Source organism: Eleginops maclovinus, chromosome 11, assembly GCF_036324505.1.
Source record: "Eleginops maclovinus isolate JMC-PN-2008 ecotype Puerto Natales chromosome 11, JC_Emac_rtc_rv5, whole genome shotgun sequence".
In the NCBI taxonomy this organism is placed as follows: domain Eukaryota; kingdom Metazoa; phylum Chordata; class Actinopteri; order Perciformes; family Eleginopidae; genus Eleginops; species Eleginops maclovinus.
Genome location: NC_086359.1, coordinates 9,448,441 through 9,509,388, shown reverse-complemented (window position 1 = coordinate 9,509,388; position 60,948 = coordinate 9,448,441). Strand labels below are relative to the sequence as shown.

The 60,948-nt window shown below is 42.5% G+C and overlaps 5 protein-coding genes and 1 long non-coding RNA gene across 6 annotated transcripts in view; 3 read left to right on the top strand and 3 right to left on the bottom strand.

Moving 5' to 3' along the window:
- Positions 1-1,757: 1,757 nt before the first annotated feature.
- Positions 1,758-15,401, bottom strand: nat8l (N-acetyltransferase 8-like). The gene is made up of 3 exons (XM_063896028.1): positions 14,970-15,401; positions 13,700-13,864; positions 1,758-3,185 (listed from the first exon to the last, which is right to left on the bottom strand). Exons 1-3 carry the CDS (start codon positions 15,271-15,273, stop codon positions 2,818-2,820), a joined length of 837 nt encoding a protein of 278 aa, XP_063752098.1. The 5' UTR covers positions 15,274-15,401; the 3' UTR covers positions 1,758-2,817.
- Positions 15,402-23,024: 7,623 nt separating this feature from the next.
- nicol1 (NELL2 interacting cell ontogeny regulator 1) lies at positions 23,025-25,782 on the bottom strand. The gene is made up of 4 exons (XM_063895018.1): positions 25,439-25,782; positions 25,096-25,228; positions 24,403-24,491; positions 23,025-24,072 (listed from the first exon to the last, which is right to left on the bottom strand). The coding sequence occupies exons 2-4, from the start codon at positions 25,205-25,207 to the stop codon at positions 24,001-24,003; spliced, it is 273 nt and encodes a 90-aa protein (XP_063751088.1). The 5' UTR covers positions 25,208-25,228; positions 25,439-25,782; the 3' UTR covers positions 23,025-24,000.
- Positions 25,783-26,341: 559 nt separating this feature from the next.
- Positions 26,342-32,054, top strand: nelfa (negative elongation factor complex member A). Its single transcript, XM_063895016.1, has 11 exons — positions 26,342-26,586; positions 28,274-28,445; positions 28,880-29,041; positions 29,233-29,322; positions 29,432-29,559; positions 29,680-29,749; positions 29,839-29,939; positions 30,055-30,163; positions 30,321-30,649; positions 30,736-30,835; positions 31,269-32,054. Exons 1-11 carry the CDS (start codon positions 26,377-26,379, stop codon positions 31,451-31,453), a joined length of 1,656 nt encoding a protein of 551 aa, XP_063751086.1. The 5' UTR covers positions 26,342-26,376; the 3' UTR covers positions 31,454-32,054.
- Positions 32,055-32,799: 745 nt separating this feature from the next.
- faah2b (fatty acid amide hydrolase 2b) lies at positions 32,800-39,285 on the bottom strand. Its single transcript, XM_063895017.1, has 11 exons — positions 39,000-39,285; positions 38,160-38,242; positions 37,876-38,012; positions 37,524-37,733; positions 36,797-36,916; positions 36,573-36,708; positions 35,893-36,010; positions 35,682-35,801; positions 34,665-34,776; positions 34,400-34,585; positions 32,800-33,740 (listed from the first exon to the last, which is right to left on the bottom strand). Exons 1-11 carry the CDS (start codon positions 39,189-39,191, stop codon positions 33,565-33,567), a joined length of 1,590 nt encoding a protein of 529 aa, XP_063751087.1. The 5' UTR covers positions 39,192-39,285; the 3' UTR covers positions 32,800-33,564.
- On the top strand, positions 37,508-40,167 carry LOC134871973 (uncharacterized). The gene is made up of 3 exons (XR_010166763.1): positions 37,508-38,394; positions 38,964-39,292; positions 39,889-40,167. It is a non-coding gene; the product is annotated as an uncharacterized LOC134871973 (long non-coding RNA).
- Positions 40,168-46,733: 6,566 nt separating this feature from the next.
- The window catches only part of tesk1b (testis associated actin remodelling kinase 1b), a 19,531-nt gene continuing 5,316 nt past the window's right edge, over positions 46,734-60,948 (top strand). Inside the window, exons 1-6 of the mRNA XM_063896055.1 lie at positions 46,734-46,961; positions 47,666-48,345; positions 57,377-57,498; positions 57,627-57,675; positions 58,467-58,613; positions 59,493-59,575. Coding sequence (XP_063752125.1) covers positions 48,151-48,345; positions 57,377-57,498; positions 57,627-57,675; positions 58,467-58,613; positions 59,493-59,575 — 596 coding nt within the window. The 5' untranslated portion in view covers positions 46,734-46,961; positions 47,666-48,150. The remainder of the gene's footprint in view (positions 46,962-47,665; positions 48,346-57,376; positions 57,499-57,626; positions 57,676-58,466; positions 58,614-59,492; positions 59,576-60,948) is intronic.

The window sequence follows — 60,948 nt, the reverse complement described above, 5'->3', positions numbered from 1 at the left end:
GACAGTCCTGACGGTATCCTGCTGCCCATTTCCTTTATCTGCATATGATAAACTTGGCAAAGGACTTAGCGGATGAAAGAACTTTGCACTATATACTGCATGGAAACGCACTTCTTTCATCAAGTTTAATGCCCATTGACGACCCTTACTACACGCTGGTTTAATAGAAGAAGAGCGTTGATGCTCCCCAGTCTTATGCCCCTCATTCCCACTGTGATAAAGAAAGGAAACTCACTTCTTTGTCCTGCAGCCAGTGACGATTAAATCTGAATTTCCAAGTTTTCAAGACGTTACGCTCCTATAGATCTATGTGCACTGGCTTGTGGCTCGTATTCATTTCCCTCCCATGAAATAAAATACTCTAAAACCAAACAAAAATGACAAGTCTACGGTTCCACTGTATGCCATGTGCTAGGAGTTTCTCCCCTAAAAGTTATTTTTGCATTCAAAGACACATTTCATGCAATTGTTCTTTTTTTTCAAACAGACAAAGAAACACACATTTCTTTATATGTTCATTTAAAAAAAAGAAGCTTATTTTCTTTTTATATATATATATATTTATATTTATATATCGTTAATAAATTTTTCTCTACACTTTGCCAGGGCAGGCACCGTACACACACTGGGTACAGAGGCATGCCACACTTGCATTGCTTTTGCATTCTACAGTTGGTTGGCTGGCAGGCATGATGTCATCCAGACAGTGCTGCAGTCGGTGAGTGTATCTGAACACACACACACACACACACACACACTTATTTTATCTCCTGCATCACACCCATACAACCATTGCAACCTGGCACCAGCCTGAGCGTCACACTTCCTGGATGACATCAGAGTAAGGGGGCGGGGTCTAAGGTTTTGTCCAACAAGCTTCAAATGGAGTAATAAAAGCAGTGCAGCAAGGCTCTGTGGCGCATGCAGTGATGGGCGGGAGATGGGCGTGGCCTGGGGAAAGGAAGGGTCAAAGGTCAGGGGAGGGTTCAGATGGAAGGTTTAGGGTCTAGCCCAGGGTTGCAGACAGATCCATGTATGGGAGGTCGGGGGGGTTTAGGGGGGAGGGGTGGCAAGGCGAGGAGGGATTCATGACGATTACATTTGTATTCAATTTTTTTCTTTCTTTTTTTCATCTTATGTGATTTTTTTATTTTATTTTGCTTTAAGTTTTACTTTTTACAAATGGTATGAAGGCGTAACTTAGGCTCAGAGTCATGGATGACTGAATCTACTGCTGGTTGTTATGCTCAGGGGATGGAGATGGAGAGAGGTGTTATGGGGGACGTTTTGTTCGCTACATGACTCTCCACACTATAAATACATGAGGAAGTGGGGATGCCAATACATCGGATAGATAATTATTTGCTGTTTGTGCTCAGTTACAGGTTTGCAAGTATTGCTAGTAGTCATGTCTTACCCAAGTTGTTCCCTAAAAACCTGGATTAGTCTGTGGAGCGTAGTGCGCGGCTACTTGGTAATTGTCGTAGTTTTGACGGTAAAATTTGCATATTACAATGTGGTAATATGTGTTAGAAAATTACTAATTATTAGTCAAATACTAAACATATTCAAAATGTTAGAATGTATCCTCTATGAGTAAACGGTTTATAAATACACATAGAAAGTAGTTACTTTGATAATACTTGACTCATAGCAAGAAATAAAAATAGGTAAATTCATCATATGCTGTTTAGGAATGTCTGACCATAGCCTCCTCAAACACACACACTCACACTACACACACACACACACACACACACACACACACACACACACACACACACACACACACACACACAAGCTCTGACATGCAGCTATATTGTATCATGGGATCTGTTCCACACCTCCTGTCCCCTCGACCAATCAGAGAGCCTCTCCACAGCTCCAGTGATTAATAAAACAATAGAAGGGAGGGATCTGATTAAATCAGTGAGGAGAAGGGAGAGGAGGAGTGTGTGGGGAAGATGCACTGCGTTGGGTGCATATTCCGGTAACCATCCTGCCATCCTTCTCTCTCACTGTGGGGGTCAGTAACACACTCGCTGTGCTTCAATATGGCGTCTTGAGCGGCTGGCTGAGAGCCAAATGACTCGCTTTATATCCACAGAGCACACACAGAAATGTAACATTGAAGAGCTTTTGGAAAGAGTGTGTTCCACAAGCTCCCCAAACACTATTCTGTGTGTTTGTTTTGCTCTCGAGGAAGCCATATCTGCCCCTCCCAACCAAATCCACTGCTTTGTCCACCCCCAATGAGACAAATGTCTCACTGCACCTTCCTGCGCCTCACCCATCTGTTGGATTTTGCTGTAGGGAGAGTGTGGGAGGGGAGCGGAGGCTCGAGGTAATAAGGGAGGGGGTAAAGAGGACATTGTGGAGTAGTGATGAAGGGGAGCATTGATCAGAGTCACATCATCAGGGGAGGGTGTTGAGATGCCTTCAATAAAAAGCCTTTGTTTTTCTCCCACAGTGAAAAGGGGTGGGGTAAAGGTACAAAAAAATATCTTAATAAAATAGAGGAAAAGAAACAAACTCTTATTTAAAAATGTAAAAGTATAATACAAAAACAACAGCAAAAAAAAGAAGCATAATAGTAATGAAAACGTTAGTGACTTTAAGATGAAATAGTGTTAAGTAGTACTCGGAGTTATCTCTAATGACACAAAATAAATAAAAGCTGTCAGAGGAAAGGATGCTGTCTGGGCTCTCGGGTGGAGGAGGGTCGCCGCTCTCTCTCTCTCTCTCTCTCTCTCTCTCTCTGTCCCTCTCTTCTCCATCTCCCCCTCTCCATCTCTCCCTCCCTCTCTCTGTCACCTCTCACTCCTCACGGAGCTGCAGGCGGTAGCGGCTGTGGCGGATCTGGAAGAAGAGCCTCTCCAGCGGAGTGCGGCTCATCCCGGGCAGCCGGTAGTCCTCGCTCTGGCCCGTTCGGCGGAAGCCCAGCGACTCGTACAGCTTGTGGGCGGCCAACTTAACAGCCGTCGTGCCGAGGACCACGGCGGCGTAGTTGTTGCGGACGGCGAACTCCAGGACGCGACGACCCAGTGCCTTTGCGATGCCTTTGCCGCGGTAACGAGAGTCCACCGACATGCGCCGCAGCTCCACCGAGTTGTCGTCCTCGCGGCCTTGCGCTGCCACGATCCCCACCACGCGTCCGTCGAGCATCGCCACCCAAAAACAGGAACCTGACAGAAACAAGACACCAAACGTTTGGTTAAATTAGGTCAACACACACTTTAAGGCATTATTCAACGTTTTGGGAAATATTGCAGAGTAATGTTGCATTTCCACTGCATCGTTCACCTCTAGTCAATTAGCACGGATGATTCCAATTTTGGTTTTCCATTAGCAATAGATGTGTATACCTGGAAATTGATCTGTTTTTTTGGTACGATCATGGTTCCAAGTTAGCTCAGCCATTAGAAGAAGGTTAGCTATAGGGAGAATCGTCATTAGCGCAACAGCCCCATTTTATCAGCTATTTCACCACCATTGTTGTATTGACTCGACCCAAATGACAATAAGTGGCAGCCTGGAAAACTATGATATACACTTGACATTCATCTATTTGGTTGAAGATAATATCTCAGTAGTTTCACACAGGCAATCTGTTCAGAATCTGGTCTACTCCGAAGAGGAACTATCTGTGGAAAACAAAACAACCTAGCACTAAAGTGAGTAGCCGAACCGTGCAGTGGAAAAACCCAAATGTATCCAAATATCAAACTACTCCCTTAAGATTAATCGTTGAAGAACAGGACCTAAAGTAGTTAGTATAGTTAAGTAAGTATTTTCAATCCCTGACAATAAACTTCTACTTATTGGAGACAATTCACAGCCTTACATAATGGATATTACACACAAAACATGCTTCATGATGGATTGAGGAAAGGAATAAAGGAAGGAAAAAGTATTTGAATGAAAGTTTGGAGAACTCAAAGTCAACGTCCTCCTGTGTGTGCATTAGCAGCATGTTGCATCATGTCCTAATGGCTTTAATGCTCTGAGAGGAGGGAGAATAGAAGAAGGGAGGAGAATATGAGTGAGGAGGGCAGGGACACGGAGCCTGACCGGAGCTAAATGGCATTAGCCACTCGGTGAGATGCTGCTGATTAAAATGCGAGACAGAGCGGTCACTTAGGACTCTCAGACATGTGTTTGGGAGGGAAAACATTGGTATTTTTACAGAAGCTCATAGTGTGTGGGGACTAGCTGTAAAGCAAGACACTTAAACACACAAAAAAATAAAAAGACTAACACACATGTTGACAGACAAAGTTACAACAACACATAAAAAATGTCAGCAGACAATGCTCCTCCACCAGAGTACCTCTTAGTGCTTGCATATCCACCCTTTTTAATATCGATTTACATTCGTTCTGCATGTATAAGCTGTTCTCTTTGACACAGTGATTACGATAGTGAATTATTTTTGGGTGTACATGGAATTATCAGTGACAATAGTTTAGGTTTGTTGGACAAAGTAAGCTACAGAGCTTTTTTTGTACTATAACTTATAGAAAGTGACTCTTTAAACCTCCTTTTTATTATGTCAGCAGTATATACGGCATGTGTTGGCATTGGTTTTGTTTTAAGATACCATCTGTTTGTAATAGTTAAGGTAGCTGGCTTCAGTTGACCTTCCGAAAGTAAAAACCTGCGTCCTAATTCTCTCGCTCTGTCCTTCATTCCTCGCCTTTACTCATAATTTCCTCTTCTTTTATTCTGCTGAATCTCCCTCTCACGCACACTGGAAAGAACACACACACACACAAACAGGCGGTGACATTAACTTCATGCTCTGCTGCTTGAGTCCATGTGTGCGAGGAGGGGTTTGATGCCCCTGCAGGCCTCTGTTACTGAATCAAACAACTGTCATATGTTGGTTGCTGCGTTAACAGGAAAACCCGAGTACTCCCCACCGTGAAAGCTAGACAGGGGCATAACATCAATGAGAGAGTCTGGCCGGGTTTCACTAAGCTCCCAGGGGAGTTGGGATTTTGAATTACATGTGGGAAGATTCAGAGCTCAACAAATTACTAAAACATCCTGAATAACTAAGAACAAACACACCTGAAAGCCTACTGTTTCATCCCCCTGTCACTGACACTTATGATAACATATTAGGGCCACTGTAGGTGTTTAATATTCCCACAAAAATGAGAAAAAACATGACTATTCTCTGGGATTAAGTGGTTATTTAAGGGGGAAAAAACGTGAGCAGGTTACACTTTGCTACTTAATAAAAAACTTACATTACATCACGCTTTAATCTCTGAAAATATCCATGTTTCTTTCTTGTAAAAGTAGAACTTCATCTCCGAAAATTGGATCAATCAATCACACCTGTCTTGTTGCCCTTTGAGGGCCGACAAATTGTTGGTTTGTAGTTAAAAATGTGGCGCTTTGATGGACGACTTTTTAGGAGAATGCCTGAACGACTCAGATTTACAAAGTTGTCAGTGGTTCAGTGTCCTGCGGCGTTCACTAACTCTATGGAATGATGTTTCATCATTGCCAGTTACTAATGCTGCAGTGTCAACTCCTGTGGCACTTTCCCGGTACCATTACCACCGTGTGTGTGTGTGTTGGTGTAGACGGGGGGGCTTGCATAAAGCCCTCCTGACCATCTGTCTGACCTGAGCCTGTGCCAGGAATCAGGGAAGGACAGGACAGCATGCTAACCACATCTCTGTTTATCAGACCAAGTATTAACACCGTGTCTCAAAAACACTCAGAGCACACGGGACAATAAACTACACTGAAGAAAATAATAATCACATCTCCCTTTGCCTCTTCCTCCCCTCCGACTCTGCTTTTTCTTGTGAAATCTGAGCAGGGAGTTTTGACCTCTGACTTCACCGCTCAAGGAGCATCACATCTGCTGAATCTGACACTGATATTAAACTGCATGGGTTCAGCACCTTTCTGCACTTCCTGGAAATAGGAAGATCGAGACTGGGAGAAATGTAAAGAGCAAGTTAGAGGAAGCAAACTGTTGCCCATGAGGCTCCCCATTTGGAATCCCAAGACTGACTTTTTCCTACAACCATTGTAAAGCCCCTCTGGAGCAAGGCCTCAAGGAAGCTGTGAGTGAGTATGCCTCATGTTATTGGCACAGCTCTGGTTATGGCAATATCAGACGGCAAAGACTGAAATATCACAACAATTATAGGATGGATTGCATTCACGGTCCCATTATGACTTTGCTGATCCCTTGACATTTCCTCTAGCCATACCAGTATGTTGTCATTTTAGACTCGATTTTTCGTCCAGCTTTGATCTTAGTATTCTCTTCAATGTCTAACTACTTGGCGACTCTCCAATTTTCCCCAAAAGAAACAGACACAATAATGTCTCCATTCACCATTAACCTTTGATGAAAACCTGCCAAACTCTCCTCAAAAGCCCCCAAGATCCAGGACAGAGGACCAGTCATGCTAACCCTGTCGTCTAAAGTCTAACGTCCCCATACTACAAATTATGTAAGCATACATTGGTTTTTGATGTATCACAATTACATTTCTAATCGACTTTCATGTCCCTTATGCAACGAAAAAAAAGTTTAACTGAGTAACTTAAGTAACAACATAACCACTAGTTAGAAATGAAAGAGACTATTGAGATATAAAACCAAACGCTCCGTCCTCACCAAGAGTTGCAAATGTACTGTAAAGTTTTGGAATAGTTCATATATTTGGCCAATCTCTCTTAAATATCTCTCTTCCTACTCCCATCTACCTCCATTTGTTCTAGTACTCCACCTACAAGTCATAAGGGCGAAGCTTCTTGGTCCTCCATGCCACCACAACATTGATTGGAGACACAGAGTGAATAAGACACAAAATAAAACCCCCTGTTGCTCCACTCGGCAGCTTGTTGCTAAGGACAGAGCTTAATATAGTAATATCATGTTAAGACCAATTGTGAGGCTAAAAAGTTGCATGAATGAGCTTTCTCACTCAGAAAAAAAGGAGATAGTATACGAGAGGAAAGGGGGAGAATGAAGAAGAAGAAGTCATTCATGTGTCGCTCTGAAAGTAGAAGTGAGAGCAACGCAGGAGGAGGAGGGAGGCGAGGCATCTGTGTTAACAGTAATAGCAATGAAAGGATCCATTATTGCTGCTACGGCATACAAACATGACGGGGGAGGGAGGAAATCTACCATTCTTACAAAGGGGGAGGGGACCTGAAGAATACAGATGATCTCAAGACAAGAAATAAATCAAGGCAAGAAACAGAGGAAGAGCTTCAGCAGAAACTGTATTCCTAATCTCATTTCTTTAACCACCTCGCTTCATTAATAAGCCTCCCTGCGTGTGTGTGTGTGTGTGGGAGTGTTAAACACAGGCTGATGATTAGATATGAACCCTGCATAAAAAGGAAAGAAACATGGCGCTCTCGCAGGGATGGTTTTTAGGGTGCCTAACAGGATTATTCTTTTCCTTCCCAAGAAACCTTGACGGATAATTCATCCGATAAGCATTCAGTCTAGACGGCTCCTCACTGTGCCTCGTTCACTCCTCTGCCCTCAGCTCTCTGGGTGTAGGCCCAGTCAGACGCTTATACATCGCTTTATGATTTTATAATAAAGCACATTTAAGGGTTATTTTTAAGTGTTATTTCGTAGGTCTCCTAAGCATGTGCGCGTCATTGTTGCAGGGCACATTGAGTAATGCCTCTGAGTCTGAACTGTTGCATCACTGCATGATTAATCTGACCCGGCCTGGCGTTAATTGTCGAGAAGCCTTTGCTTCTAGTGTTCAAATTTCAACCTAGTGAACATTAGGTGTTTAGGGTGTGTTTTTCTATCCTATCAATACATTTTAAACACATTTCTTGCGCCTAGCTTTGCCGAAAAGACCCATATCTTGTCAAACCATGCAATATATCAACCACAATAGTCGTGGTCTTGATGTTGATATAATTTGTCTTTGTATTCTAATAGTATTAGTCAAACGGAGTAAAATTAGTACTAGTAACTGTTTAACGAGTTATCCCTTTAAAGGAGAAACGCTTTAAATGCTGCTTCATTGTCCTGTAAAACAGACGCACCCTTCTCCTCAGGTCAGAGTGCATGCTGGGAGTATGGATTAGCCTGTCATGTCTAACCCACCCGTCAGCAGTTCCTCACTTCGTCACGGACAAATGAGGGTGGAGGAAGGTGACCCTCAGACGCAGGACTAGCTTTTTTAGATGTGTACACTAATACACAACACAAAATAATGAATAATTAATGAGTATCAGAGCCCAGATTTGCAGTCTTCAGCAAGATCTTGGCCTTTAGGCTAAATCCAATGTGCAAAGGAGAGTGATGCATTGAACTGTGCTGTCACACTCAACTCACTCCACGTGCACCCTTCCTGCTGCACATCCATTAGCTCAGAGGAAGTCATTATCGGCCTTTGCTCTGGGTTTTACTGCCCATTTACGCGCCTAAGCACGTTGCTTGTTTGTATGCAAGCTTGCAGGTAGATGCTCACATTTTACGCACATGCTACACTTAACTGTGTGCATGCCATCGTTCACATGGCTGCTGCTACAGCCTGAGCCCCTTCTATTGCTCTTAAGGCCAAGCTTCACACAGGCATGCAAAATGCGACTCTATTACATCCCAATCTATACTTTTCCTGTGTAAATCAACCAATTCGGTACGGCTTAAACACGATAAGTCACTTTAAATATATAGTACAATCACACACTTAATCGATAACAGGCTTTAAAATTGCTTATCTGGCGCGATCAGGTTATGGGATTGGTCACCAGAGACTCAAGGCAGTGAGAAAACGCCGTGATAAATGAAGCGGCACGTCATCTACTCCTTCCAATGAGTGTCTTTGTTCGCTATTGATTCAAGCAGAATGTGAAACAAAGGCCGAGGGTAGTGAGGCTGCGATGCATAATTAATGATCGACTCCGCTTCCCCCCCAAAACGCTGAATAGAGGAGAGATACACGTGTTCATGTATTTGCAGAGTACAGCTGAAGTAATGGACTGGTGAGGTCTCCAGTTTCTGAGTACAGCTGAGTCAGCCTCTGACGTAAAGGAAGACTAGTAAGACGTAAGACTAGTATCAATCTGTGTAAATCAGGGACTAAATGAATCAGCCGACATCGATTGTCACGTTATTGCTTCAATGGTTAAAGAAGAAACCCTTAATCGTCCCACAGAGGGGACATTTTTCATTCTGTATTGGACCCATCCTAGTGTTAGGAGCTGTGGGCTGCCATATGTACGGCGCCCGGGGAGCAGTGTAGGGAACGGCCTTGCTCAGGGACACCATGGTAGCACTATGTCTTTCGGGGACTTGAACTGGTGACCTTCCAGTTCCCAAGGCCAAGCCCCTATGGAATTCGCCACCACCGCCCATAAATAAAGCATTGCTATTTTGAAATAGTTGCTAATTTGCTTTTTTGGCGGAGTTACAGAGAGCAAGGCTAGCTTTTCCCGCCTGTTCTAGACTTTATGCTAAGCTACACTAACCGGCCGGAGGCTGTAGCTTCATATGTAGTGTACAGACATGAAAAGGACAAGCATATGTTTGGAAACATGTTGATCCATTCCTCTTATATTGTCTTTATAGTTATTCCAAACTTAAAGGATTGGGAATTGCTGTTTTTTCAAACCAGCAGTACACCAATTTATTTCAATTTACAGGTATAAAAAGCATGAAAGAAGAAGTAAATCCTCATAGTTTAACATCTGGACACGAGTCGTATTTAGCTTTTCTCAATAATTAAGTTGATGAGTCTATTTGGCTTATTGTCTCAGCACTTTATTCTATTTTTTGGGGGACTGTTATTGTACCTATGGCTTAAAGCTAACAGCATAGTGCAGTAACTGTCTGCTGCCTGCCTGCCACTGATAAGTGAACGAACAATAAATCATATTTCTTTGAAAGAGAGTGAAGGCTGTGTCCTTGGCCGAGAGGAAACTTCCCTTCCTCTTTGGCAAGATGATTGATTACCCAGTCGGCCACTGCAGCGCCTCCTCTGCACCTTCAGTGTGGATGAGAAATAGATAGAGGAAGAGGAGGAGCGGTACAGGTGGGAGAGAGAAAGAAAGCTCGGTGAGAGGAGGGAGGGATAGAAAGAAGGATGCCTTATTAATCTGAGGTGCTGAGGAATATACCCAGGAGAGCCTTTTGTTTGTGTGCTCACAGTTTATTTATCTTTGTTTCCCACACAAACACTAAATACATCATAGAGTTGAGGAGCGCACCCCTCCCCCGGATGCCCCCGTTTTCTATCCCTGTCTGTCTTTCATAGCTAAAATAAGGCCAGCAGGTACCAGTGGAGGAGCACTGGTTTCATAACGCGTTGATGAGACGCTGCAGTGGCCATGACTCGTCATTAAACAGGCAGCGTTTCTGACTGGGTATCACTTTCAGCCAGAGAGGATTTGGCTCAGTGTCTCGTGTCGCCCTCATTATATTACACTCACTTTTTTGGAGGCACTAAGCCGCTCCAGAGTGGCCTGCAGTGATTGAGCGGGTAAAAAAGTTCAGAGGGAGGGAGGTATAATGTCCGCCTACTGCTCAACATGTGGGGAAAACGGAGATTAGGTAATGGAGAGTCGTAGTAATTGTAGCTTTTACTTCCATATTCATTTCCTGTGAGGGGTGCGGACGACCGGGCGAACTCTGTTTGACGAGATAGCCGCTGACATGAAGCGGGCCCTCGCTACAATGAGAAACACTGGTGCAAATGAACACAGCGGTGAAGGTGCCATAAGCAATCACTCACAAGGATGTTGCTAGAAAGTGTCCTTAGAGGTAGACTTCAATATTTAAGCAGCTTTCTAAAGCTACTCCGGGTTTAAAGAGAAAGCTTGTTAGCTCTGGGAAAGCTACCGTGCTAATCTACCCTAGCTTGTTCATTGTTTTACACAAAACCGCATTTCCCAGATTACATTTTCCAGAAATATGCTCATACATGGGAATTAAATGTTGAGTTAAAATATATAAAATTGGTTTCTATGCTCACATAGAGTACACAATGGAAACAAACCCCAAAAAACCTGACTATTGACTCTTATTTGTCTTATTGTCTTATTTGGTGTTGTGCGCCTGAAATCCATCCAAATGATAGGATTTATTTTACACACCCAAACACCGGCAATTAAAATGCAAACTGTGGTTCTTCCAAATAGTTTTACTAGTTTCTGTATAACTCAGTAGTTTAAGGGAGCCCACGCTCAACATGGATTAACAGTGCAGAAAATGGTAGCTAAAAAGGCTTAAAGATAAATAATCTCAATGGCGTTTCACTATAGTTTGTTGTGAGAAAAATGATTTCAGTTGATTGAAGTATTTCGTCTTCGTTAACAGTTTCTAAAAGTCATTTCACTGTTGTTATTAACACATCAGTGGTGGACATGTTGACGGCCAGATTGAGCCATCATTGCGTCCAAGGAGGGACAGAGAAAGAGGAGTCGGAAAGAGGTTTCCTCCAGCTGATATTTTTTTAATAGCATCAGTTTTAACTTGTCAATCGCTTATTGGAACTGTTGAATTTAAATAGACTTTTTGAGATTTTTTACAACGGGGTTCTTTCAATTTTTCTTTGAAGCCTCTCTCCTACACACACTTTATTATGTGGCAAATGAAAGAGGTGACAGCTGGCCTTAAGTGGCAGCACAGTGATTGATCACAACACACGCACACACATACACACACACACACACACACACACACACACGCACACACACACACACACGCACACACACACAGGAGATAAGAGCATTGATTAGTGTGTCATTGTAGTGATGTGTTCAGGGATACGTGGCTCCCGTCGGCTCAGCCAATCTTCTCTTGTCTCCTTACTGGAGTTCAATCAAGTCGCAATTTGCCTAAATGTCAAAGAAAGTAACTGAGGAGTAGCCCTTTTTCTTCCCTGTCTTTAATCTCTCTTCCTCTCTGCATTTAAACTACCGCTTCTCCTTTAATTTGATTAATTGCTCGGTTGCAGTCATATTCTGTAATGCTACGATTCATCAAACACTACATCAAAACATCTCAGTAAATACTGATTAAAATCATGTTTTAAGATGTGGATACACACACACACACACACACACACACACACACACACACACACACACACACACAAACCTCAATTATACATTTACTCGTTACTGTAGCTGCTTCTGTCCTCAATACTTTGAAAGATTATTCCTTTCACTTTGAATGAATTACATGTTTGTTCCTACAGCTGGTGTTTATTGTGGACGCACTTCTGAGGCCTGACAAATAACACACATCCCAACATAAACTGTGCAGTTCAGGTCCACCTGGCTCTGCTGGAAAGCTAAGTGATCTACCTTGTGTAGTAACAGCTAGTTAGAGAGTAAGAGTCAAATCACACAGTTACTGGTTTTTGGCTATTCCTATGCTCTGCTGCAAGACATTTTTCTGTGAATCCATCTCTTTCCAGATGACAGAAGGATTTCCCCGTTGGTTTTGGAGACCCCTTGTTTCTCCAACAGATTACTGGCTTAAAGGCCATAGTAATGGGGTTAGTTTTTCTCTCTTCATTAAATAATCATTCCAAACTGCAAAACAAATCAAAGATAAGGTCTGATTTGATCGATTTAGTTATCAACATAACCCAAAAAAACGCCACAACTGTCATTAGATTCAACTGTTTCCAAAGCCTGATTGGCACGCAGCAGTATGTGACATCATCTTTTTCCAATGGAGCCCACAGCACAAAGAAAAACTAGTGTTACATAATCAAAACTGCTCTAACTTTGGTAGAAACCAGTGTGTTTTGCTAGCCCGTCCCTCACTTTCAGTGTCGCTTAACGGGATACCCCAAGGCACCCTTCTGTACACGTACAACAGTAAATACGAGTGACCTGGATGTGAAGTCCACCAGGTCTACGTGCCTGTTCCCAGGTGTTTGTCCCCCTGGGCCCTTTCAGTTTGTACGGATATAATCATTAGCATTGTCCATGAGCAGTGGGGCCTGACCCCCTCTAAACCATCTCGGCCCTGCGGCAATAATGGGAATGCTAAATTGCAGTTGTGTATGTGGTGGATTACCAGGCCAGAGGGCACACTGTCAGAGAGAAAGAGACAATGGGGAGGGGCAATTGACTGGCTTAACTAACACCTGCTTTTTATTTTGGCCACGTGCTTCGGGTTAACAGGGGATAAACGTGTCCAGGAAGTCACTTGTGGTTGTGGTTGGCCAAACTTGAGAGAATGAATAGTTTGCGATGACACTGGAGGTGGATTGATTTTCCCAATTAGAAGCTTTAGTGGAGGAAATGAGCCTTGCCGACACTGAGTGTACTGCAGAAAGTGTATCAGCAGTTTCCTCCCTGGCGATCAATAGCCCTGTGATGCAACCTCCCTCCCCCCGCCTAGCCCGTGACCAAGTGGAGCTCAGAGAGGAAGCAAGTGGGGGAAGGAGTGGAGAGAGAGACATGGAGGAGGGGTGGGAAAGAAGGGTGGAGGAGCTGCATATTTGATCAGTTGCCTCTGGATTGCTTGAAGATTCTTGGCTAGTTTTACAATAGATGCCTTACATCATTACCTCTTATTCTTCCAGCTGCAGCAAAGTTACATCCCCTTACTTTTTACAAGTTGTTATACCTTAAATGAACCCTGGTGGTGGAGCATTGCCTACTGACAAACCAGACATGTGTCTCTTAATAGTCTATTAAGGATGGTGACGTTTCTCCTTCGTCTTACCTGTGGGTGTCATGTAATAAGCCTCTATGTCAGCCATGTCCGTGTGCAGAGCACAGTCCAGATAACTGTGGATAACTTTCCTGCTGTAGAAGTAGCGCGCGCCCATGAGAAAGAGGGGCGCACAGCAGGTCAGCGTGACGGATTTGGTCACGAAAAAGCACATTACTATGGAGAAATGGAAGAAAAATAAACGAAACCTGTCAGAAAAGAGAATCACATGTTTGATTTGGCGGAAATTGAACACACAGACACAAGAAGAGCAATAAGACATTTCAATGAAGTGAAAGTCTACATCAAAGAGATCAGGATAAGACACAATGCAGCAAAGAACTGTGAAGTAAGGCACATAAGTACAGCAGGGTCAAACTTCCAGTGCATGTTAGTATTCAAATCCTTAAATCATCTCAGTCCATACTCCAGTAATTAGTCAGGTGTAACGCTGGGGGGCGCAGTCTCTACAAAGCAGGCTGGATGCTGCATAGCATGTTGTGTTTCATGCAATAACTAGAGTTTATTCCAGTTTAGTGTCAAACATGACGAGGGGGGTGCAATGGGGAATTCAACCTATAAATATCATATTGGAACCGCACGGAAATAGAATTTGTTTGTGAATTTCACAGGCAGGCTCTTGGTTGTGCCAAATTACCACTTTTTCCAGCCGAAATATTTCGAAATGTCAACCGATTCTTAGATTTTGGCGTGCGTAAAGGCACCGGACACGTTAAAGATAGGCTTTAATATCAACAAAAGCCAAAAGTGATCAGTGCATGACTGGCGCAGAGGCGGGGAGGAGGAGGGGATAGGAGCGTGTGCGCGCCGCGGGGGATTTTAATGTGAGTGTTGGGGTGCGCGGGCGTAGGTGGTTTGTGCTTTTCTTTGGGTACGTTCGCGCACCCCGTGGGCCAATCCTCAAATTCATTCACTCATTCATTCACGGAGCCGGCATGTCATCACACAAAATCAGCGGGTCCGCCGGTTATACACGTGCACCATGCGCCCCTCCATGCCTTTTGTTGTGCGAGGAGCAACATGCCGGTGAGTGCCGGTGGAAAGAGGCACCCTTTGGTGATGCTGCAACACATTTTTTAACTTCAGGGCCATAAAGTGCATTTACACGTTAGTTTTTAGACAAGTTCCTCCAATAAATCACATTAGGAGCATCAAAAGAAAGCGCAACAGAGATTAGAAATAACTCCTTACACATCATTAATGTTGTTATAGGAAAGTGGGTGTAAAGATGCATGATGCAAGGTAAACAGAGGGAACTTACCTGTCAGAAGAGCATATAAAAACTGGGTCTTGGGCTGCTGCCTGAGCCCCCTAAACGCCGTGTTGGGTATCCTCTCCATAATACCCTCGTAAAAGATGCGCCGCACCTCCTCATGATCCCCGCACTCGAACTCGCGGATAAAAACCGCATCTTTCCTCACATCCTTCGCCTCTGCGGGGTTCAGAGCCGCGCTGGCCGGCGAAGAGCTCCACATAATCGACTCTTTTTTGGTCCCAGGTATAGCATCGTGTTCGTCCGCAACAATTTTAGTCTCGCAAACCATTTTGGGAGACGAAAAATGCATGCAACTGGCCGCACAAACCACTACAGCTCGGAAAAAAGTGGGGGGGAGTGTGAAAATGGATGAGGTTTTTGTTTTAAAACAGAGAAACGATGAATGGGATAAGACGAAGGGGGATGTTCTGCTGCAACCCTGAGCGTTTCTGACGACCAAGAAGTGCCGGTGTGATTAAAGCCGTATTTATAAGCCAGCAGGGCGGGTAGATTCAGGTTCAGGGGTTGGGGTGGACCTCTCGAGTCACAGATTGGTGGAAACACAGAGGGAGGAGGGTGAGGCAGACTGTGGCTCTCTCTGCATCTGATCAGAGTCGGCGAAGTGTGGGCTTTAAAGATGTGAGTCCAGGAGAAGTGGGTGGGATGGCGATATTGAGTATAGAGTTGCTGTTTCTAAACAGGTTTGGCTTCTTAATGTCTTTCAATGAGGAGGATCCCCGGTTTTTTGAGAGGGCTATTAAAGGAGGCGATACAGAGGCGCAAGGTAAAGCGGGGCCGATGCGTCAAACAGGAGGAAACGCTCCAACAGGGCGAATGCAGTTTATAATGAAAATCTGAGGTTATTATTACTTATAATGTAGGTTAATGATCAATTTGAAGTGAAAATAGTTCGTTTCTAATCACCTAGATCGTTTATAAATTACGTAATTGCCCATGTAAATATATTACTTTGACATAAGAAGGTGGAAATGTTTTCAATACTCTATATTCTGATACTAATCGGCGTTGAAATCCCACTTTAATCGTTAAAATCAGCTTTTATTCGCCTTATAATGTGTGAGTGCAGCCTCCTCCGCCTGTTGACTGACAGCTCTGCTGCACTGCAGTGATTCCTCCCCGGCTTCCCTCCGCTTTGTCACCCTGCTCCTGTCATGCAACAGCCTCAACATGGAGAATACATCTCGCCTTACTGCGCATCTGAAACCTCCCATCAGCCCTTCTGTCTGAGACTTGCACCAAAGCATCAGCACCGACCAGAAAACCGACTTTAGGCACGGTGGGGGAGCTGGTGATCCGACCCTTTGTTGTCCCCCCGACCCTCCCTGTAATTAACCGTGATTATCATTAAACCCTCACCCATTCAGGGACAAAAGTGGTGCTATGACTTGCGTGTGCTTTCATTTTGACAGCGCCAATGTAACGCTGAGGTTGTGTCATCATCACCCATCAAAGATAATAAAAGCTGCTGGAAAGAATAATGTAATCACGTAAATACTGCAGCACCGTTTTTGCACATAGTGATATCCCCAAAATAATGTAGTTATTTTAATACCATAAATAAGAAAACTGAGGAAATGTTTTCATTTAAGCCCAGAGAAGAGCCACAATCGTAGAACTAGTTTGAACTGGATCAACCTGCTATTGATAAGGCTGCAGCCACCCCCTCTCCCTCCTCCTTAAGGTGTCCCCCTCCCCCTCCTCCTCCTCCTCCTCCCACCATATTAAAGAGGAGGAGTGGCTGATAACCTGCAGAGTTTACAAAGTCCTCATACACTCTGCTCAGCCCGTACATTTGGCAAAAAATGAGTCGAAAGATGTTTTCCACGCATCAGCACCTGCTCTGCAGCGGGGCTCTCACCGTGCCGACCCGGTGGAAGATGCTCTGAGCATGCGCAGTGAGCCTTTCTCTACCACTCCTGCAAGTGCTGCCTTCAAGTTCTGTCGGTGATGTTAAAACCATGAAATAAGCAGTAAAGTTGAAAACATCTCATTTTCGAGAAGAAAATAAAAATAAATGAAAAGCAAGTACACCAATTACCACAATTTAAACATGTAAAAGTAATTAAAAAAGCCATATATATTTTTATGATGTGTTATTTTTCCAATGCAGTAGCAAGTCTGTGCCTCCAATATGTGTCTGTCCCCCAATGGTCTGTCCCATTACTCATTATTTACATTTTCTCACAGAAGAATTCAAAAAAAGAAACTCCAAAAGCCCAATTCAAAGTAAATGTTCACAAATGTATAAATAAACCACAAATACAATTAAATGTGCCTACTTTTACCACTAAGTATGAGTATGTAGTGCGTTCTAAAGGCATATTATGTTGATTTTGTGTATGTTAAAATGTTATGAATTGATCCAATTAACGCTTGATTGGCCGTGTCAGTCACATGACTTTATTTACTAGCCAGTTTCAGTCGACACTGATTCAGTATGTAGGAGGCAGAGCTTTAGTGTGTGATTCTGAACGCAGCCCTTATCTGACCGTTGTCACATGTCTCCAAAACATCTCATAATAATCAATCCGGCTGTCAGTGTGAAGCGAGTCAGCTGCGAGTGCGGATGGATTTTCAACAGTGTGGTTAACTCACAGCATGTGCTGTAAAATAGAAGTGGCAACGCATTAATACCATGTCCAGAGTTCAGCTCACGGTTATGTTCTTTTCTCTACGGAAGAAAACAATTACCCAACAAGCACGCGTAAATAACTCTGAGCCTTGTTTGCTAGCCATGTTAGCAGCTCCTCAGAGCAAATTGTTATAATCTTGAGTCTGACCTCTGACTCTTTGTGTTTTCCTGCAGCTGAGGAAACACCCCCCCCCCCCCCTCTGAACATCACATCATGCCACTCCTGACTCTCCTGCCTCTGCTCCTGCAGTGACCTCTGACCTTTTTCAGCAGGGCGGGCCAGACATGACTCGGCTTTTCAGAAGTCTGCCGTCTGCTGGGTACAGAAGGTTGGTTTTCATCGTCTTTTCTGGGATGTTTTTAAAGCACTTTTCATTTTAAAAAAAAAGGCAAATTCACATTCCTCAAATAAGCAACACACATGTAGTGTTCTGAAGAAGGGTTATGAAACACCGGGCCCTGGGCACAGACATATAAACAACCCCCTTTTTCTTTAGTTACCCTAGGTTCCCCAACCCCCACCCAAGCCACACACTGCTCATGGTCATGTTGCATCTTATTTTGCCTTTTTCGAAGGTCAAGTTGACCTCTAAGTGTGCTTTGGAAATCAGATCCTAAACTTAAATATTTTCTCTTGCTGGAGATGAAAAGAGGCTAATTATTCTGTGGCAGCGAGCTACCGTTAATGTAAATGCTTAGTAAATAAATACAATATAAAAAACTAACTACTACTAGATCTGACCATGAATTAAAAGTAATGTATTTTCATTGAATCATTTTTATTTAGGTTGGTTATTTCTTTCACATATCTCCCTCAAATACTCCCTTGGCGCCTGCCACCCCCTCGTCTGTCTCCCCAGCCTGATAAGGTTGTTTGTGTACAAAATGCAGAAAGCTCTAATTGATATCTCCTGCGTCCAGACTGCAAGACGAATGGCATTCATGACTTTTATGAGGACAAGCCAGGGCTCTGTGAGACGAAAACCTCCTCAATTTGTGTCTTGATAGGTATTAAAACGAGATACAGGAAACACTCATCCCATTTAAGCATCCATTCCTGGTCTGACACCGCCTGTCCCAAAGAACTGCGCAGATTATTCTTTTTCACACACACTTCTCCTATGATTTCAGCCATGCAAACAGATATCGTACAGAAATGTTGTCTTTAAAGGTGAATTTTCTCCTTCCAAAATATTTAACAGCCACCCCACTATTTTACAACCTGACTTAAACCCCTAAATTCCTCCACATACATAAGTGCAGAAAACACATTAAGAATGACACAGTACTGAGATAGCTGAGGTACTAGACACCAACATTTATTTTCCCTAAGACAGCTACAGTAAGTTCATCACTGTGCCGAGGCAGGTACTGAAACCCTATCTTTTTCAAATTGAGACCAAAGTATTCTTCTGCCACATCGAAAAAAGACAGAATAAAAGTTTTGGTGTGTGCTTTTGTGTCTACCTGAGGTCTGTCTCCCTCTTGTGGTCACATGTCAGCAGCACTAAGTTATACTCAAATTCTCCAACGTTTCTGAAACATGAAATGAGGCAATTTGTGAGGTCATAATCTGGAAGTGTTTTAACTTTCCATTAGGAATCACCCCAAAAGGCCCTATAGTATCGCAAGTGATTTCCTTTTAACTCATGCAGCAGCTGGGGCTGATTGGAAGACGTCGCTTTGACCTTGTTGCTATGGAGGATGTCAGTCTTGAGACGTTTAATGAATATGGCCCGTTGTTGAGAGATGTCCTTGGGTTAGAAAGAAAAGAGATGAACCAAAGTGGAGCAACAGATGCAGAATCATTATACCAACCACCTATTCATGTTCGGTACCTTAAACATCTAACTCTGCCCTTCTTAAGGCTTCGGTCCTACAGCTTCTGTGCTTATTTCACTTTTCATCTCTTGAATTTCAAACCCCGATTTGTCCTCCTTTTTCAAAGTGTCTCTTCCAATGTGACTTTATCTCTCCGTCTCTTGGGTAAATTCTTCCATAGCACTGGGCATGCGCTTTCTCAGATTGCTTTCTCAGATTTCTCAGAGTAATTCATGATGGACCAGCAGAAATATACATATATATAATTAATGCATTAACATGAGCATCTCTTATTCATGGTACCCTGCGAACATTGGCAAATTCTCCAGCGTCCTCTTGTTACTGTGGCCATGAGTTTTCTTTTCATATCTCTCACAAGGGGAGATATCTCTTAGAACAACAAGAGTATCGGGACATGTTTGAAACGAGCCTGGGGAGACTATAGCAGAATATTCTCTGTGACTCCAGATCTGCTTGTGTACGTTTCCTCCATGTGAAGCTTTAATACATATTTTCTGATAACTGAACATCTTCACAGAGAGCTTGAAACTGGTATCCTTTACATTTTCCTTTAACATTATTAAGGTGAGTTGGTGCAGTGAGGGGATGTCATTTTCTCATTAATCCAGTGGTGATACCAAATAATGACGGGGTGTTTTGGTCCAGGGAGGAAAAAAGCGTTACCAGCTGCTGAACAGCTTTTGCTTTATTTATTTCTCAGTTTCATTTCACACAAGCTGCCGCTCATTTTTCAAAGCATCTCACTGATTGTTTCGTAACGACCACCATGTTGAAAAAAAATCTGCAACAATTTGCATTATTTATTAGTTCTTTCTGATTGTTTTCTTCTTCACAGACCCCTACAAAAGTCATCCAAGTAGCAGCTTAAGAAGAAAATATGCTGCTTGGAGCAAAAATCCATACCTCTTGCTTTGAATATACTCATGCTTTTATACGTCGGACACAATGAAGATGCTTGAAAATGTATCACTTCCCCTGGAGGATGCTGGTGCCACCAAGCCGTCTCCATCTCATAATTGGATACAGTGTAATGCTTTAAGGTAAAAAAAATAAGCTTGGAAAAAAGTCAAGGAAAAGGAATCAATACACATTTCAAGTAGTTACCTTAAAGTTATCAATAAAAAGTTAGATAAAAGACATTAATGAAGAGTCAAATATTACATCTAGCTAAAGATTCAGTGTTAAACAGTGAAAACAATACCTAAAGCTCCCCAATAAACAGTTCAAATATTGAGATAAATATATAGATAAAAGTCACAATAAAATAGTTTGAATATTTAGCTAGAAAGTAAGAAAATGTGCCAAAACACAGTTCAAATATGTACCTTAAAGTCACCAACATAAAGAGGAAATAGATAGCTTAAAGTAATGAGTAAATGGTTGAAATGTTGCCCCTCCAAGTGCTTGAAGTCTGACTGCAAACTTGATCAGACCAAATGTAAATCCTTACAGTTGTTTGACAACGTATTTAGCTTTTACATCATCAATATGTTTAAAAATCAACTCAAATGAACATGAAAGGGTGCTTGAGCTCCACTGACAGGGCAAAAAGGGTTGGAAAAAACTATAGTAACTAGAATATCTGCTTGCAGTCTTGTGCTATATCTGTCATCTCATTCACACTGAGTACACGGCTGAATTATACATTTACAGGCTTTAGATTCACCCTGGCAGGGGGGGCTAGGTGTTCTGTTCTGCAAAATAAGATCCAAAGTTTGACAAAACTTTTGTGGCAAGGTCGAATGTATGCCTCAGTAAGATAAAAGATGAGGGAAACATCGGAGGGTTTTGCTTGCTCGCCCCCAGCAGAGTATTTCAAACAGCTGGAAGGATTCAGTCAGCTTTGGAGCAGATGAAAGAGAAAGTTGAAAGGCTCCTGCAGGGAGAGGGGGGAAGAAAGTGGGAGTGCTTGACGACAAGGCTTTTCAGAGTGATTCAGCATTTACTTGATGTGACTCCTTCCCATAAAAGTGGTAGCTGCTGAAGCAACAGAATAGGGTCTTGTGTAATAAGCTGTGGTGCAGTGAAGGGGGATTTGCCTCGATATTGCTGGCGGTGCACGGTGGCCCCTGTGGGCTGAGATTCCTGGCAGGACACGGTGGACAGTGTAGTGCTTCGGTTTCATGTTTTGGATCTATTTACAGTGTTCTACCCCATCTGCATTTGCATCCATGGGGGAAGTAGAGAGTGCTGCATCGCTGCGACACAGCTGGCGGCATGCCTTCACTCAGAGCTCTCCCTGCTGGTGGAGGCGAGGTACTGCAGGCTTATCTCACTAGACTTTATTGTAAATAATTTAAAAAGTGTGTCTGTGTGGGAGGAGATGAGGTCCGCTTAGAAGCAGGACCTAAGACATCACTTCTGTGGCTGGTAACACCCGCCTCCCCACACACACATCCATTGCTCTGTGGGTTTGTTGCTCTGCAGCTCCTGAGAGAACAGAGGGGAAGAGCTGCTATGAATCAAGGTGTTGCTCAAAATTGAAATGCTTACAGAAGTGGAGACTTACCACCTTTAATCATCACCTTTTATGTTCTGAAGTTGATTGTAAGATATTTAAATAACACTCGCATAGTTTTCTGATGCTAAGATATCCTTTTTATTCTGGTAAATTTGATAAAAGGGTGAATAATTTAGTGTGAAATGTCCAAAAATTGCCTAGAGCTCAATGTGACACCTTAACATGGTTTTCTTTGTCTAAACAATCAAAGATTTCTCAGTTAAAGTCAAATAAAACAGACAAAAGTAGCAAATCCTCACACGTTTGAAGCTGGAACTAGAAAATACCTTTTGCCTAAAAATAACATCAATGATTCATTTATTGTCCAAATTGTTTCCGATGCTTTTCTCTAAACCTTAAGCCGTAGAGAAACACAAAAAGACTGTCTTATTATTTACAACTCATACACTTATGTCAAATGCATATTATCTATATGATCTTAAGTATAGCCCATTTATGTGAGGCGGCAGGCGAAGTGTTGTCAATGAATGAATTAAAGAAGTAGAGCCTTTACTTAATGAGTTTATGGTGTTTTTTTAAGCAAATATGCCAAGAATCCACTAACAATGTGAGAAAAGTGATGATCATTTGTATTGTATAGTTTATTATCCTAGTCTGAATCTGCACTGTTTTTCTTTCTCGCGCTGTTGCTGCTTAAACTCCTGAATTTCCCCACAGGGATTAATAACGGTACATCTTATCTTATACTTTATACTCACACGCTATTAGGTTCTGTGACCGTAAACCTAACATCTCCAGGTATTGGCACACTTTATAAAACAAACAATTAATGGATAAATCAAGAAAAAATTATCGTTAAAGCCAATTATAGAAGTGGAAATACTCTTAGTTGCACATCGCTCCGTTCACTGGCTCCAGGAATCCACTTAAAGACACTGGCCTAAGGAGCTGTGAAGGAATCAGCCCCTTCCTACATCCAGGCCTTGGTTAGACCAAACAATCCAGCATCTGCACTTCGCTCGGCGTCAGCCAATTGGCTTGCTACTCCATTTCTGCGAGTGGGACCCAGGCACCACTCAAATTAGTAAATGATCATGGCAGTAAAGGTCATTCATTGTTTTTATTGATAGGTACAACATTAAGACAATAAATGTGGCGTCTTGTGACTCAATGTTAACAAAGTACACCGTTCATGAACAAGCAACAATAAGACATTTTAAATTTCTATCTCTATCCATCCTCCCTTCCCCCCCGCCGATATTGCATTTTCTGATACCATATCGTTCGTCGCTATTTCTTGCATACGCCTCTGTCAGGCAGAGTAGACCCGTGTACATATACAGAATCTATACATACAATCTACAATAACAGCAGGTTAACAAAAGGTGCTGTAATTTCATGCTACAGTGCTGTGCTAAATCAAGACTTACAAATACGCTTTTTCAAGAAAAAAACTCTAAAAAATTAGTTTGAACTTCTGATAAAAATGTCTTTTTTTCTGATGTCTTTACAAATAAATCTTCATTGTTTTTTTCCAAAAGAAATATAACTTTCTTTGATCAGTTACCCAACCTTTTTTCACAAAAGCAGCCAGGCTGCAAATCATTTAAATGATCTAAATATGACCGATTCCTATAAGGTGATTTATGATGTTTTATTGAAGTGTTTTGAGCCATTATTAAATAAATTCCACGTGATGCTACAGTTTGATGTGTAAAATCGTCGTAAACATTCAATCTCATACAAGATATTCAACGAGTAAGTTAATCGATGCATTCTACTGTATCTACACCGTACAGTCATATACTAAAAAGTACAAAAGATAGTTTATTTATGAGATGAGAAACTGACCTAAATCCCGTGACGATGGAGACAAACTAAATTCACAGGCGTGTTTCACAATGTAAAACCTCAGTGGTATAAAAGTCGTCCCCAATAAGGCAAAACAACAACATGAGAGTAAAGGAAAAATAAAGTGCCTATTGCGTGGATAAGTTAAGATGGAAGTCGCTGTACATGAGTTCAGAGGTTTAGAACAGGGTGGGTGTCAGTGTGTGGAAGGGTGGAGGTGGGGGGCGTCCTCAGCGCAGAGAGTTGGTGGGCATGCAGTCACACAGAGCCCGCCTCTCCGCCCGCAGCACCAGCGTCTCTGTCTGCAACAAACAAAAACAACAAGCATGTAAACATCCGCCAGATTTGAGGGTCCCATTTCCTCACTTTAAGAGTTTCAGTTAATTTACTAACAGACCAATGTCCTCTTACTGCCCATATGCTAAAATCCACATGGGAGAAACTCTGGTTCCATAAAAAGGTTAACCTGCAGACTTTTTGTCCTAGATTCTGCATCTCCAGCAACATACATACATGCTGCTGTGCTATTTTAGAGTTTTTTGGGTTATATGCAGCTTGTGAGGACAGTGCAGACACGAGTCAGGGCTGCGTTTTGGGGAAAAAACTAATACTGAAGATAATTCTTCACCTACCCTGGCATCGAGGTTGAACGCGGTCTTCTTTAGATCTTGCAGTGCCCTCTGCATAAACTCAAATGCATGACAGTCCACACATGGGCGACCTGGAAATAATAGGGAAACGTTTCAGAAACGTTTGTCAGTTTGATACACAGAAAAAGTCCCTCAGGTTTGCTTACATCTAGAACTGTAACGATTAGTCAACAAACTGATTAGTTGACAGAAGTAATTAATAGCAAACTACCGAAAAAACGAATAATCAGGTACTTTTTCAAGAAAATAGGGGTGGGAAAATCTGTTTTGAGCCTCTCATATACGGAGTTTTCTCGGTTTGATAGCTGAAAATCTCAATTTAAAATCATCAATTTGGCCTCTGAGTAACTTGGATTAGACACTTGCCACTATTTTTGTCTTGTCCTGATATTTCACAGATCCAAAGGTTTACCAATGTTATCATAAATGGCGCCTGCTAAAGAAAATCATAGGTATTTGCCTTTACATTTCTATGACATTTGGCTCTTAAAGTAGCAGTGCAGGGCCTATTTTTATATTGTCACATACAGGCAATTAGGATGACCTACAATTCCCACTATGGCACCCCTGTGGGGACCAATGAAAACACCACTGTGGCTGATTTCCACCACGCAGATATTTATAAACCTGCACTGAACAGGCTGAAAAATCCAGATTTATATGAAATCCACCTACTTTCGGCAGGGATGACAGTCCCAGTCTCATGATCCGCATCAGCTGCACCGAGACAGATGAGCTGTACCGCCAGAAGGAGCACCGCTGCCTGCAGATATCCACTGGACGCCATGGTGGTGATGTGATTAATTCCCTTTTGGGGTTAAAAAAATAAAATGCCCAGGCGTTTTGGTTAAATACAACAGAAAATATTCTTCACGGCCGTCAATCAATGAAATAGCAGCGTCTGATAGGCTTTGTTTGGAAAATAGTCCCGTTTCCATCGGTTAATATGTGTATCTATTTGAAAGTATGAATACAGAGTATAATGACTGTTTATTTCACAAATGACGTGCTATCCTACCGTGAATCAGTCGATGATATTTCAGAACCAGCGCAAGATGCCCACCTAGGGTTGTTTAAGTGAAGTACGGGAATGCGCATGCGTGTGGCTCTATTTGCTTTGGGGACCAGTCAAGTCTTCCGGTGTAAATATTTCAAAATAAAAGCCCCCCCAAAAAACTTTGAATTAATAAACTATGTATATACCATGTCATACATTGTTTTAATTATACATGAGTCATAATTAATGGTACAATAAACAAAGTACTTTAATATGATTTTGTAAGTATGTTTTCCTCGTTTTCTGCTACCCCTAAAACATGCCAGAGGAAAATATTGAGCTTTACTTCACTACAACATTTTTCGTTCATACTTTTTTTTTCAGATTATAAATGTGGTATGTCTTAAAACTACTACAAATGTAGTAGCATATCAACAAAAATGTGACAGCTGCAAATGTTTACTACTTTATACATACACTTTATAACATAAACATATCCCATTTATGTGTGATGTTTACTCCCTTTTAAATACACTCACCCCAATCTACGTAATAATTATCTAATGCAATATTTATACTTTCACCTGAATGAAGGCTTTTTATCATAATATATTATACAAAATCGCATTGCATTAGTGTATTTATTTGATTATTTCTTTGTCGATATAATGCTTTGAGACACACAAGAATTGCACTGACATTTTAAAAAATAAATAAGAAAACACACTAAATGTATTTTAATTTATTTTGGCGCGAACTGAATAGATACAGTTTAATGTTTTAAACAGAGCAATTTAATTAATATATGAGATAAGACAATAGTTTCAAAGTATTTTCCAGTTTTTATTTATTTTTGTGTGCTTCAGTGTTGTCAAAAGAGTCCGGTGTGGGCGGGGTCCTGACTGTTTTCTTAGGTTGCCCGTTAAAATGCCCGAACTCAAAACACTTCTTTTTCCAAGATGGCGTCGATGAAGGACAGCGACACCGGCCTGTGGCTTCACAACAAATTGGGATCCACGGACGAGCTTTGGACGCCTCCGAGCATCGCTTCTCTCCTCACCGTGTCAGTAATTGATAATATACGGCTGTGCTTTTCGAGTTTGTCGCCGCCGGTGAAGCTGAAACTGCTGCTCGGGATGCTGCATCTTCCCCGGCGGACCGTGGACGAGGTGGGTCGCTTTTCGGTAGCTTTCTGTTAGCCTGACAGGTAAAGTAGGCTTTTAACTTAAAAACACAGCTAAGAAATCAGCTCAATGTAAGACTAGTAGCTCTAAATCCAATCAGTATTTGTTCTCTAGGTGTTTTACTGCAGGTGACACCTCTAAACATGCTTATTCAACCTATTTAGTTAGCATTAGCTTGCTATCTCTAACTGGTTATTTGCAACGGTTAATATAGTTAGCTAACTAACGTAAGAACCAGAACATGATATTCCTGCGCCTCGGCCGATTTACCTCCGTTCTTGAGAAAGACTTCTACGCGTATTTACGTTACCTATCTACACGACTGACTTGACGTTATAATTGCGTTTTTTTCACCCGTGGTTGAGCAGCGACACCGGGAAACATTTGCCTAGCTGTCCTCGTTCAGACATTATGGTGGGATGGGCAAAAGCGCGCAGAGTGCCCGAGCTGGAGGCGGTACCAGCATCTAGTCCCACACATCACTTGTTAAACTGCCTCAACGTTAGACACCCGTCATATTATTCCTGCATATTCAGGAAGTGTGTTAAAAACAGACACAATTCCTTCTTCTGCACCTGCTGTAAGAAGTACTCTCTTAAGTAGAAGTACCAAAAGTAAAAGTACTTATTATGCAGATTGGCCCAATTCAAAATCATGTATGAAATGACTGGATTATTATTTTTGTTGCATTCATGTGTTCTTCACAGCTAGTAAAATTACAGCTAATTACATTTCATACTGATGCTTGATATCTTTACCTATAACTAAATATCACTGTTTATGTATTTGTTAATTAATTTTTATAATCTGAATTTGTAAAGTAACTACTAACTAATGTGGTCAAATAAATGCATATTTAGAAAGTGTTTTAAAACTCCGACATATAATTATATTTAAGTGAACGTGCAGTCATTTTACCCCAATAGGTCAGGCCAAGTTTCTGTTTTGCTTTCGATATATGACTATGTAAAGTTGCTCATCTTTAAACCTTGCCAAGCGATCAAGAGTCTTACGAATGTTGTTCTCTTACAGTCAGCAGGTGGCTCTCATGTACTTCACACTACAAGGAAATCAGATGAGGTGTAACTAATGCCGCTTGTAACTCAAATGATCTGAGATGATTTGATTGCTGCCAGATGTTTTGCTTCATTGTAGTCGATGGTGTTGTCTCAGTTTTGAATACTGTAGGTCGCTCTGATCTTTACTGTTGCCTACATGTCACCAGTGTCATTGTGAACAAGCTGCATGCATACAAAAATAGTTGACAGATGTTTCGCAAATCCTGTTGCATCATTTTGTCACAAGCTGCAGATTAAAATCTTAGTGATCAATCAGTGACTAAATCGAAGTTATTTGCCCCCTAAGAGATCTCCAGCTACACTGCAAGTACTCGGCAACAGGATAGAAAGGAACAGTTGATCAACAGAAAAGAAACACAGACTTTTGCTTATATATTTGTTATTGTGATTATAATGCATTTGCGCTGCTCTTGCCGTTGTTCAAACAACTTAAAGACAGTACTCTGGGCTATACATGACTGAAAGCTTAAGACATTAAACTGCAAATAAACAATAATAATAAATACATCAAGTCATCCTGTGATCATGAACTTCTCAGGTAGGGTAGGTAAGGTTTGTCTTTGGTTTCACTAACCCCGTCTTCCTCTCGTTAGATGAAGGAGGCCCTGTCGGAGATAATCCAGCTGGCTACGGTGGATTCGGAGCCCTGGGTGCTGATGGTCGCAGACATCCTCAAGTCCTTCCCAGAGACCGGCTCTCTCAACCTGGACTTGGAGGAGCAGAACCCGAATGTGCAGGATATCCTTGGAGAGCTTCGGGAGAAAGGTAGTATTTTGTCAGTCAGTCAGCCCCCTGTCTTTTGATACTTTTAATTAGCTGGAGCGGTTCAGTATTTGACATGTGTTCATGGTAATAGAGTTTTGTATAATGTGGGGATTGTGAGTATATTTGATTGTTTTGTAATTAAATGTAAGGAATGCATTTCCTCAGTAGTATTTACGTAGCTTTTTTGGTAAAAGCTTACATCTTATTGCAGGAAATTGTAAGGTTTTCTTACACACCTTTTTTACCAACTGGCTGATATTGGCTTATGGATTCTAATGTTTGGTGATATTTTTGAAGTTCTGTTTGCTAACATTAATCATCTGCTCAACATGAGCAAGTGAGGTTGTGAAGTGAGTGCTAGATCCTCCATCTGTCCTTCTGCCGATTCATCTCTTCCCCTCCTCTTCTGTCCCCCCCCCCCCACACACACACAGTGGGCGAGTGTGAGGCATCGGCCATGCTTCCTCTGGAGTGCCAGTACCTGAACAAAAGTGCGCTAACCACTCTGGTGGGACCCCTTACACCCCCCGTCAAACATTTCCAGCTGAAGAGGAAACCCAAGAGTGCGACACTCAGGGCAGAGCTGCTGCAGAAATGTAAGTTAACCTTCAAATAATTAACATCACTTTTCTCTACAGCAGTATTTGGAAATATCGCTGTTCTTTCTCCTGTCTTGGCATATTTGAATTTGTTAGGCATTGTTTAAAATTGTGTGCCTGATCAGTGTGTTTGTTGATCATTTGTTTGTAAATGTGGTCACAGTTCATTCTTTTCTTTTCTACTATAGCCACAGAGACGGCCCAACAGCTCAAAAAGACAGCCGGAGTGCCTTTCCACGCCAAAGGGAGAGGACTGGTTAAAAAGATCGACACAACCAGTGAGTTGAATATCAATAAAAGCTCACTCAGTGGTTCTAACGAGTTCCAACGTTCTATCCAAGAAACGTTTTACTCTGACTTCTGACCTTTGTCAATGTTTGCTCTCAGCTCCTCTCAAGGGGATTCCCAAGGCCCCGTTCCGCAGTCCCACTGCTCCCAGTATGTTCAGCCCCCCCAGTAACCGCACGCCTATCGCCCCTGCACGGACGCCTCTGCGCAAGGAGAGGGGGGTCAAGGTAACCTCAGATTCCAGAAAACCCTACTAGATAAAACTGTGATTCTTATGAATCGTTCTGTTGCATGTAGTTCTATTGCCAAAATGTCTTTTCATTTTTTACTTTTTGTTCTCCTTAAAGCTCTTAGATATTTCCGAGCTGGATATGGTCGGGGCTGGAAGAGAAGCTAAGAGGAGAAGAAAGACTTTGGGTAACTACATTTCCAGCCCTCAATCAGCCCATGTCTATATTCTGCACCTTGAGTTCATGGGTCTGTATTAATGTTCTCCCCTGCTTCAGAAACGGAGGCCGGAGAGAAAGCAGCCAAAGAAGAAGCGGCAGCAGCAGCGGTGGTGGAGAACACGACCCCAGACTACGCCGCCGGCCTCGTGTCTGCACAGGTACTTCCTCCACATCCTTCAAACCGTCTGGATTTCTGCTGTTCGGTCTCATATTACTGCCCCTCTCACTCAGGTTTTCTCTGACCGTTGTAACTGATACCGTTTTGTTTGACAGAAACTGGGGGCGCTGAACGAGAACCCTCTGCCGTCGACCAGCTATCTACCGGCCACACCCAGCATGGTTCCCTCCTCCTCTTACATTCCCAGCTCCGAGGCACAGCCAGGTTAGACAAACACGTAGACTTGTATTGTTTGCTCAAATACAAAGGGCTTTTATTCATTAATTGGGTCAAGAAGGTAGGGGAAAACCTCCCTACAGGCAGCAGGCGGGCATCATGTCAATCTCACCATGTCTCTTCTTCTCCCCCCCCACCTCTGAAGCGAATGCCGGTGGTTCGGGGCGGGACACGCTGCAGTCAGCACGCCAACCGGAGGAGTCGGCAACAGCGGGCGCCGGTGCCACCGCCACACTCCCGGGCCAGTACAAACAGAGGACGCCCATGTACAACGCCAGCAACACGGCAAACCCCGCCACCCCCACGTCTCCCAGCACGCCAGTCTCCACCCCCGCCAGCAACGGGCCCCCGGCAGCCGCCACCGCCAGCCAGCCGGAGACCCCCACCCAGCCTCCCAGCACACCTCAGACCCCAACCCCGACACCCACCCCTACACCACCACAGCCGCAGCCCAAAAAGAATCTGTCCCTCACGGTGAGATGGAGGCTGGGTGGTTCAAAGACACAACGATAGTTTAATTGTATTTATTTTAATCTTCTGCTGCTGTTCCCGCTCCTCAGAGAGACCAGATGTACGCCGCCCAGGAGATGTTCAAGACGGCCAACAAGGTCACCAGACCGGAGAAGGCCCTCATCCTGGGCTTCATGGCTGGATCCAGAGGTAATGGAGACATTTTTAAGAAACTCATTTCTAATTCCTGTCCCTGTTGATAATAGACACAATTCTATGTTTAATACTCTTGATTGCCCTGTCCGTTCTATACCCATTTTCCCTAAGAGTGCATTGCTATTTCTATTTTTTAAATCAACCAATCACACCTGTTTAAAAGAATGTGTAATACCTATTAAAGGGGTTAATCTCACCTCTGCATAAGTTTCCTAGATAGCTGCTAGGCTAGGACACCTGTTAGAATTTATTTTAGGTTAAGTGAGGAGATGAGTCTGCAACAGAGGTCATTCACTGAGTTAGATAAAAAACCTAAGTGCTTTCACACAGTCATGTATTTACAGGAAGTGTCTGTGAGGGTTCCTAAATGCAACAAACCTGTTGGACCCTTTGATAACACGTCTGCTTCCTCCTGTCCGTCCTGCAGAGAACCCATGCCCGGAGCAGGGGGACATCATCCAGATCAAGCTGAGCGAACACACGGAGGTCCTTCCCAAAGCCGACGGCACCGGCAGCACCACCATGCTGGTGGACACAGTCTTCGAAATGAACTACTCCACAGGACAGTGGACCCGTCTCAAGAAATACAAACCCATCACCAATACTTCCTGAGGAGCTTCGAGTGCTCAAAGTCACACACCCAAAATTTCTTATCCACTTCAATAAAAAACAAACATGTTTACATACTTACAAGTATTTGCATACACATTTGGGCCAAATCCAGCACTCGTGCGTCAAGGAGAGACAGGTCCTCCCTTATCCTGCAGCGCCAACATGCAGGACTCTGAAGAATGTTTCTGTACTTTTTGTTCGGCTGTTACCCTTACCCTTTTTATTGTTTCAGTTTTTATGTCCGATTCCTGAATGATGCTGCGTTCAGGAGGGGTGAGAGTTAAACGAGCAGAGGAGTTATTGTCACGGCAGGCCCCTTTCAACATTTGTACTCCGAGGTACAAGCATGACGAGGAGACGAGACGAGCTGTCTGTATTTTTGTGTGAATGTCACATTTGCAGCTTATCTTCGACCTTTCAGAACCGAATTATAGTTTGTGACAAAAAGAAGAGAACAATAACGAGAAGTCATCATAGAGGTGACCGTAAAAAAGATTTCTCAATGCTGTCGAGTTCTGTTCGGAGCCTTCCGGTAGATGTTCACCTCGGTTTTCATCCTTTTTCCAAAGAAGGGAAGAAAATAAAGTGGCAACAGACTCCAGGGGGGCGTCTCTCATCTTTCTTACTCACGTTTTTAGAGAATGTACCCGGGGTTTCCTGGTAGTGCTTCACTCTCTCTACTGTTTATACATGACATGCTGGTTAACATATTTGGGAGGGTTTTACATTTCTGTGAATTATTGAAGTCAGAAATCCCAGATTTTCAGCTGTTATTCAAAGTGACATCTTTATAGAACACTTGCGCTCCAAGGGGCACGACATCTCTAAGCAGTTGACCAATCACTACAGAGCCGGCCAACTAACCAATCAGAGTAGACTGGGCTCTGGTTTCAGACAGAGGGTGAAAAGAGGTGCTGCAGCACAGGCAGTATGAGAAAAATAAAGATCTTGGAGACATGTCACAGTAGAGATACAGATATGGAAATGAGCAGAATGCATCTGTCAACTAAATTAAAATTCTAGTATTTTTTTCTACCTTGTATGGCTTGATGGAATTGCTCTGCCAAGAAACAGTCCCACATAACCCCCGGGGTTAACCTCAACCTGACATTTTCCCACTTCAGTTCTTCTAAAGGTTAAACGAGATATAAGCGGTTAATGAGTGAGCCATTAGCAGTGAAGGCAGGTGGATTGTGTTACCTTTGGACCGAGTCCAGGGCTAGCTGTTTCCCTTAGTTACAGTCTTTGTTCTCAAACCTGTTAATCCTTTTGCTGAATGTGGCTCTGTAGAAAATGTGTATTTCTCAACAGTCAAAAATAGCAATTAGGAAAAGAACCAGTTAAGCTGAAGTTAAAAAGGAAATGAACGTTTAATCAAAAGAAACAAATGAAATGCAGCATAAACCAGGCACAGTTATTATTCTGTGACATTCACATAACCACACACCTTAGATTTTCTCACTGCAATCAAACATTGTGACGGCCCGGTCCAGACTCTAATTATTAGCATACCTACCTCAGTTTTATTTTAAACAAAGTCTCTTCTACACAGGTGTGAGAGCATGGCTGCAGTCAGATAGTCAAAGAAATGTCCTTTTATAACTTTTCCTCCACTGTGATGGAAAGTGTCATGACAGCTCCATAATGCATACACACAATCAGAACGGTGACACACTCAACGCTGTTCAATACAAATGGTGGACTTGTATTGATCCGAAATGTAGAATTAAGTCTTTGTACGTGTAACTGTACAGACAAAGAAACAGACTAGGGAAAATGAACTGTCTGAGAGGTAGGTATCTGCACGGGCCTGATGTTCAACAACACAGAGACCCGATCACCGGCAGCTTTGTTTTGCATGTTAATGTGAACGTTCACACACGTGAAAATCTACCTTTTTTTTTTTAAAGCTTGTGCTCCTGATTTGAACAAAGAAAATGATAAAAGATGACTGACGCTTCTTGGTACATCCCAGTAGTGATCTGATTGTACCTCTGTGTGAACTACAGCAAGCAGCGCGGCAGAGAAGTCCCACAGTCTTCAGACCATCCGGCTCCACGCTGTAGATTTGGTAATGGCTGTCCGTGTGTGTGTGTGTGTGTGTGTGGTTCTTATTTAGCCCCAGGGTCCCTCCAGCCACCGAACGTCTTCTCCAGGAAGAGAGCCACCTCGAGGGTCAGGTGGTCCTGCAGCTTCCCAGCAACCACCTGCAGCCCCATGGGAAGACCTTCCTCGTTCAGACCCAGAGGGCACTGTGTGGCCGGCAGCCCCAGGATGTTGATTATACCTGCAGGTAGGGAAGGGGGAGGGGGATGTGGGAGTACAAAAGAAATGAGGGATGTTTTTCTTTCAAAGCTTTACAGGAAGACGGGAGGTACACTGTAACCCAAATATGATGTCTTCTGTTTGTAATTGTCAAGCTTTCTGATGGAATAAGAAGCCGTTATTATAATACTTTCTGATCTGTGGAGATGTTGACCTTATTATCGCGCAACAAGGTAAGATATTTGTGGAAAGATGTCTTGTATCAGCGATGCATTGTAGGAGAGTCAACCCATAAAATTAGCAGGGAATTTTACATTTCATAAACTATCATTTCATGATTATTCGATGTTCAGATAATGAAAGTAGAGCTGATAAAGGATCTTTAAAGTTGGTTTTCAAATTGATCAATGAACAGAGAAAGGGATTCAAAGTCTCAGGGTGAACAACATATACAAGTCTCTTGATTTACTCAATAAATAATACAAAAATGCAGATCTCAAGAGTCAGAAATGCTGGCTTTTTGATTATTTTTGCTAACCTGTGTATGGCAGTTGGGTTTGTTAGGGATCAGAGGTATGGAAAATGAAATCATTTGTCTTCAGTACACCTTAGCTTCTCTTTCCCTCAGGTGTGTATCAACCACAGTTTTTAAAAATCTTGTAGAAAATGATGATGACTGACCCGTGTAGGCGAAGTCGAAGGGTCTGAAGAGCGGGTGGTGGTGTTTCGGCGCCACCCTGGGGTGCGAGGGGTAGAGGAAAACCCCGTCAGTGCCCAGCAGCTCGTCCACCTGCTTCTGCAGCTTCTCCTTCTGCTCCAGGATGAAGGGCGACGGTTTGGAGGCAGTCATCTCGATCAGGGCCAGGGCTGAGAACGGTAGTAATGGTGATTAATATCAGGTAAAATAAACGATAAATATCAAAGGTTTTTTTTTAACCCCTCTTACTGATAGCAGCCAGGGTGTGCTCGGATTTTCCTATCATCCATTTCAGCAGCTCCCATACAGGCCATACGGGACGTCCTGGTTCCCCCATCAGCTCTGAAAACGCCTGGGGGGGCTTAGGGAGGAAAAAGAAAGTATTTTTTTAAAGCTCACAAAATTACAAATTACTTGGATCAGGCAGTATGAGAAAAATAAAGACCTTTTTGAACATGTAAACAGGTCACAGGAGAGGCATAATATACCAATATGCTCCTGGAAATGAGCATAATATGTCCTCTTTAATACAAGTTACTTATTAGTCTTAATGTACCACCGTACTGAAATATTGATTTAAAATCAACTTGAGTCAAAGAATAAAGAAGTGATTGTGTGACTTTAATCTGTTAAATCTCACTGGGGTTTCCTTCACTGCAGTAATACCACCCTCTCACTAGCGTATTGTTCTGCTTTGCCGTTATTATGGTTACGCAGGTTTGCAACACATCATGGTTTAATCTTGAACAATGCATTACATTTTAAAGGGTATTTTAAATAAGAAGCCACCAGAGAGATGCAGACAAGAGAAAGAAATCAGTTTATCCTTTTAAAAACAAAATGAAACACATAAAATTGAATTATTTAAATCAATCCTAAAATATTTCGGACCAGGGTTAAAATAATGACTTATCAGACGCACCAAAGGACCCTGCAGAAGTGAGTGTGTGTGTGTGTGTGTGTGTGTGTGTGTGTGTGTGTGTGTGTGTGTGTGTGTGTGTGTGTGTGTGTGTGTGTGTGTGTGTGTGTGTGTGTGTGTGTGTGTGTGTGTGTGTGTGTGTGTGTGTGTGTGTGTGTGTGTGTGTGTGTGTGTGCGCGCGCGCGCGTGTGTGTGTGCGCGCGTGCCCGCCCTGGCGATTAGTGATCCCTCTCCTGACAGCAGACGACAATAGGAGCTGTGACTTTCATTAGATAGAGAGTCATGGCAACAGCAGTCTGTTTTTCTCCCTACAACACACTCTTCTTACAGGCATCAGGAGGACCCACCTTGCCATTGTCGTCAGGAAGACCCATGTATGTGTTCCAGATCTGGAAGCTGTAGCGGAGCTCAGGGAAGCTCACTTCCTGGACCTCCACTCCGAGGTCGGCCTCCAGACGCTGCACCACCTGGAGAACATCACGTGAGGATCTTTAATTCTAACAACCAGTCCTGATAAGCCCTGTTTCTTCCAGCTCACAGATGTTGGATTTCACACACCTTCCTCTGAATCTCCAGGAGGTCTTTGCTGATGGGGAATGTCAGCATAGAACCGCCATCGTGAGGGATGGTGAAGAACCGCAGCTTCTTTAGGTCCACCTTCGTGTTTAAGGACAACCTGAGGACACGTGTAAAGAAGTACTGCTAATTAAAAGAGTTACGCCATCACAGCTCGATGATTTGATCTGAACACACACTGTCAGCTTCTGGCCCCATAAAGCAATTTGGATTGTGGTTCAAGCTCTTTGCATTCACCAGTTCTAAATGGCACATTTGCATCTTATTCCACTCAGCTTTACCTGAGGAAGACGGTTGTGATAGATACTCGTAAAAAAGATGAACTGGATTGATATTGATTGCTCTGTCTGTCACAGTGCGCTCTCATGGACACATTTTCCAAGGTTGACAGCTGGTTTTCAGGTCTTCTTATACCATTGAATTGTATGCTTAATTGCTTCTCTTTTTGTCTGGTGTTTTGGGACATTATGTGCCCCTCCTTTTTACTCTTTGTGAAACATATAGTGAAAGACAATTTCCCACAGGAGAACAGGCAGCTTTATGAGGCAAGTCTACAGTTACGGACGTGCCGCGGGCCACATTGCATCTCAACAATTTGATTTTACAAGCTGTTAAATAACACCAGCTTTTAATGCATGTTAGATATGACTCTGAGCTCTTACATGTGAGCGTTGGGCCCCACCATGATCTTGAGCAGGGGCCGCAGGTCTTCAGCGTAGCGGCACATGGGTCCGCTGCTGAGGTACTCTCCATGTCTGCCAGTGCAGGGAGGGTACTGGTTCTCCGTGGACATGACACCTGCAGAACACATCACAGGGTCCAGTGCGTTTCCTCTTTTTAGCACGGCTTTTGCATCGATATCCACTTAACATTTAGATTCTCTCACCAGGAGTGGTTTTATGGCCAAATATTCCATTGAAGAAACATGGCATACGGATGCTGCCGCCGATGTCTGAGCCCACGCCCATTACAGCGCCTGCCGCTGCCAGAATACTGCCCTCCCCACCTGACAGGGGGAGGAAAGGGGGACAGAAGCAGAGATTAGTGAGTGGATCTGCCTAACCTTCCTGGTGTCCAGGGGCAAATTTGTTTCTAAATCATTTTATTTCAAAATAAGGAGTTATTTAATCCAAAAAAGAACAAATTATGATCACTACTTTGAATTAGGGAAGTTCAATTCAATATTATTTATAGCATCAGCGGTCATCCGGTGTCAATTTTATAAAATCTTTCAAAATTTAAAAACAAATGGCCTTTAATCAACTAGAAAATGTTGTTTAATTTTGTATAAATAAGTTATGTTGACCAAATTCCCCTGAGATGATGTACCACTATTTTAAACGTATTATTGAGGAAATATTGATCACTGCCTCGGCCTTTTACCCAGTCTATCACTCCATTCCCGTAGCGCTCGGGCATGCCACCTCGGGATACAACTCTCTCTCCTGGAGAACAGTTGTGTCTTTAACTAGATAAATACTTTGTACTGGCTGACAGAACTTCAGAACTGGTTGGGCAAAAGCAACTTCAGTTTGTTGGAAAATTAGATCAGAGACACACAATAGAAATATGAACCTGAAAATGAACAAAATAGGGCCCCTAACGTTGCTAACCTGAGCTTCCTCCTGGTATCCTCTCCAGGTCGTACGGGTTGTTGGTGATGCCGTTCAGATGGTTGTGGGTCTCGCACCACATGCACAGCTCAGGGGTGTTGGTGACGCCCATGGGGATGGCCCCCGCTCTCTTCAGCAGGGCCACAGGAGGAGCGTCCACAGTGGCCACGACTCCTCTCCTGGAGATCAGACCGGTAGTAAAGGGCATGCCTGCAAGACGGAGAGGTGGTAAAATGCTGAGCTGCAGCTTTAAATCAAAACAATGTTTAACTGTGCGCTTTCACTATCAAAGGTTGACCCGAGGTTCTCTTATTGATGTATGTAATCAGAATATAAGAATGCTGGAGGTTACCCTGGAGGGCGAAGGACTCCTTGACAGAGAGGGGGACTCCCAGTAAAGGAAGCCGGTCCTCCAGCACCTCCTCCCCCCCAGTCTCCTCCTCGATCAGCTTGTCCACCTGGCTCGCCTCCTGGAGGGCGGCATCAAACCTGGATGCAGAATAAATAACCCAAAGCTGTTTAATTTCTGATCATCCAAAAAAATGATAGCACAAGCACTGTAGAGGAGTACAAAGAAGGTTACACAATAAACACAAAAGATTAAATATCAGAAAAAAAAGAATGGTTCAATCTTGCCTGTCTTTTATCACAGCGTTCAAAAATGGGTTGACTTCCTGGATCCTGTCGATGTAAGCCCGCACCACCTCCACACTGGAAACCTGCAGAAACAGAAGGAAATGTCCACACGGGTGCAAAAGTTCCACAACAGGAAAACAACACCCACTGTGAGAATTGGGCCAAATCTCCATTGAATTCCTACGGATGAAGAAACAGGTTCAGCTGCTTACACAGAGAGGGGTGTGGACATGTGGTAAATCTGTAGTGAATTTTATTCAGACATTCGTATGCATTTTATGTCGTCAGTCCACCTATTAGTCGTGCACATTTCACTAGCTAAAACTAGTGCATTTCTTAAAATGAATTGGACCAATAATTTGCTCTCAAAATGTATGACAAACTGCTTAACTAGGTTTGTTTTGCCTACAAGCAACCCGCAGACAATATTGCCATCAAATACAATGATTACACAATGCTCTTGTACTCCAAATTGCACCACAGTGTAATGCACAAAGTACCACACCCATACCTGTCTAATACTGTAACGATATCACATGTTATATAAAAGGCTTTAGGGAGATTGTAAAGCAGCAGCTGCTGGTGTTGTTACTCCACAGGTGTTATTGCATCATTAAAGAAGGTAATAGAAAACACAGATATAGGATAAAGATCCTTAAACAAGAGTTACGATAGCTTTGGCTGAAATATGTTGTTATTAATTGTAAATAGCTATGCTGCCAAGCCATCTAAAATGGCACAAACGTAAGATATATAAGGAAAAATACACAAGTCTATTAAACATGCTAAATCTGGTGTTTGCAGCAGCGGTTGTCTCGCAGTTTGACCCCGGGAACACACCTCTTTCCTCCGGATCTTCTTTGCCAGCTGCGTGGCGGAGGCAAGCAGCAGAGGGTCGCTGACGGGCGGCAGCTTCTTGCCGGACATGGAGGTGCTCGCCTTGGGGGAAAAGAGTCGAAACAGCATGAAGAGGAGCCCCATGACCGCTTTGAAAAGCCACACCTGGGCCTTCTCCAGACGGCTCAGTGCCATGTTTGCACCGCGCGGGCAGGACGGAGAGTCAGCGGTTGTTCGGCTGTGGTCACGCTGTCACACTCAGCACTGAACTCCACCTGTCACACAGCGGCACGAGGGTAAATATAAACCTGCTGCGTCAAGCTGACACGGGTTAGTGAGGGCACAACCGGAAGTTGGTATTTTGAGTATTTAAAGTCTAAAACAATAAAATGTACATGTTAATCCTGTTTATTGAATATTCTTCCTGTCAATGTTTTTAGGCATTTTAAGAGCTTTGGTGTGATAGTGTTTTGAAGTTATAGTATATGTATTGTATGTAACCCTTTGAACATGTTGCACATCTCTGCTCCACACTACCTCTTTTTAAATTTGCACAACTCTCCACTTCTCTCCCTTGTTACACTACTGTACTCAGTTTCTTGCATATTTATACTTGTATAAACTGTATTTATTCATTTGTTCCAATATTCTTTAAAAGGGTATTTTTAATAGTACTTTATTTTGCTTATTTTTATCTGTGTCCTTGAATGCACCATTTTCACCAAAGTGAATTCCTATGAGTAAATACATTTTTAAAAACCGGTTTGTATTCGGCTTCTGATCTATAAAGTTAAGAAACATGACCTAAAGATGTTTTGCTGTTATAACAGTGTGAACATTAGCTGAAAGAACCAAAAAAACTCAAGATTAAATTACTCATTTCTGTTTCCAGGGCTTTCTACTCCATCCCAAAACTATTTCCAATGGATGGCTCAGTTGATATGTTGGGCTTGGAAGATCCAGAGAACTTAGTAGATCTTAAATCAAGATATTTAGTTGATGCATTTATTTAATTAGGCTACTTACTTGGGCTCATACTACTCTATCCTAGAATATTCCATAAAATGAAATTGTGTGCAGTAGTAAAACACATTTCATACGACTTTTATTTTGAAAGCGTCATGGTCTGCAAAACGTAATGTGACTAGTTTGATGATGACCTGAATGTGCCTCCGGGTAAATGAAGTTAAACTTTAACAGACTTAGTTAAATGGATTTAGTTTAATGGATGTATCCAGTGCAGCTGTGTTTTCTTTGGTACACACTCAGTAATTTATAACCAAATTGTGAAACAGCAAACACATCATAACAAAATGTATTATTATCTGCAGCCGGCTCCACAAACAAACACTGAATTAAAGATCTGTCTTCATTGGAGTGGCAGCCTCTTTAATAAACGAACCCCTATGATATTAAGCCATGATTAGTAAGGCTTATAACTAGAGAACAATATGTTTCTGCAAAATAAATAAACACAGACAAATCAGTCATCAAACCCAGGTTCAAAAGGCTATTTCCTGGATTACTATATAACTACATTGTTTAATATTCCTCCAACTCTCCCTAAAAAAATGTCTGACTAGATAAAGAAACCCACATAATATGTATTGATTTGCTGTTTTATGTCTCCTTTCTAATGGTATGAAATCAGTGTTTGTAACATAGTATAACTTTGAGGTACTTATACATCATAACATACATACATACATAGTTAAACACTCATCCTTATATCAATGTCCTTATTGTCCAGTGGCAGTGGTGGTGTCCTCTTCTCGTCCTCTATAATCAGTCCATTTTTCACATTTGTCCTCAAATTGTTCCTCTTGTAGTCTCAGTTTATGTGTGATTTTCTCCATTACAAAAATCTCTTCCACAGTGCACATCCACTGCTCCTCAGTCGGTGGGTCTACTTTGTACCACATTCTCGTAATCGTTTTCTTACTGGCTGATAGCAGCACTTTAACAAGATACTCAGCCTCTCTTTGTATTATGTCTTGTGTTAAAGTAGAGTATTTTACACGTTTTTGGTATCTCATATCTTATTATTTTTTGTAAATCCCTCTATAGTTTGTCTTAGTATCCTTTACTGCACTTGATTTTGATGTATTTTAGTATTTAATTTTGTGCACCTTTAGACTTCTACTCATTGACACTGTGTACCCTGTTTATACTCTAATTAATCAATCAAATATAATACTATTATTTAATATTGTTCTGATTTAATATGTTGCAGCACTTTAGGCTATTACTGATTTTTAGTATTAAAGTCAGCTACAGGTATTAATAGGTGATACAAAAAAACATATTACAATATTGTTAAATAATCTAATCCTGTTAAAAGACCCACCGTGATTATGAAATTATGTACATTATTCTGACTTTATTTCATAACAGAAGGGACTCATTTTATTTGCACACTGACCAGAGGCGCCGTTGGAGTAACCAGGTGTCACCACTAGAGGGCAGCAGTGTCTCTTCACACTTCCATCATTTATTAACAAACAGATCACGTAGCAAAAAATCTGCCTCTGCAATGCAGGTCAGTGGGTTAGTGGAGAATCCATACTGTCTGCTGCTGCCGTGTCACACTGCAGCACCACCACACTGCACATATATTTTAAATTACCATTTGAAAGACTGCTTTGAATCTGAATGGATAACATCTTATCAGTGAATGTCCTTGCCTTTTATATAATTACTTTTATGCAATTGTATAAGATTATCTTTTATTTTATTCCGCTTTTACTTACAATTGTTAAATAATATAATAATTAAGACCTAGACTGCAGTGATACTCAAAGGCTGTAATTAAAAATAAGTAATTGAGTAAAAATCTGAGGGTTTTAAATATTCCATGTTATGTTACGTGAAAAATACTTCCTATTTCTCACTCAAGTTGATTTTGCTAATACTTGCTAATAATGCAACCTTTGTATTGCAATGAAATGGTTTGCCCTGCTCTGCCATTACTTTTTTTGTAAGTTTATATCACCCTAATGTGCATTTATTTAAACTCTTTCAGTGTGTTTAATATGTAAAATACAATCAGGTTTATTTTTAAAGAGCAGCTTAATGACATCTATATGTAAAATAAAAACCCTGTGACCTTAAGTTACATTTAAAAAGGAGCTCCCTGAGGTGTGAAACCTAAAGAGAGGGGGTGAGTGCGTTCATCATATGTGTTGAAAACTGCACATTAAGGCCCTTCTGTGTGAATGAAACACATGTAAAATCCATAACGTCCACAGAACAGCAGCAACACCCTGCTGAGTTATTTATTGATCCTCTTTTTTCAGGAGGGACCTAATTTCAAGGCCCATTTTGAGTATAATAGATGAAGCTCAGAGGAAGGAAGTGGCTGTTTTTGTGCAACCTTTTGCTCACAGACATTGACCCCAACCCATTACCACGTCCCTGAGAGGCGATAAACATCACTATCTGTTGAGAAAGTGAAGTGACTGTTACAGAATTAAAAGATAAATACTCCTGGAGGGGTGGGGGTGGGGTGCGCCAAGTCCTACAACGTCACGTAAACATATCACAGGCTTGATTGAGTGCAGAAAACAGATCCTTCCTTACCTGTTGGGTGAAACCTGAGGCTCAGAAAACCAGCGGGCATGCAGAGACAAGAGGGAACACACAGTATTTCCCAGTGTTTGTATTCCTGTGTGGACAAATGCTGCTGTCTGGGGAAAGTGCATAAAGATAATGTAGCTGCACTTAACTGCCCATTATTTTGAGATTAAGTAGTGTCTATAGCGTGTGCTCTGGCGTGTCTAAGGGAACCGTAAAGCCTGTGTGAATGCGAGGGCCTTAAGGGTAAACTGATACGGGGTCAGTGAACAACAGGGGATGGCTTTGGGCTCTTTTGTACCGACTTCCATCTTCTGTCCTGTCTTTGTCGTCACGGGATAAACGCCACATACCTTCCACCTATAGATCATGACTGTGACTCTCACCATGTGGAGGGGAACCGTCTGAAGTCTGATCATTTTACACTCTCACTCAATTGCATATAGTATTAATTTTCCTAATGAGATAACAGACCCCTCTGGTTCCAGTCATCCCTTAGTGGAAGGTAATTTACTCTCCCTGCTCTCTTTGGATGAAGCAGCACTTCACCCTGATTCACTTTCCAGCACCAAGAGACCAATGCAGGCTGATACGTCTGTCCCTAGAGGTTGGAAGGCCGACTGTCTTTGTGATCGTTTGGGAGCTTAAGTGAGCTTTTCAATTACTTACAATTACAAGTGTTCAATATTTTACCCAGATTGTTATTTGCAGGGCGGAAGAAGTACGTATAACTTCCTAAAATCCCCTTAAAGTCACAATTTATACTTATTTTTTTCAGGTTATTTAGATGTAATGTAATATGACTACATTTCCGGAAGCAGCAGCTCCTGCACTTGTCTATTTGTCCACTCAGCAGAAGTCTTTCATCCAGCCTGGGAGAGGAGGAGGGACGGACCATGTGGCAACTCCACTACTTCCCCCCTCCTCCCCCCTCTGCTCCTCACCCCTCTGCTCCTCCTTTGGGGACAGGCGAGCCGCACATGAAACAGCTGGTGTCCCCTGAAAACCAATTATAAAGGCCCCTGGCCCCCCACCCGGCTGCATGTATGGGCCGGTTAGGGGGAGAGAGTGTGATCGTTAGCACCCACAGATGAGGCGTAACGAGGGGCCAGCCATCGGGACGCTCAGATGGGACACCCAGCAGGCTCAGGATATAGATTTTACTGTCCAGACCTGGATGTATAGGTGGAAATTGGAATTTCAGATGCAGGAGAGGATGATGTTTTATTTATTTTGCTCACTGTATATCAGACACGGGTCCCGACTACAGCGCTGTACAGATTTGGGGCTGTGGAGCATGTATTATTCATATTTTTCTAGACGTACAAGCTTTTTTTTGCATGGAAAATAAATAAAGACTTGTTTCGGAAAGTGGAAGTTATTAAGCTTTCTTTTAGTCGACGTTCCTAACAGCTTGTGGATCTGTTTTAGTCCAAAATGAACTATAATAAGGAGATCTGAGCCGCTCAGGTGTTAGATGCAGCAGGAGCGTGTTATTGATTCCCTTCCTGCCGGGTGTTGTTCAAACTTTTCAGCGGGGGATCTGAATGAGCCTCATTAAAATACATTTTTTGGGTCCCTCGTGAGACCAAAACAAAGATGGACTCATTGATTTTTAGCCTGGTCTTAAGAAATAAATTATTAGAGACTGAGGATTTTGAAGCTACTGCTTTTCTAGATGTCCTCTCTTAGATAAATACTGAGTGAGCCCGTCTGTTGCTGAAAGATATTGATTCAGGTCTTTCAATAAGGTGAATGGTTTCTTTGAGGGTCTTTGGTTGTCTTTTATTTATTGACAACCTATCAGTAAGTCCCAACATGGTTTTCTAACAGTCCACAACCCATTAATCAAGATGGAGACAGGCTTTCCGGGACCTTATGGGCTTCATTCCACTTCTATAACGGCATTGCACTCAGGAAACATTTTTAAATTATCAAGCAGAGGTGTTTTATTCGCAGGTATTCCCCCCAGAGGAGCTTTCAACGAAGTGAGAAGCCAGAGATGAGGTCTGCAGAGGTCTTACTGTAAGTATCAAACTCACTTCTTCCTGTAACTCCACAACACCAAATGTTCAATTTCACACTTGTAGTCTTCAGGCCTAACCAATGCTGCCTTACCATCCCATGAGGCACTTTATCAGATCTTGCTCATCTCACTGTAAAGCTACAAAAGGATTTACCCAACTTTAATTTATTTGTTGCCCCAAAAAAATCCCCTGAGAAATCCCCTCAGAGTCCTGATGACAGAATTTGTCCTTTAATACGTGTAGTTCCCCTTAACGACATATCAGAAAAAGAAACCAAACCATGTGACATCATAGTTTAGCGTGTTAGCATGCTAACATTGTTTCACTGGGGCAATGTGGTTGAGAAGGTGAAGCGACCAATTTTAAGGTCTGTAGTTCAATCCCCATGTTTTTCTTGGGCAAGATACTTTACCAACTGGGTGTGAATGTTAATTTTTCTGAGCATGTGGCACCTTGTCTGTCAGCTTCTGCTGCTGTATGAACGTGAATGCTGACATGTATGTGTAAAAGCACTTTGAGGGGAAGCAAAGACTGGAAATAAGCAACATATGAATAAATAAATCCAGTCCATTTACCATTAAAGACAAAGTACAGCTGAGGCTTAAAATATTCACATTATATAAGAGGACTGTCAGCTAGCCATTGTGAAGCATTTGCTGTAAAGTTAGTAAAGGGATGTCTCGTTGTTTGCTCTTCACACACAAAGTTTAGTTATTTGAGTGGCCGGTCAATAAAGACAATAGAAAGTCATGAGAGAAAAATCTCTGCCCAGGACTATCCAGCCTCTCTGGGTGATAAATTAACCCTGAGACTAGTCTGAAAGGTCAGCGGGAGTCAACATAATCTCCTGTCACACACCTTCACACACACATGCATGAATGCTTGCTCATAATCCCAGTACACATGCTCACTGAAGCCCAACTTGGACAGATATAACAATCTGTGTGATGAATAAATGATCAGAAGCACTAAATAATGAATAGTACACATTATTATCAGCAACAATGGTGTGACTTCAGAGTTTTTCCGCTGGCTTTAGGACAGAGCCAATAAACCGATTGATAAATAATGCAGAGAGATCTGTACAGCGAGGAGGACCTCATCACACACCTCCAGCTCAATGTGTTAACGGTGTGTCACCGCTCTGAGTATGTGGCAGCAAGGTGTGAGATGATTTCCCGCTGTACCACACACTTTTTTATGGCTCCTTGGCTTCGAGGCACCTTTTGGGTTCCCCGTGCAATTTTCACAATCGCCTGTAAAGAGTGTAAATAACCTCACCTGAGTCAGTATCATAATTTAAATCTGTCCTTACACAAACATCTCAGTTTTTTGTTAGATTTTCTTTCATCTTGTATCCCTATAAATGGTTGTACCTATTTTATTCTGGCCCTGTTTTTGTCTCATGTTATATAATAATCTCCATTTGATGAATGTTACATCTTTGTGTGAAGCACGTTGCTACCCCGGTTTTGAAAAGTGCTTGATTCAGCAGCTTCAAAAACATAAATAAAGCCGTTAAAGGAGCCTGATTTGAACTGATATACAATATTTTGTAGTAGATTTTTATCATCCAGACCAGTTAGGACTAATTCCAACACGTCCCAACTGTACTTGCCAATTATTGGTTATGCCCTTATTTAATAACATCCCACATGTCTCCCATAGGGCACATCTACAGTATTTTAACTGCAAAGTTTCTACTTAGCAGGTTTATAGTCAGTCAAGAGGGGGGTTAAGAGACTTTTAAGTTTTAGTTTGCAACCCTTAGCAGCCTTGCCATGCCTAGTTTTGCCCCAGGGCCCCTAGACCGCTAAAGAACGCTCTACAAAAATAAAATCAGCATAATGAATCTAGATATAGTTTGTATTGGTATTATTATTTATTTATTATTACTACAACTGTATGTATTATAATTATAATAGTGACTCATATAATCATTATTATTTTTATTACTACAATTATAGTTATCATAATTATTATTATTATTTACTCTTTTCTAGTTAAATTATGATAGTGACACTTATGATACACAACCATGATGATCAGGTGAAAAGGGGGGGCCGGTTCAAACGCCCCCAGGTGCATGAATTGCTGTGATCACGTGTTGGTCCCGCCCCCTTCTTGCCGCCTCCAATAAAGCACAGCAAAAGTCACTGCTCCCCTTCTTCCTTCATGCAACCGAACCCACAGCGAGGCAGGCAGCGGCGGGGTACGTAAAACGAAACCACCGGAGCCCGTGTGCGTGAAGCCTGCGCACAAAGATGATGAATTAGTAAAACAAGAGCTCCGGTAACAGGACGATCCGGACTCGGGGTTTCAGCAGAGGACACATGTGGAGGTTATGTCTCTAGAAGAAGGCCAGGTAAGTCGGATCCTCCTCTGCGGGCGAACACGCGTCGGTGCATGGTGTGCGTCAGCGTTTTTTCGTTTTGACTATGAATTATGTGTATCCGGCGGGGGACTTGAGTTCGTGACAGACGAGCCCACAAACTCCTGTCTTCTCGGCATCCATAATTTACAAGCCGCAGTCAGGCAGTGTGGAGACGCAGGTTCCTGCAGAGCATCATCAGGAGGCGCTCTTCAGAGACCCCCCAATAGTACTGGGACTGAGCGAGCATTAGTGCAGCAGCCATGAATACTGCCGGGTGATTGGATCAGCGTTAAGGCTTCCCTGTGTGTGCAAAGTGCATGCAGTAATAACAATACGAAGCGATATCATGCTGCATTCACGGCTGTTATCACTGGAGAGCAGATTGCACATTCTCATTTAGGCCACTCTGATTGATTTATTCTTAATGACATTATTGTTTTCACCATGTTTTCATTGAATTCCTGTTTGCTCTCCTGGTAATAAAGCCCAATGTTTGTGGACAAAAAACAGCCACATCATGCCTCCGTGCAACGTGCGTCAGATCTTGTGACGTCTAAAAATGATCCTTATGATGTTGCGTATACATTTGAAGAAAGTTGTACTAGATTCAGCCATTATGAGTTTTTAGAGTCGCATATGCACACACTTTTATCATTTAGTGAATTAACGCCCCCCTTTCCGACCCCCCTCTTTAGCTTTAATAGGCTGCAGCGTCACGGAGGCAGCACTGTGCGCACTGGAAACCCGGGATTCAATTGGTGGAACCACGAGGGGAGCCCCGACCTTTTTCACTGCAGGAGGAGCAGACTTAAGGGAACCGAGAGAGAGAAGGACAAATAGAGAGAGAGACTCCACTGCCAAGACCGCAGCAGCAGTGTGCGCAGTTTCCAAATCGGCACAGCCTCCTCTGCTGCACGGCATGAGGGACTTCACCCAAACTGCGCACTGACTCTGCAGGATGCACCTCAGCGCCTGCGTACTTTGTTAGACAGCCTGTTCCGGACTTGTGCAGGAATTTGTGTCACAGGCTGACCACAGCTGCGACATTTCCCCCCCAATCAAAGTGAGTTTCTCATCCCCTGAGCTGTGGCCTTGTGGCGGACATGGGAAATGTAAACAGTAGTCGGGCTGGATTGTAACTACGCACACTTCCCACGTCCTCCTCCCGCCTCCTACTGGGATGGAGATGGAGACGGAGAGGGTCGAGCCGGAGCCGGAGAGGGAGGCAGAGCCGCCCATGCACAGCGTCCACGGTACCAACCGGATAAGACCGTCCTCGTACCGGGCCCTGCGCAGCGCGGTGTCCAGCCTGGCCCGCCTGGATGACTTCAGCTGCGAGAAGATCGGCGCTGGCTTTTTCTCAGAGGTGTTCAAGGTGAGAGAAAGTGCCATTACTTTTTTCTGCACGTTGAAAGTTTGCATTTTCAAGTCTCCAGGTTTAAAAAACTTAAACCCTTTCTGTATGCATTTCATTATGCAACATGATAAGGCAAGAGTGTGAGCAGAACTAAACTTTTTTTGACAGCTCTGAGGGACTACCTCACCATCTAATAGAGAAGCTGGATCCATGGCAACCAGTGCATCCCAATAAGCATGCTGAGTAATTGCAGGAGGAAGCTGGTGATGAGAGGATGGCGTCATGTTGTAAATGTACACCTCACTGTCCTTTTCTTAAAGGTGCTCCGCTCTCCGCACGGGTTTGCTTTGCACTGACCCACATGTTGTGTAAGGTGGACTGTGTGTGTGTGTTTTGGTGTGTAACTGGATCGGCTCAGGGCAGGTAGATGTGACACACGTGCAGGTAACACTGTCTCAGGTTCAGGACTGCAACCTCAACCCCCTTTTTGTCACGCTGCCGTTCACTTGCATAGAGGCTAATTGTGAGAGTCGCCTGATTCGCCTCATTAAGAGTCGCCAGAACAACAGTGTGATGGTGTGAGAGATAACACAATACAAAGGGAGGCTGCAAGGGAGCAAACTGCTCGATGCTGGGAAGTGAACTTATAGGTTTATAGATAAGAAAAGCAGAGAAAGTTGTGGATATTCATTAAATCCACAAATATTAAATGTACTACTTTATGTAAGGAGAGAATCCGTTAGGAGTTAAACCAGGACATTCACAAAAATCATAATTTGTAGGTACTTTTTTTTATGGATTGATTATTTAAGCCCGGTGCATGCCCCAAAAAATCTGGCATAAAGCAGTGTCTTGTATTCCCATGGGTGATCGGCCAAATGTAAATAAACATTCACTATTACCGAATGTGATTCCTACTGTATCACATTTATGTACCTCTGAGAGATTGACATTTAATCGAGGCAACTGAAACTCTGAATTATTTAAGCTCTCTGAACATTTAAGTCTTGTAAAAGTAAGGCCAATTTAAGCCTCACCTCATAAAGTAAGACTTTTTGTGTTGTGACTTCTCTCTCAGACTTGATGTTGTGAAGCCACTCCTTCATCTTTGCCCTTTGAATGGCCAATGAGCATGCAAATGTCACTGTGGTTTATGGCTGGCTTTTTAAGTTGGCACTTAGGCTTGGATCGGCTTACCCTTTTGATAGCGCAATATAAATGCAAAATTGTCACCGTGGCTATCAGTCACGTTTATGAACTTGAAAATGGGCTGAAATGGCTGGACGATTGTTCCTGTATCTTGGTTCGGTTCAGAGGAAAAGGTCTCGCCGTTCTGCAGAAAAAACTTCCATCTGATGATCTTATGTTTTGTTTGTTACCTTTAGCAGTCACTTGCGTGTACATAGTGAATTGCCTTACATCCAGGCATTGAATTGGATGTCTTGCACTTGGCTACAAAGGCTCCTGGCATCCAGCCGTGTGTGTGCGCTGTTGTCGAGCTTCGGTCCTCAGTGCAGATCAATGGAGGCTCGCAGCAGGCTGACAGGCAGCCATTCACCTCTCCCACGTGCAATTGTGCAAACCTGAAAAAAATAAAAGGGGAAGACAAAAAGAGGGAGAAAGGAGGGGAGCCCATGTGTCAAGAGAAATCCTTCAGGTGCTCTTTTTATCTTCCTTTTAATATTCTTCTGTGTGTGTGTGTTCTTGTGCAAGACTCCTTTTTGTTTAGTTTTCCCCCCCATTAGCCTTTAACTCAACCTGAAGGCTCAAAAGTAATAAAACCCCTCGATCTCAAAGACATTGCACCATTGCTCCATTAATTTAATTACAGGAAGTATTTGTACTGTTTGTTTCTCAGGGCTGCGGCTTCCTCAGCAAACAAGTTGGATTGATTTCTAATTGGATGGCTGCGTCACTTTCCACCTCTGTCCGTTCAGATGATGCATGGGAATATTTGCTAATGCAGATAACAGCTGCTGTCTAAGAACAAGGAACCAAAAGATCAGGTTTCTTATCAGATTTGGTTCTCATTAGGCCCTCCTCAATAATTTACATGAGAAATGCAAATCTCTCTATGTTGTTTTTAAAAGCTTTGACAGTTTGGTTGAAAGTGGCTTTTGTACTTTTTTGTACAAGTATTGTAAGTTTGGATCTGTAAAGGCCTTTCACAGGCAGCTTGTAGTAGTGTGGCTAGTTGCTAATGTTTTACCACACCAGCATGTTTTAGTTGGGGGGTTTTAAAGTAAATAGCTCTGGGGAAAAACCAAGTTCACTTTCTTGCCAAGAGTTAGATTAATATATGTATATCACTTTTAGGTCTGTTTCATAAATCGGAAGCTACAGCAGATAAGCTAGTTAGCTTAGCCAACAGTAGCAAATCCCACCTGCTAGCACCTCTAAAGCTCACAAATGTAACAGTACATCCGGTCCATGACTATTTCCCTTAAGTGGAAGTCATTCAAATACAGTACAACAACAAATAAACTGTAAAATGATTGATTACAATTTTTAAAAAGCTTTATACATTCATATTTATCCTCCATTTACAGTCTTTGTGCCTAGCTGTAGTCTATTAAGCTAATTGCTAATTGCTATCTGTAGCTTCATACACAAAATATAAAATACTTTGAATTATTGTATCTATGTTAAACTATGATCTTCCAAAACATGGATGGTTAAACTGAGCTTTAAAATAACTGTGGTACTATACATTGTATGCACAAAGACAGTTCGGGGGGACTTCCACAATTGGCTCTGGGAACCTGTATGGCCCGTGTTGGTGTATGATACTATGCTGTTGTAATAAACCTTAGTATATACAAGCTGGTGTCACCGGAGACTTCTTCATCATCTTCACAAACATCGCTACAAGATATACCTCAGTACAATTACAACCAATCATTTATTGCGAAATACTGAAAGCTTTTAATATTCTTTCGAAAGAAATGTTAAAACCTCTGGTGTTAGCGTGGTCACACCCTGGATCGTGTGCATGCAGCCCAGGTTGGGACGGTCTGATTGTCTGGTAGCTATAGTTGCTTGAAAATGTCAGTTGATGAGAAATGTTGGTCTTGTAATTGTTGTGAAAAGTGGGAGGTAAAACTGAAATTCAACTACATTAACATGAGTCAGGCAGTGAAAATGTCTCCCCGACGAAAGCAGTCATCATGGTAGTTATCATACAGGCTGTGATTAAGCCCGATTAGAGTTTAGAGATGGAAGTGTGTGTGTGTAGTGTTGTTTTATGCTCACACATGAGATATGCTGATAATAAGCTGAAGGAGAGTAATTAGATAAAGATGGGATTTGAAACAGACTGGCGTCTCCAAAGTACAAATACTGTCAACTTGAGTGGTGATGATGATGTGTTTGTACGTGTGTGTGTGGCATCTGCTTGTGACAGACCGATAGTGTGCAGGAAATTGGTGCGCGTGTGTGTGTGTGTACACTGTTTTCTCCTCCAACTAAAGAATTATTATGAGAAAAATTGAGGTTACTTTCATTATTTTTGTATTTTTCAACAGTACATTTAAAAGGGTAACAACAATATAACACACAACATAAAACCTTAAATTTTGTGTAATTCTTGTATATTAATACAGCCATCAGAGCTGTTAATGCTTAAAATAATTATCAATCTAAGTATTATATTTTGGTACATTGGTTTTGTCTTTTTAAAGAAGAATATAGAGTAAAAGCACATAATCTTTCAATCAAATCTTAGAAATACACCATTTGTTATTATAGATAACTGAGCCGACCAGGAAGTATTTAGAGTATGTGGAGTAGATTTACCTAAATTGTTATTTCATTGTCAAAATATTCCAAGAAAAAATGAATAAACCGTCAAATCATTTCAGCTTTTATTTCCATTTCTTGAAAAACTAGTCCCATTGATATCAACACGAACATTTCAGCCATTTAATCAAAATCATTTTTCACATCCTGTCAGCTTCGGGTGAATCTCTGCCAAGACTCCCCGTGCAGCAACATGCGCCTGAAATAGATACTGATGTTGGGACTCTCCCATCAGAACGTGTTGGGATGTGACCAGATTTTTTTTTTGTGCGTTTCCAAGACCAAAGTCAGTTCGGAAGAAAGTAAAACGACAACAAAGGAGTTCCGTGTAGACCCTAACCTCGATCCATCATCAGCTGTCACCTGGGTGTTTTGTTATCAATTTCAGTGTTGGGGATTAACCGGTGTCTGTGTTGCCATTGGATGATGGTGTTGGTTTGGCTGAGCCAGTGCAGACTTGAACATTAGCGGCTTAGTGTAACACTTTTCTCTCATCGTTCCTCTCCTCCCTCTCTCCAGTCGGGGCCCGCTCTGCTGCCACTCGCCGCACAAGTATTGTTTATGTTATGCACAGCTGCACAAATCCGAAAATGCTGAACTGTTTGTTGCTTAAAATATTTAAGATGAACTAGGGATTAAAATAGAGAAATGTTGGGTAAGAGTTGCACAATTATCTGGTTTCAGATCCCTCCCCTTTCCATTATGCTTACCAGTGTTTTTTATAAATGAATCTCAAGGGATGGAGTGTTAGTGTTTACGTCAACGCACAATGACCGTTTCCTCCGCTCCACATGCTGGCAGTGTGGGAGCTAAACCTTGAGGAAGGCCGCTCCCCTTTTAGAAAGTAAACAAATGTCTCTGTTTGCGTGTGTGTCCAAAGAACGTGTGAAATGTGTTTGTGGTGCAGCAGAGCTCAGTGGTTTTATCATGTGTTGAAAGAGTCGGTTCACCTCAATTGAAAAGGTGTAATGTTGTTTCCAAATTTTGTAAGCCACATATCTGCCATTTTAGTATTGCACTTGCAAAATGTTTGTGAGCTTGCAAGACCCAGATTATGAACGATGACTCTGTAGAAGACCAGATATCCTGTCTTCTAGGTATGACTCCAGCTCCAATAAAACTCAATCCTACATTTCCAAACATGCCACTCTATATAGTCTCTCATTATACCCCCCTCTGCCTGGTAAATGCATACTATTCAGACAGTAGTGCAGTCTGTCTGTCTCTTTAACCTGCTACTGCAAAACCTCCACTTACTTTTGTTTAGGATAGTGTGTAGATGGGAGGGGAGGGGGGGGGTCAGTCCAGTGTTGTTGTTGTGCAACAGAGTGAGTGAGCTGTTGTGGGTCAGCCTGTCTGCTACCTATACTGTTTGCCTCCTGGATCAGGTTGTGTTTCTGAGCCCGACTCGACCGCACACGAGGGGGGGGGGACCTCCTTGCTCGCTCGCTGACGGCTCAGTGCCTCATTTCACCCCACACATGCATTCAAACACTTTTTTTGCTTCTTCACACTATAACCGAGAGCAGAGCCTCAGGCGGTGGCTTAAGCCTTAAGTCGTGTTTTACAAGAAGTTAATTTTCTCAAATTCTCAAACGCACGTACAGAGTGGACTTCACCCCCCTCGGGGAATTTTTCACTTGCAGTCACATTTTAGCTCAAAGCTCGCTTGTCAAATTGTGTGAAGGGTTCCTGTTTTTGTCTCGTACTGATGGCTTGAAAAGCTGATTCCAAAGCACATTTTGCTTTAGTATGGGGAAAAAACGCTGCACATTTTAATGATGATATTTCTGTTTTTCAAGGGTAGGTACAGAGCAGTGAGACTATAAAGCGCTTATGTAAATACCACAACAACCTGACTTATGTCTTATGGGGAAAAGAAACGGATTCTAAAGTAGTCTTCGTATATTTCCATCAACAATACCCATCATTTACTTAAAGGCGTTTGGGTATTAGAACATTATGAAGTAGGGAAGTAACATTGGAATCCACAAAGCAAAAGACTCCTCAGATGTCCCAGTGTCCAGAGGCAAAGGCACTCAGGTGTGTGTGTGTGTGGGTAAGTAGTTTGGTCACACGCCGCCTCTGCTCACTGCAGTAACATGTGATTTGTCTGCAGACTGAGTTTTCTCCTTCTCGATAGCACAGGTGGAAGCCTAAGAAGTGTCATTAAGAAAAACATTTGATGAAAAGCCTGGCATAAACACAGGACTGTACCTCTGAGGACAGGAAAGATGTGCACCTGATGATGTTTCAGGGAATGTGGCTATTTTAAAGTCATGAGTTTATATTCTACAATTGCACATGGTGAGGGTTTTTGAAATGCTCGTTTAGATCTTTAAAGTTGAAGAGTTATAGGCTAAAAAATATATAAGAATAGCAGGATTAGCTATATGGAGTAGGTAGATAAAGTTGGACTATAGCAGTTCATTTGGAAATAGGAAATGTGTTTTTGGTGGCTAGTCAGCCACCCATTTTCCTGCCATTTCTCTGCTAATACTGTCTGGATAACTTTTTTTTGGTTGCATCCTCCATCTGCACTCTCTGACACCTCCTCCTCCTCCCCTGCCTCGCTGTGCCTGAGTCGTCCCTGTCGGACCGCCGGGCTAATGACAGACATCCTTGCACATGTTGGCTGCACCGAGCGAGAGCAAGAGATGCCTGCGACTTTTCCTCTGCTGACTGCAGCATTTTCCAAGGCTGAGTGTGTTTTTTGAAGGAGAGCTTTAGGGTGTGTTTTAGCGGCGTGCATGACAGTCTGTTGTGGGTGTGTGTGTGTTTGCTCTGTGTGTGTATGTGTGTGTTATTGCTCCATATCTGGTGTAATCTTGATGTAGGCGTGAACATTGGCATTCCAGTGGCGAGTCCATGGAGATGACCAGGGAAGTGGTTGGCATAAAGAATTCGGGAGGATAAAAAAACACCATGCATAACTCATGGTGGCTTTGCAGGGTTAAGACTCTTTCAGATGGCTAAAAACACACACTCACACTCACACACCCACACCTGAGAAAATATTGCCCGAGTTGCAAACAGCCCTTAATGATGAGCAGTCGGGACAAAAACAGTCAAATGAGGCAGCGTTGCATTTCTAACTACTGCTGCCTCAGCATTTGGCTGATGTCTGCACTGTAACCTGCCTAAATGAATCGCAGTGTGTCTTTGTGTATGTTAGCGGCCTCTAAAGTCCCAGGATGCCAGACGAGCATGTAAGACTTTCTTCACCTAATTGAGAAGGCAGACGTGTGCAGGGAAAAAGTGTGATGTAAATCCCCAGCCATGCAGTGTTATCCTGCCAGAGAAATCTGTGCTAACGGCAGCAGGAGGAGGCTCCGTGTAAAAAGAAACTTCCTAATCGTCTGCAGAGCTCCGTCTACCAGTCGGCTCATCCTCTAAGTGCTGTAAATATATAAGGATTAGTCCGGCAGGTCCCTCACACTCCTGCGGCTTCTTTTCCATGTCTGCTCCAACATCCTCTTTCCAACCACTGTACACAACTACATGTGATTTACATGTAGGCATCCATGCATGTGTGCAGCACTTTGCCCCAGGCTCAAGTAGCTCTGTAGAGAAAGGATTTAAAACGGCTGCAAAGAATGACTCTTATTGACTGGCCGTTAAGATGAGGTATGAGTGTGTGTGGTAATAGCATTACTCGCTGCACTCTCGTCTGGTCTCTAATAGGCTTTGTGGTTGTTTTCCATCGCCGCTCTCCAGGCCAGTGTAACACTGGCTTCAGATCAACACTTCTTACTCCAGACTTTGACCCTTCACACACTCTCCCGGCTCCCTCACCCTCTTATTCGTTCGTTACACACTCGTGCAGAAACAAATTCACAACCTGAAACCCTCCCATACCAGTGCAACTTTATCGTCAGCTCCAAGGAAATTTGGCCAGCTTTAAAAGCTCGGTTTCACCTCCTAAAACAAACATAAATCACTCAAAACACAAGATTGCAACCTGCTATTATTTGCAAAAAATAATACTTGGTTTTGGCAGCGAAACAAATACTTTTCTTTACAATACCTTGGTTTGAAAGATGTCTACGCCTTTTCTACAAAACCCTTTTTTATTTTTCGAAGTGAGGGAAATGTAGCAACAACTATTTGATGGATATAAAATTATAACAGTTTCAAATTATAACACAAATGTGCCAATGTAACAGACACACTGGTATTCATTAACTATATTCAGATATTTAAGCAATAAATAAGGAGGATTGAAAAGTGGGAGTCCCTATTCGTTGTTGCATAATGCCAACATTCACGCCTTCCATCACTTTAACAGTTTCCAACACTGGTAATTACACACATACAGACACACACACACACACACACACACACAGACACACACACACACTAACACACAGACAGACCGACCGACTCGAACACCTCTGACTTCGCCTCTCTACTTTCTGCCGGAGTTTTAAGTGCTCGTCTGCTGCTTAGTGCTTTTCTTCGGAGGTCAACCTACTTGCCCAAGCAAATATGCACTAACATGTAGCCTGGGGGGGGGGGGACAGACATGTAGCGTCACCATGGCTACCATACCAGACGGAGCCATTACCATAGCAGTAGCAGCCAAAACAAATGAAGACGATGCCAGTTTCCAAAAAAGGTGTAACTTTAACTCAACACGTTGTCAAAGATTCCTTTAATGACTTCAGATGGTGATCATGGATGAGATTTATGTATTTTTAATGAAACATAATCATAAATACCGCTGGAGTACTTCAGGACATCTATTGTATGTGCTCATGTACAGTGAGATGTATGTTTAAGTTAAAGGGGCCCTACAATGCTCATGGTCAGGCTTCATATTTGTATGTTGTGTCTCTACTGTGACATGTTTCCATGCTCTAATGTTCAAAAAGCGCTTTATGTTTCTCATACTACCTGTGCTGCAGCACCTCTTTTCACCCTCTGTCTGAAACCAGAGCCCAGTCTGCTCTGATTGGTTAGCTGGCCGGCTCTGTTGCGATTGGTCAAACGCTTAGAGATGTCCCGCCCCTTAGCTTTTCACGTACAATGTGTTGGAGCACTAGCCAATAGAAGCGCACTGTTAGGGATGTAAGTGAATGTCACATTTCTTGGATAACTGATAAGGGTTTTCACTTCTGCTTCTGAAATGCATCATTTCTTTGGTTTTCTGATTTCCACACAGACGATGTTTACAGTTTGGAAATACATCTGGTGTCACTTGTGGATGAAACTAAACTGATTTGGGGGTATTTGTTGTTGTGTGGTCCAGGTGCAGCACCGTGTGTCGGGTCAGGTCATGGCTCTGAAGATGAACATCCTGGCCAGCAACAGAGCCAACATGCTCAGGGAGGTCCAGCTCATGAACAGAATGTCGCACCCCAACATACTCAGGTAACTGAAACACTGCTGTGTTCACTTCCTGGTTACAATTCTATTTATACTGATCATGAATTATATTTGTGTGTGAAGAAAGTGATGTTTTCATTCAGTTGTTGAATGTTCCTCTTCTCTTTCTTTAGGTTTATAGGAGTGTGTGTCCATGAGGGGCAGCTCCACGCCCTTACGGAGGTAAGACCCTATAGCACTTAAGGATTGGAAACCAAGCTTTTTGTATTTTTCATGTTTCACTGATTTCATGATAATGTAGATCCGTAAAGCAGCAGCTCAGTCAGACATCACTCCACATGAACTCTGTCACAGTTACAGTAGAACCACTGTGTGACTGAAACTGAGGATGGGCAGTTCATGACTTTTCACCTGTTTGTTGCTTATGATGGGAAGTGGAGGATGGGGGGGGGATTTGGTGTCTTTGTGACCCGCCATCGCAGCTCGATGGTAAAGGTCAGCAGGTTTCAGACATAATAGGGGTTTAAAAAAACGGCTGCCTGGTAAGAGGTTTATCTGATGGATAGGGACATCTCTCTTATGGTGCTGGGATTGACTCGTGTCACATCTATGTTTCCTGTTTTTCCTGTCTACTGTCACTCTATAAAAATTGCTCTATGGCTGCACGATTTCCCACAACTAAATGTGGCATCTTCCACTTGTGCTTGGTTTGACTTACAGCCCTTTTAAACCCTTGGATATTTCATTTACAGTGATTATAAACTAAGAAAAGCTGTCAATTGGCACATTTATGAGCTTTAACTAACAAATATTTGGGCTTTTTGTTGACAAATTATTGAGTTTTATAATTGTTAGCTTCAAAAGGAGCAGTAAAATAAGCTGCATACAATAAAGAGATACAAAAAAGCTGATAAGAGCACATAATAATATATATCTAAGCAATTTCAAAGTGCAAAGTGTTCCTGTATCTGTGTTAATAATGAGCTGTGTGTCTGTTAATCCCTGTGATCCAGTTCATTAATGGAGGGAACTTGGAGCAGCTGTTGGGCAGCGACGTGTACCTGTCGTGGAGCGTGAGGATGAGCCTGGCCCTGGACATCGCCCGGGGACTGCAGTACCTGCACAGCAAGGGCATCTTCCACAGGGACCTCACCTCCAAGGTGATGCACAAACACACACGCCTCAGTGCCCAAGAACAGCACACACACACACACACACACACACCACTGAACATCAGGGACTCCTTAGCTGGCAGTACATGTGTAGTACTTGCAAAATAAACCACCATAACCTGACATATAGATGTTCCACAAGTAGCATCAGCTGCTGTTGTTCAGACATGAGAGTCCTGTAACTGCAAACACTAAAAGATCTTTGGGTTTTAATTGAGGTTTTGGAAAGATTAAGAGGCTTTATGGGTGCGTCACAGAAATGGCAACTACGTCAACAAAGAAGGATCTGTGGGAAATGTTGCAAGACAATTCCGTAAAAAAAACACATTGAGCTCCTGCCTCGCATGTTTACATAAAACGAAGGAGGGGAAGTTAAATCCCACCTGATTAATGTAGCACTTTTTTACAATAGAAAATGTACAGGAGTGAAATAAATGGGACTGATGATGCAGTGAAACATATAGATAAAGCGTTCAAACTACAACTTATAAAGCCACTAAACATTAACAAAGCAAGAGATAAATTGTTCTGATGCAATCTTTATTTTACATTTTATGGATCGAAGAGGATCAAGTGTGTTAAGTCTGCACAGGAAATGCTGGTAAATCACTTCAAAGTGAAAAATGGGACAGAAATTAACCATTTCGGTTCATTTTGAGGATGGAAACGTCAACAGATCTCATCCTGTGGCACCAGATTCTCTTTATGTGGTCACCTACAAAGCCGCTGCAGCAAATGAAAAGCACTGCACAATAAAATCTTACATTACTGTTGAAACACAAAGGGCCACATATCTAATCCTGCTCACTGTACCCACACTGAACAGCAGTAATACTGATGTGTGCGTGGCCTCTGACCCCTCTGCAGAACTGCCTGGTGCGCTGGGAAGGCCGTGTGTGCTCGTCCGTGGTGGGAGACTTTGGGCTGGCGGAGAAAATCCCAGATTACAGGTCAGTCAATTCATCAAAACTGAGTCACGCTCACTAAATCCCATTCTTCCAGTTCTCTCTTCATCTCATTTATCCCTCGTGCCGTATACGTCTGAGCAAAGTGTGAACAACCGTCTCCCACAGCTTCTCTTTCCTGTCAGACGAGACACAATCACACAGCAAAGGACGCATTACTCACAGGTTTTTGCAGAGTATGCATGTACTGTATTCACGTGCGTCCTCCCCCTAACGCTCACTGTTTCAGGAACTTTTTCTTAATACTGTGACGCTTCATTTCTCCGCAGACTCTCTCGTGTCGTTGTGTTTCCTCCTCTAAGGCTGCAGCTGTGCTTTTAATTCGCCGTGACATTTATGTGGCCTTTTTTTAATTCACCGCCATCAATTAACCGCCGACTCTAAAGGACCAGCGACGTTGCAGCTATCTAGTTTTATTTTCTTCAGCTGCTTTTCCAGTGACATCATATCTCCCGTAAAAGTGGATGTTCCAGTTCTTGACTTAAATAGGAATAGCACAAGAAGGAATGTACTAAAAGGGGAAGAATGGAAAAATCCTGAATTAATTAGGTTTGACTCGAGAAAAAATGCTGCCTGTGAAGTTAAAAATAACAGTACTCTAATGTCAGCTGTGGTGGAGAGCAAGTAGTGATCTCCAAAATTAGAAAATATAAAATGTATCAGACATGTCTGGGGATAAACGCATATTTTGAACTGTTTTGAAATTAGCATGAACAAATCCTTATATCTGGAAAAACATTTTATGCCCTTTAAATGTTGTTTTTATACACTCTAATGAATAGAAAGGAGTCTTTGAGACCTCTCTGTTTCTCAAAACTGTTTCTCTAACTATTTCCATGTCTATAAAATAGAAATATTCCATTTAAGTACAATTATTGCACTTAAGTTAAAGTACTTTGTCCCCAGTTGATCTACAATGTGATGTCACTTCTCCTCAAAGTCCATAATTCATATTAGACAGTTAGTCCATAAACGCAGTCAGTCAGGCAGTTAATTCATAACAATATAAAGCAGGGAAAAGTCAGACTCATTTATAGACACACACAGTCCCGTTAGCTCCTCTTCCTCCCCTCCTCGCTCTGTCCGCAGTCATTTAGTAAACACACGACTCTCGCTGAGGCCAGACAGCTGCCACTGTAACCCGGCCTGCCCTTTCTTTGTGTGTGTGTGTGTGTGGTGTGTTTCCTCTGGCTCTGTTTGTGCCCGCTCACCTTTTGTGTTTACACAGTGTGTGTCACTGTCAGCGAGGACAAGCTTGTAACTCTGGTGTGACTTTGCCTGTTTTTCACTAAAGAAGAATGCATAGCCATCCATCTTAAAACAACACATGCATGGCTTCTACAAAATGTGTGTCATTG

Excerpts from the sequence above, each read along its gene's own strand:
- nat8l (XM_063896028.1), bottom strand. The coding sequence starts at position 15,273 with ATGCATTTTTCGTCTCCCAAAATGGTTTGCGAGACTAAAATTGTTGCG. Across the intron at positions 13,865-14,969 it reads TTTATATGCTCTTCTGACAG|TAATGTGCTTTTTCGTGACC; the intron begins GTAAGTTCCCTC and ends ATTTCTCCATAG. Across the intron at positions 3,186-13,699 it reads TTATTACATGACACCCACAG|GTTCCTGTTTTTGGGTGGCG; the intron begins GTAAGACGAAGG and ends TGTTTCTGTCAG.
- nicol1 (XM_063895018.1), bottom strand. The coding sequence starts at position 25,207 with ATGGCGTCCAGTGGATATCTGCAGGCAGCGGTGCTCCTTCTGGCGGTA. Across the intron at positions 24,492-25,095 it reads GACTGTCATCCCTGCCGAAA|GTCGCCCATGTGTGGACTGT; the intron begins GTAGGTGGATTT and ends TATTATTTCCAG. Across the intron at positions 24,073-24,402 it reads CGTTCAACCTCGATGCCAGG|ACAGAGACGCTGGTGCTGCG; the intron begins GTAGGTGAAGAA and ends TGTTTGTTGCAG.
- nelfa (XM_063895016.1), top strand. The coding sequence starts at position 26,377 with ATGGCGTCGATGAAGGACAGCGACACCGGCCTGTGGCTTCACAACAAA. Across the intron at positions 26,587-28,273 it reads CCCGGCGGACCGTGGACGAG|ATGAAGGAGGCCCTGTCGGA; the intron begins GTGGGTCGCTTT and ends TCCTCTCGTTAG. Across the intron at positions 29,560-29,679 it reads GCAAGGAGAGGGGGGTCAAG|CTCTTAGATATTTCCGAGCT; the intron begins GTAACCTCAGAT and ends TTCTCCTTAAAG.
- faah2b (XM_063895017.1), bottom strand. The coding sequence starts at position 39,191 with ATGGCACTGAGCCGTCTGGAGAAGGCCCAGGTGTGGCTTTTCAAAGCG. Across the intron at positions 34,777-35,681 it reads TTCCTGACGACAATGGCAAG|CCCCCCCAGGCGTTTTCAGA; the intron begins GTGGGTCCTCCT and ends TTCCTCCCTAAG. Across the intron at positions 33,741-34,399 it reads CTTCGACTTCGCCTACACGG|GTATAATCAACATCCTGGGG; the intron begins GTCAGTCATCAT and ends CCCTACCTGCAG.